The sequence below is a fragment of the Alosa alosa genome, chromosome 1, assembly GCF_017589495.1.
Source record: "Alosa alosa isolate M-15738 ecotype Scorff River chromosome 1, AALO_Geno_1.1, whole genome shotgun sequence".
Lineage (NCBI taxonomy): Eukaryota > Metazoa > Chordata > Actinopteri > Clupeiformes > Clupeidae > Alosa > Alosa alosa.
In genome coordinates, this window is record NC_063189.1 from 9115187 (window position 1) to 9182850 (window position 67664).

The 67664-nt window shown below is 41.9% G+C and overlaps 7 protein-coding genes across 13 annotated transcripts; 4 read left to right on the top strand and 3 right to left on the bottom strand.

Annotated features, from left to right (window-relative positions):
• The first annotated feature begins 2908 nt into the window (after window positions 1–2908).
• On the top strand, window positions 2909–5463 carry LOC125302947 (myocilin-like). 2 transcript variants are annotated; one of them, XM_048256351.1, is made up of 3 exons: window positions 2909–3518; window positions 3993–4124; window positions 4255–5463. In XM_048256351.1, the coding sequence occupies exons 1-3, from the start codon at window positions 3068–3070 to the stop codon at window positions 5091–5093; spliced, it is 1422 nt and encodes a 473-aa protein (XP_048112308.1). In that variant the 5' UTR covers window positions 2909–3067; the 3' UTR covers window positions 5094–5463. The 2 variants fall into 2 exon arrangements, with proteins under 2 accessions (XP_048112308.1, XP_048112316.1); XM_048256359.1 differs by having other exon boundaries at window positions 4285–5463.
• Window positions 5464–9055: 3592 nt separating this feature from the next.
• On the bottom strand, window positions 9056–11331 carry LOC125304508 (polyisoprenoid diphosphate/phosphate phosphohydrolase PLPP6-like). Of its 2 annotated transcripts, XM_048258853.1 has the most exons (3): window positions 9851–10480; window positions 9615–9724; window positions 9056–9458 (listed from the first exon to the last, which is right to left on the bottom strand). In XM_048258853.1, exons 2-3 carry the CDS (start codon window positions 9637–9639, stop codon window positions 9070–9072), a joined length of 414 nt encoding a protein of 137 aa, XP_048114810.1. In that variant the 5' UTR covers window positions 9640–9724; window positions 9851–10480; the 3' UTR covers window positions 9056–9069. The 2 variants fall into 2 exon arrangements, with proteins under 2 accessions (XP_048114810.1, XP_048114799.1); XM_048258842.1 differs by lacking the exons at window positions 9615–9724; window positions 9851–10480 and adding an exon at window positions 10488–11331.
• A 2-nt stretch (window positions 11332–11333) lies between these two features.
• On the top strand, window positions 11334–25548 carry LOC125304511 (peroxiredoxin-6-like). Its single transcript, XM_048258866.1, has 5 exons — window positions 11334–11636; window positions 12348–12504; window positions 12727–12873; window positions 20666–20812; window positions 25169–25548. The coding sequence occupies exons 1-5, from the start codon at window positions 11545–11547 to the stop codon at window positions 25295–25297; spliced, it is 672 nt and encodes a 223-aa protein (XP_048114823.1). The 5' UTR covers window positions 11334–11544; the 3' UTR covers window positions 25298–25548.
• Window positions 25549–28681: 3133 nt separating this feature from the next.
• On the bottom strand, window positions 28682–37995 carry fggy (FGGY carbohydrate kinase domain containing). Of its 5 annotated transcripts, none has more exons than XM_048264167.1 (16): window positions 37632–37992; window positions 36510–36712; window positions 36281–36392; window positions 35994–36145; window positions 34612–34700; window positions 34375–34490; window positions 33628–33756; window positions 32872–32975; window positions 32676–32783; window positions 32506–32567; window positions 32241–32391; window positions 30548–30622; window positions 30323–30443; window positions 29796–29890; window positions 29360–29421; window positions 28682–29037 (listed from the first exon to the last, which is right to left on the bottom strand). In XM_048264167.1, exons 1-16 carry the CDS (start codon window positions 37675–37677, stop codon window positions 28959–28961), a joined length of 1704 nt encoding a protein of 567 aa, XP_048120124.1. In that variant the 5' UTR covers window positions 37678–37992; the 3' UTR covers window positions 28682–28958. The 5 variants fall into 5 exon arrangements, with proteins under 5 accessions (XP_048120124.1, XP_048120133.1, XP_048120143.1 ...); XM_048264176.1 differs by having other exon boundaries at window positions 36510–36716; XM_048264186.1 differs by lacking the exon at window positions 32676–32783 and having other exon boundaries at window positions 37632–37995.
• Window positions 37996–40160: 2165 nt separating this feature from the next.
• LOC125307170 (transcription factor Jun-like) lies at window positions 40161–41840 on the top strand. Its single transcript, XM_048263016.1, has one exon. The coding sequence runs from the start codon at window positions 40544–40546 to the stop codon at window positions 41474–41476; it is 933 nt and encodes a 310-aa protein (XP_048118973.1). The 5' UTR covers window positions 40161–40543; the 3' UTR covers window positions 41477–41840.
• A 554-nt stretch (window positions 41841–42394) lies between these two features.
• tada1 (transcriptional adaptor 1) lies at window positions 42395–47404 on the bottom strand. Its single transcript, XM_048250355.1, has 8 exons — window positions 47311–47404; window positions 46754–46845; window positions 46470–46535; window positions 46260–46354; window positions 45668–45886; window positions 43907–44058; window positions 43160–43316; window positions 42395–42916 (listed from the first exon to the last, which is right to left on the bottom strand). Exons 1-8 carry the CDS (start codon window positions 47382–47384, stop codon window positions 42764–42766), a joined length of 1008 nt encoding a protein of 335 aa, XP_048106312.1. The 5' UTR covers window positions 47385–47404; the 3' UTR covers window positions 42395–42763.
• A 2558-nt stretch (window positions 47405–49962) lies between these two features.
• On the top strand, window positions 49963–59436 carry angptl1b (angiopoietin-like 1b). The gene is given in 7 exon segments (XM_048264974.1): window positions 49963–49979; window positions 50464–50861; window positions 54165–54731; window positions 54733–55010; window positions 55802–55995; window positions 57272–57542; window positions 57793–59436. Coding segments are annotated over 5 exon segments (1458 nt in total). The 5' UTR covers window positions 49963–49979; window positions 50464–50861; window positions 54165–54204; the 3' UTR covers window positions 57981–59436.
• Window positions 59437–67664: the final 8228 nt, after the last annotated feature.

Consider the following 67664-nt stretch of genomic DNA (forward strand, 5'->3'; position numbering starts at 1 on the left):
CTTTTTTCATTGGTCACCTGACCAATGCCTACACACCTGGATTTCTGAATCACATGCCCGTCTTGAACAGAATTTGGGAGGAAAAACAGGATTAACAATCCTTCACCACTTTTATGACTTTAAGAAAAATCCAGTGGTCTCCTTTTTAGAGTGGTAAGCACAAGGACTGTGTTGTGCGCCTGTGGAAAATTCCTTCTGAGCGGGAAGGTGGCTTTCAGAAAACACTCAAAGGATAAATCATCATTTCAGCCATGGAGCTGTCCAGCATTCTGATAACCCGGCAGGGAGTGCAAAGGCCATTTATGATTTCACCCCTAGAGGATTAGCGTGAGGCTCGGAGCCCCCCTCACACACAAACACACACACACACACACCACCACCACCCTCTCATTGTTTGTTTATGTTAAGACACCATCACTGTACTGTGCTATCCCTATTGTAAACATCTGCTTCAAACACCTCATTAAAGTCTGCTTGACTTCCTGTCTCAGTGTGGGTCGAGGGTGGGGTGTGTGGTGGGCAAGCGGATTCACAAAATGGGGGGTTACATGTGCCCAACTCACCTGCTGAGGAGTTGAGGAGACAGGGATGCTGTCCAAATGCCACGCCCCAAACAGAAAGAAATGTCCAAACAGCTGCTGGGAAGTAGAGTGAATAGATGTGTTAACTTGTCAGATCATGCACAAAAGAAGAGGCAGGAGTTTCTCTCTCTCACCCATAAATCACTCAACAATGAATGTTTTTACTTCTGAAGATGGAATCTTGGAACCTTTTCCTCCATCAACGATAACTGTCTAGACATCCTGTGACACCAGGCCAGACATCAAGTCGTGGTGCCATCTGTTACCACAGGGCATCTGGGATCTATCATGCAACTGCATCTTGTTTACAGACAGAACCATGGAATGTTGTCCTCCCTGCTGATGTGCTAATGAGAAGACATGTAAACAGTTACCGTAACTTCCTGCCTATTAACCGAGGTTTATACATTCATTTTGCCAACATTTTTTTCAGCTATGCGGTTAATACACATGGAGCAGGCTATACATGGAAATGCATTTCTTTTCTTCATCCTTATAATAATATATAATAATATGATTAAAGCACTCTTTGGGCTATTGGGTTTCGAGATTAATGTAGATAGAGTCAATACACTGTTTAATTTCTTTAATTTGCATAAAAGACTGTCCCCCAGTTTATAAACAATGCTGCTAAAAGATTGGAAATTACAATTGTGGATGTACTGATGACAAGCCACAAATTGATGTGTTCATAAACTTCTTTTTTTCTCTTAAAAGTGTACAATCACTCTATAAACAAGTAAAAGTCACAAAAATTGTACTATAAATCACCCTACATTTTGGATGGCCTTCAATTAAACTTGGATAACTTTGTTTGGGCATGGCAGAGCTGCAGCAGTAAGGTAACTGACAGGCAATCAGATGATCCGGGTTTGATTTCTGCCGTTGCGAGTGCTGATTACATTAAATGATAAAACTGTCTGTTAAATATCAGTCAATTGATCAAATAGTTTCATATACCAAATGAACAGTATATGCCCACTGAAATTATTTGAAATCAGCTATATGATTGAATTAAAATAAAAGGGGAAAGTATCAATTACATGTATTGTTAATAGTTAACAGAACCATTAATGGTTGTAGTGCATAAAAACTACATTGTGAGGAATATGAAAATTAAGATTCTCCTGTTTAAGGTCTGTGTGAATAAAACAGAGTATACACATGTGCAACCAGTTGTAACAGTAAATACCGGGATACTGACCCCTGACACCTACAGATCCGTCATTCTGACAGGGTGACAAGTCAAGTTCCACTTCAAACATACTGTATATTACATTTTGGTTTAGATGCTTTAGGATTAGAATGTTGGCAATTTAGCTTGCAAACAAATACAAATCTGTAAATCTTTAAAACTGCCCAAAATAATGTAATCATGCCATCTTCTAAAGGCATCCATTGTCAGTGAACATTTTCAAATGTATCCTACTCTGAACAGGTAGTCAATCATGAGTGCTACCTTTTTAAAGGCCAAGGTAGTTTTCCATCTAAGTTCAAATTGTCAAGCTCTCAACTGCCTGACTTACTGATCTGGATGAGTTGCAACTAATGCTACCCATACATCAGAAGACTTTGACAAGATTTGGGAAAGATTCTTGAAAGATTGCAGTATTTTAACTAATGCCCCCCATTCAAACTTTACTTAAAAGACTACAATCTTTCAAGAATCTTTCCCAAATATTGCCAAAGTCTTCTGGTGTAAGGAGGGCTTAAGATGATAGTCATCCCTGTCTCATCTCACTACAGAGGAAAACTTACACTGACCATCAACACCCTTGTTTACAGTGGTATAAGGTACAACCCACTAAACAACATACAAAGCTGTGTGACAAATAAAGCACCACTTATAATGTTAAGATACAGACCAAAAAAACTGTTAAACTTGAATAGGATTGTCAGTCATAAGAATCAGTTGGCTAATGGAGTTTTTAGACCTCAGGGTCAAGAACAGCTGTGGAAACTCCTTTTCCAGAGGTGCAAACATGACCCTTGGCCAAGACCTTCACCACATCCACGTGTCTGTGCCCAGAGTAGCTGCCCTTCTGCAGAAGCCAGTCAGGCCTCCCCTTGGGGAGCACACAGGTGCCATAAATGTGTTGTAAAAGTTGAGGAGTTGCAGGGGTGCCCAAAAACAGGATCTGCACATGGAAAAAACATTTGGGGAATTTGCATTACATCACACTTCTCCCCAAGTGGCTCTGCCTTCTCTGCCGGCCCACGCCCCTCTCCGACAGGCACCTATGTGCTCTTCCTCCTCCCACCACCTCCGCCACCGTGAGCATAAATACCAAGCCCAGCAGCTCACCGAGCTCAGACAAACAAGCAGGGGACCCAGCAGCAGGACACCTCTCACCACAGCACCCGACAAAACAACACTAAAGCTGAGCGAACAGGCCGAGCAAACACTGAGCAAAAGACCACCACCAGAGTAAGAGCACCACCAAATTCACCTGCAGCTCAACTCTCCAGATCTATCATCACCAGCCATGTGGTTCCGGCTCGCCGTGGGACTGTGCTGCCTGGTGCTGGGCTGCCAAGGGCAGGGCAGAAGCGCATCGCTCCGCAGAGCCAACGATGACTTCACCGGCCGCTGTCAGTACACCTTCACTGTGGACAGCCCGGCTGAGTCCAGCTGCCCCCAGGCGGGAGCCGGGGGCCCCGAGGACGAGGGCGTGAGGACCCGCCTCACCCTGCTGGAGGCGCTAGTGAGCCGGCTGATGGGGGAGCGAGGTGGAGTGGCGGGTGAAGCTGGGCTGCGGACAGCGGAGGAGGAGGAGGAGGAGAAGGTGAGCCAGCTCCAGCAGGACAAGGAGCATCTGAGCCGGCAGGTGCAGGACCTCCAGAGGAGGCTGGAGGAGCTGACGGTGGAGACGGAGCAGCTGAGGCAGAGGCCCTGCCACCAGCCCCAGCCCCCGCGGCTCAGCACGCCAGACATCGGTGAGCAACAACAGGGACAGGGAGAGGTGGGCCAAGGGGTAATGAGGGGAGACAGCAGGTCATGAAGTCCACTTCATGTAGTGGAAAAGTGCACATTTACATGGTGTTATGCTATAAATGTTATGCTACAAATTTACATGGTATTATGCGTGTGTGCTGTCAATGTGTATATGAATGTGTGTGAGTGTGTGTTCTGTGAGTGTGTATCACAGTGTGTGTGTGTGAGTGTATGTGTTGTGTCTGTGTGTACATGTCCAAGAATAAAGACAGGGGCTGAGAGAGGGAAACGTTCCCAGCTGATAAATACACTCCCCTTCATTAAAACAGGCGCCAATCAAAGAGCTCTGCAATACACCGCTCTGAGAAAGCCAGTCAGAGGAACTTCAACCAATGCTTTAGAAATGCCACAAGAAAGTCTCAAACAAATATGTGTGACTGATTGTTGTCTTTGATAACATACTCACTTGTCCTCAGATCCTGCTTTTCAGTTGGGGAGCGGAGCCTTTCAGGAGATGAAGGCAGAGCTGTCTGAAGTGCCTGCCCCACCTCAGATCCAGCAGGGACAAAATCAGGCCATAACCAGTACCAAAGCACAGACAACAAGCAGTGAGAACAAATCAAATTACATTCAACTCCCTTGAGAGCATATTTACAAAATGGCATGATTATAAAAACAAAACATGCACTATTCAGAGTAATTTTCATTCCAAACAACTTGGTCATTACAAACTGTAAGTTGGGGGTTTGTCTTTGTCTGATGACTCAGGCTTTATAGGCTGTGGAGTGCTGGTGTCAGTACAGCCGCCGGTGACTCACCGCAAGGCTGACAGCATCACAGGCAAATACGGCGCCTGGTTCCAGGACCCGGAGCCCCTGGGGCCACCCTACGGCCCCAAGACGGTGTGGCGAATCGACGCGGTGGGCAAGGAAGTCAAGCAGCTCTTCGCCTACGAGGACATGGAGCAGCTGATACGGGGCTTCCCCATGAAGGTGCTACCGCTGCCCGATGCTGTGGAGAGCACTGGCGCCACGGTCTACCGCGGCTCGCTCTACTACCAGCGCCGCCTCAGTCGCACGCTCATCCGCTACGACGTGGCCACCGAGAGCGTCGCTGCCCGGATGGACCTGCCCCACGCCGGCTTCCACGGCCAGCACCCATACTCCTGGGGCGGCTACACCGACATCGACCTGGCCGTGGACGAGAGGGGCCTGTGGGCCATCTACAGCACCAGCAAGGCCAAGGGTGCCATCGTCATCGCCAAGCTGGACCCTGAGAGCCTGGAGGTGACCAAGACCTGGGAGACCAACATCCGCAAGAACACGGTGGCCAACGGCTTCATGGTGTGTGGACGGCTCTACACCGTAGCCAGCTACAGCCTGCCCAACACCACCATCAGCTACATGTTTGACACAGACACCAATCAGAGCAGCGGCATCAGCATCCCCTTCAACAACCGCTACCATTACAACAGCATGATCGACTACAACCCAGGCAACAAGAAGCTCTATGCATGGGACAATTATCACATGGTCACCTATGACGTAAAGCTGGCACAGTCAGACAGCATCCCCTAAGCACACACATAAAAAAACAGAATGAGAGACTGACAGACATTGTAGTAGTGCAACCAAAATAGTACTTTAAGCGTTCAGCGTTAATCTCAGCCATGTTATTTTCAACAAAAATATAATGACTTAGGTTTGTCACTGCTTTAGCAAAAATAACTTCTCAGTGTTATAATTCTGTATATGTTGTCCTTAAATAGTTTAAAAGCAGAGAGTATGCAGTATGTAGAGTCGACTATTTCTGTATATAGAATATTATGATTATTTACGTAAAATGTATTTTTGTATGAAAATTTTTGTCATTTGTTGTCTCCTTACACATGCCATGACATCTTCCACTGTAATAATTTAAAAAATAAAATGTTAAAATGCGACCCTGCACAGGTGTTATTAATCAGTGAGTATGTATGGGTTCCCTTTATAGCCATATTACATTATTATGGAATAACACTATTATAGAATAACAATGCTATTTCACTATTATTCCATAGCTCCATCAGCAAGAATGAACTTGATTTCCACAACTCAAACTCATGAGAAACTGGCCATTACATACAGACAGTAATTCTCAAATTTCGTAATGTAATATATTTGAAATTGCGCAGGACGTCACATTAGTTTATGTTCATATTTAAAACTATTAGCAGAAGCTTTTGTCCAAAAGTATAGTAAAGCAGTATAGTATATATACTCTTTTGATCCCGTGAGGGAAATTTGGTCTCTGCATTTATCCCAATCCGTGAATTAGTGAAACACACTCAGCACACAGTGAGGTGAAGCACACACTAATCCCGGCGCAGTGAGCTGCCTGCAACAGCGCTGCTCGGGGAGCAGTGAGGGGTTAGGTGCCTTGCTCAAGGACACTTCAGCCCTGCCTACTGGTCGGGGTTCGAACCGGCAATTGGCAGCCCTCCGGTTACAAGTTCAAAGCGCTAAGCAGTAGGCCACGGCTGCCCCTAAACAACATACATTATATTTTACTCAAGGACCAAATAAAACACACCAGAGATAGTTCACTCCTCCCTTCAGTGTTCCCAGAGAAACTCCACGCAGGGTTTCATTTTTGTTTGGGGGACAGGCTGCCCCCACTTTGTTTGATTCCAGTTTTTAGAGCCTGTGCTGCCTATACAGATGCCTGGCTGTGTGCTGCCTATTTTTACAGTGTACTCATGGAATAGGCAGCTGGATTGTGAGGAAATAATTGCTGAATGTGACAAAAATGTTATGGGCTTGAAATTTTGTGCAATCACCGACTGCATCTTAAATTAATTAAACATGTTCCAGATTTGATATTTGTAAGATCTAGGAGAGTTAGGACTTACAGAGAGGTCTGGTGTCCTTGATGGAGTAGATATAACATGAGCGCCATCTTTTGGCTCTTTAGTGGTATGATTTAAAAAAAAAAAATAATAAAACATTTTAACATAAAAAAAAATGCACCAAAACCTCATTTTAAGGACATTGGAGTGAAATAAGCCTTTTGTGTGCATAGCAGAAATCTTACTTAATATGGGAGAGAAAACAAGGAAGTCACTTTTGTTGTTACTGATGAGTATCCGTTTAATTCAGCTAATCACAGCTATGTTGTTACTGATGAGTATCCATTTAATTCAGCTAATCACAGCTATGTTGTTACTGATGAGTATCCGTTTAATTCAGCTAATTACAGCTATGTTGTTACTGATGAGTATCCGTTTAATTCAACTAATCACAGCTATGTTGTTACTGATGAGTATCCATTTAATTCAGCTAATCACAGCTATGTTGTTACTGATGAGTATCCATTTAATTCAGCTAATCCCAGCTATGTTGTTACTGATGAGTATCCATTTAATTCAGCTAATCACAGCTATGTTGTTACTGATGAGTATCCATTTAATTCAGCTAATCCCAGCTATGTTGTTACTGATGAGTATCCATTTAATTCAGCTAATCACAGCTATGTTGTTACCACGTGGTGCAGGGACAACAACCTCCTGCTGAACGTCAGCAAGACCAAAGAGATTGTTGTTGACTTCCGGAGAGGTCACACCCAACACCTGCCACTGACCATCGACGGTGCTGTGGTGGAGAGAGCGAGCAGCACCAAATTCCTGGGGGTGCACATCAGCGAAGACCTCTCCTGGACCACCAACACTGCATCACTGGCTTAAGAGAGCTCAGCGCCGCCTGTACTCCCTCGGCGGAAACTCAGGCGAGCAAGTGCTCCACCAGCCATCATGACCACATTCTACCGAGGCACCATTGAGAGCATCCTCTCCAGCTGTATCGCTGTGTGGGGAGAAGCTGCACTGAATACAACAGGAAAGCCCTGCAGCGCATAGTGAACACAGCTGGAAGGATCATTGGTGCTTCACTCCCCTCCCCTGAAGGACATTTACACCACCCACCTCACCCGCAAAGGCTTACCAAAATTGTGGTGATGCAAGTCACCCGCTCACAATCTGTTTGATCTACTGCCCTCTGGGAAGAGGTACAGAAGCCTGCGCTCCCGCACTACCAGACTCACCAACAGCTTCATACACCAAGCTGTAAGGATGCTGAACTCTCTCCCTCCTCTCCCCCCCTCCACCCTCAGCTACATAACATCCTGGACATTGGACCCACAATGGCCGCCTGCACTACTCCACTTGCACACTTGAACACTTGCACACTTGTACACTTTACAACTTGGTGTTGTTGTCCTGAAAACACAACACTTCTGCTGCTCTTACATAACTTGCACCACTATGCCACTTTCTTCATTACTCAGGTCAAACAGAACTACCCAAGCCTCTTATTGGCCTGACTTTGCACTAGTTTTTTATTGACTGTCTATGCACAATTTCAACAAAATTTTGCTGCTCTTATTTTTTCATTATTATATGTGCCCCTCTTATTTACTTATTTACTTACTTTTTGTTTACTTGAATGTTTATGTTTGTCTGTGGACTTAAAATTGGTAAAATATGTCTTGTCTTCACCGTGGGATAGTGAGAAACGTAATTTCGATCTCTTTGTATGTCTGGAACATGTGAAGAAATTGACAATAAAGCTGACTTTGACTTTGACTTTGACTTTGATGAGTATCCATTTAATTCAACTAATCCCAGCTATGCATTAATTGAGAGAACTCAAGCTGAAAGGAGGCAACACATTTCCTGCACAATTACATGCGGTATCCTGTTATTCTTTGTTGTACATGACCAACATGTAACAAGGTCTGCAGGAGGTTACAACATTCTGGCATTGCATTTCCCATGAATAACATCACCACAGCATTAAGTTTTCAGTTTCCCACATCATGGTTTGTAATGAGTCTTTCAAAAATGCATGTCTTTTTCTCACAAGCCTGCATTTGTTACCTGCAAGTGCAACTGGGAACTGTGACTGATTCCAAATGTGAATGTTTTATAATCTCATATTTTAATCAAACAATAATAAGTATATTCAATAATAATCAATCATTCAACCAATAATAACAATTATTATTACATAATTATTATTATAATTACATAATTATTATTTTAATCAATAATAATAAGTATATACTGCATCCATATGAATGTTTGACAGACAGGTGTTCACATGAATAACTTTTTGTTATGCATACTCTAACACAGACCATGTGTACTATATGCAAAGTTAAGTTTTAAAAACACTTTTGCTGTGGCTATAATATCATCGCAACTAACGGTCATATGGCTGCATTTTCTGCAGTGCACAAATATCACGCACACCCAAAAAATACAAATCTGTGTCAAGTAAGTCCACAAAGCTGTGCTTAAAGGTGATGGTCCTACATTCAGTAATATTACTCTTTACTTCTTCTGGTGTGTCATTCACCAACAAACCAAGTCTGGCATACACGTGCAAAGCGCTCCTGAACAATCTGCTTGTAATTCCCGACAAGTCTCTGGAGAGCCTCGGATAAACTCCGGTGATAGTGGTGTGTGTGTGTGTGTGTGTGTGTGTGTGTGTGTGGTGGGGGTAGGGGGCAATTCGGTCACACTCCGGCCAAGCTGTCCCGCAGGAAGGTTGTCAGGATGTCCTGCAGCCGCTCGGGGGACAGCCAAAGCCTGTCCACCAGCCCGTAATGGCAGTAGCCCAGGCAGAGGCCGAACAGCACGTCCGTCACGTTGCTCTGGCCCAGCAGGACTCGTGAGAGGCCCACCAGGCCAGCCCAGGCCAGCAGCAGGGCGCGCAGCGGGCCGGCCGACACCAGGCGCGTCAGCAGGAAGCAGGCACACATGGATGCCCGGGTGGCGTGGCCCGACGGGAAGCAGTAGCGGTCCACCGCAAAGGGCATAAACAGGTCCGAGCGACTGTGGGATGGAGGCCGACGTCGCACGATGGCCTTCACTATCCCAACTAATGCCATGTCCAGCACTAAGGCTGAGAGAGAGACAAAAAATACATAGATAGATAGAGGCAGAGAGAGAGAGAGAATATTAGTGATAAACAAAGAAAATATCATAAATAACACCTCTCCAAATCAAGTGCTTTTTGATGTTTGCAGTGCCAATGTAAATGCTGATGTTTGAACTTGACCTTTGCTTATTCCCTTTTGGGCCATATAGTATCCTTGAGGTCCTACAGAGTTGTTTCAAACATCACAGGCATAGCTGACCTATGGAGTCACAAATCCACCTGAACAAGTCCTGTAGTTATCCAAGTGTTTAGGAATAGAGTTAGGTTCAGTGTGTATACCGTAAGCCTATGTATGTGTTTGTGTGTCTGTATGTGTGAGTGTGTGTTTGTCATTGGTTTTCCCCCCTCTTACATACTTTCAACCCCCCAGAGGTGACACTTTTTGTGGGGTGGCTAAAATGGAATATTTTTCCACTGTGGTGTCCTCTGTTCTCCCTGGCATCAGGCGGCAGCTGCTGTGGCCTGCTCAGTGATGGGATATGAGATAACTGGGATATAAATGGACACTGCACCGGAACCACAGCTGAGGGATCACTACGCATTACAAACAACTGTAATTCCAGAGACTGCTGTGTGTTCACTGTGTCAAAGTATGCACAAGTGTGTGTGTGTGTGTGTGATGAAAGGAAGGCTGAGTGGGTGTAGGCTACACAAGTAATTATGGAATATCAAGCAAAAACCATTGCTGCCATTATATAGACACACATGTTGTCAAATAATTAGGGGATGGGCACAGGCATTTGGTCAATAACAAACACTTCATATTTTCATTGACAATCAGTGACAATGTCCAAAAAGTTACCAATTGAACACAATTCAAATTTGTCAGATATATGTGCCTTGCAGCGAATTAGATCAAATTTGATATATATTTTATATGAAAAGGAATGCCCAGAATGTATCCTTTGGGGACAGACTGCATACACAAAATAACCAAACAAATTTCGAATTTATTCTTGCAAATAAAGAGAAGCATGAAATGTAAATACCTACCCATTAGAAGGTTTAACATTGTCTCCAGCTCAGCCGCCGAGTCGCTGTAGACCAAACCATAAACTGCGCTTATAAGCCACGGTACTCCGTGCCCACTGACCTCCACTAGTTTTACCAGAGGCCTTATACTTCCCAGCAGGGAGTCTTCACAAGTACAAACGCCAAGTCGTTTTGAAAGCCATAAGTCAATAGCTAGTAAAAACCTAAATGCAATAGTGATGAAAGATAAATTGAGTCGCTTTGGATTTTCCTGAGACTGTGCCCCATTGCCGAACACAGACGCACTGGAAAAACTCGAGGCTCGACGTCGCGACGAATAATCGGAAGATCTACGAGGGTGCACTGGCCCGAATTCAAATCTTCCGCTGACACTGCTTCCAAAGATTCCCGAAATACTTCCACTTCGATTGCCATTCCTTCTTGCTTTCGGTGAAGGCATTTTTTAAAGTTGCAGAAAAAAATTAAATAGGCTAACCTAATTGTGCATGCAAAGAAGTCCACGTCTTTAATTAAAACACATATTTGAGCAACTACGTATGTTTTTCTTGAAGACGCTGCTCCACGTGTGCATGCACGAATAATCAGCATTGCCTGTCAGGTAGCCTACAAAGTTGTAGACAAGTGCGATGCCGCGGAGCGCTGGTAGTGACCAGCTATCACGTGATAGGCTAAACAGAGGCGCTGACCTACCACCCCTATATTCAAAAAGACATGTTTTACTTCTATTTTACTTTCGAACCTATGGGAGGAATCGTCAAAATGCCATTGCAGCAAAAAAGTTCAAATAGGATACTGATCATGGAGGCAGGTCACACTGTGGATTTTAAGAACCTCTATAATGCTGATCGGAACCTGGTTTGTTTTATCAAATAGTCTATTCAGCAGATGTTTGATAAAAGCCAGTTAAGCATGCTGTGCTGCAGCCTGTGACGCAAACATGCCGTGATATTTACCGCCCCATCACCTCTGCACATACCTTACCGGATGCAACCAACAACAAGCTACTTGACGGTGTCGAGCGGAGAGAAGCACAACATATATTTACCAAGCTACTGGGATGCCTGGCATACTACTAGGGGACATATTTCCTAATTTCGAGGCCGAAACTACAATTGGCACTATAAATTTACACGACTTTCTGGGAGATCGGTAAGTAGCCAATAGTTATTATGGACCGTTCATTTGAATACATGAACATGGACACATTCGTTTACAATGCAAATCTCTTGAATCCATCCGACACTTTTGTGATTAATTCTTCAGCTAACTCCATTCTGATCGTGCAGCCGATTCACATATCGAATTAATAAATAATGGGGCATTCAGATTAAACTGTTTGCGTTTTTTAACACAGAAACAAAAGAACGTTATTACAGCATACGGTCATTCACTTCCTTAACAGTCATCCCTCACTTAACAGGAACTTACTTGACTGAAGCAACGTACACTTTATATAATGCTCTATGGGAACTTGACATCGCGGGGTTTGTTTCACAATTCAATTAAAATAATTTTGTTGGAGAGTTCGAGAACAATGCGCCTTTTTCACAGTCAGTTAGTGGGCCTATGACTTTGCATGTTCATGTTTGCAGTGATCTAGGAGCTATTGTTTTTCCAACAAACAAAATGCTGACATTAGAACTAGCCACCTCTAGGTTTTTTTTTTTTAAACGCATAGCCCGATCTTTAAACGTTCTCAACACTTTACAACCGTGTTATGGTACACATGAAAGATGAAAGAAAAGCGAGAAAAAATGATGTCATTACCATGGCGTTTATTCTCTGTGTGTTTTACTTACCTTAATGACTTCCGTTGTGACTTGTTTGATTTGTGAATAAATCACCTCTTTTCCTCCATAGATGGGGAATCCTATTCTCGCACCCTCGGGATTACACTCCAGTGTGTACTACAGAGCTTGGTCGTGCTGCCAAACTGAATGAAGAATTTAAAAAACGGGGTGTCAAAATGATTGCTTTGTCTGTCGACTGCGTGGAGGACCACCGTGAGTGGATAAAGGTTCGCATTCTTGACAATCACTACCAAACATAGGCTATTTATTTTGTAATTATTTTGTATTTTGGCCATACACTGGGTAAATATTTAAAGTGACACATAATACATTTCTCGTGGTTTGGAGGATTAAATTATAAAATAAAACATAACACACAAAATAATGATGACACCTGCAACACAATAGTCTCCCTGTGATTGAAGCCTTACTCCAATTATCTTGTATAGGACATCATAGCTTACAATGATGAGGAACCTGGGTACACATTACCTTACCCCATCATCGCAGACCCCAATCGGCACCTGGCCTTGGCTCTAGGTATGCTGGACCCAGATATGAAAGACCAAGAAGGCATGCCGGTCACTGCCCGATGTGTGAGTAATGTCAAACCAGAATCATCTGCTTATTTCCCATCATGTTTCTATGTTTCTTTTTTCAGTGTAATGGGATGTTTGTGGCTACATGTAGTTGGGGGTGGTGGTAGTGGTTAAAGGGGCCATATTTTGCAAAACACACTTTTTTTGTGCTTCTGATGCTTCTCCAGGTGCAAAACAAAACTGCGTTGAGTTTTTGTGTGTTAGTTGAGAGAGGGTGATGTCAGAAACTATGCACTTCTGTGAGCTAGTCAGAAATCTCCCTTATGTCACATTGAGGGAAATTTTACTACCCCTAGAGCCATAAAGGGCGCTTACCCCCCCCCCCCCCCCATCTGAAAATTCCCCACCCACTAGGTTAGGAACTGCCTGTTGAAGATCCTCCATTTTGGTCGTAGCCTATTGTTTCCAACAGTAGATTAGATTTGATAGATTCAACTTTATTGTCATTGTGCAGAGTATAAGTACAAAGACAACAAAATGCAGTTTGTGTCTAACCAGAAGTGCAAAAAAGCAGAAAAGTGCAACGTAATATACAAAGTATAGACAGGTGGTGCATAGACAGGATAAGAACTATAGTGCAGTGTAGACAGTAGTAGGTTTACAAAATGTGGTTTAGATTAATATAAATTAAATATAAATATGTGCAGTGTATTAGCAGTTACCTTATAAGAGCAGAATAAATAAGGCTATGTAATATGAACAATGCGTTCAGATATATGCAATGTAGTAGCAGTCACATTAAAATAGTAGTAAGAATAATAATATATATGCAGTGTATTAACAGAATATATTATAAGAAAAACAGAATAAATATGGATATTTAATGAACCATAGGCAGAGGTGGAATGTAACAAAGTACAAATACTTCCTTGCTACTGTACTTAAGTACATTTTCCACGTATCTGTACTTTACTTAAGTACATGGACGGATTATGAACTTTCGGGCCCCTGGGCCCAGATATATTAAGGGCCCCCCACTAATTGTCGCATATTTGGGGGTCCTCCCCCAGAACATTTTTACTTTGTTTGAAGTGATTTCCTAGCCTGGCTAACGTCAGACCTCATCTCATTGAGATGGGGTCTGGGAACTAGACATTAATTTTCTCGTATTTGAAACGTGGTTTACGAATGCCCAGAGCCGTTTATTGGGCGCTGCGAATGTCTATCAAATGCGTCTGTACGTAGCTCATAACGGCTTCAGTATGTAGTCATCGTCTTGCTGCCCTCCCTCCGTTCTGTGATTGGTTTCTTCGTTGAGGTGAAAGCGAAGTCCATAGAATCCAGGCTGCCTAGCAGCGTGAATAAAATTGCGCACGTAAGGCGAAACATAGCAAACCATATATCGAAATAAACAGCAGACCTTACCAAACACGAGGATATGAAGCATTCCTCTGTACATTAAGCGAATCCTGAGTAATGAATCCGGTTTTGAATTTACAGCAAAATTCTACATGTTATCCAACTTTAATATATTGTAATAGCAGCCCAAAATAATGAACTTGCTTTCCAAATCAAAGAATCAAAAGTTGGTCATGGCATGCACAGATCAACGGTGCTTTTGAATAGATATTTCTACCAGCATGCTTCAGGTGGCATGGATGCAGCACAAAGTATTTTTACCTAATATAAAGGCTGACAGGCTAGACTGTCTTGAAAACAATATAGCCTAGCATATGAAGAGCTCTTTTTCAAAACACTATAAATCCATTTTTGTGGAACAAGTCATGTTATTTAATTGTGTTTTTCAGGCAATATCAATAAAACTGCAGTTGTGTTGTTTTGATTGAGTAAATAACAATTACTCAATTACAGTTCCGAAAACAAAATAACAACCCCTGTTTTGGCATGCCACCCCAAGACAAGATTTGCAATGGCCTCCCCTGGTCACCCGTCAAAATTTTCTGCTGGCGCCACTGCGGCTACATCAAAGATTGTTAAGGCGGAGCAAGATATTTCATCAGGAGCCACTTCAACCCCCTTTATGCAGAGCAGAGGCAGCGACTGCTCCATTGAAGTCTATGGCCATAGCTCAGAATTTCACCATATGCTAAGATCTTGGTTCTATAGAGTTAGCAATTTTGGCCACGTTTCCATGATCCTCAAACCCTTCTGAACATTTCAGGTACATTTTTAGAAAATTGACCTTATATCAGGTGTGCGCCAGTTATTTATTCCGCTGCTGTTGGCAGGTTGCAACGTACCGTACGCTTATCAATACGTCAGACACACTTTATGCAGACAGGATTCTATGGCAAGCCATTTTAACATTTAACAGCTAGACTGGATATGTGTTACAGATATCTGTAATTCAGTTTTGCCTAGTCAAAATGAACATTTCAGATATCCTATCTATAATTGTCATTTCAGATATCCACAAAGACATTCTTCCTAGGACAAATGACGCCACGTTTGCCATTCATTTCTATGGGATTTATCATTACGGATATCTACAATTCAGTTGCAGATATCCACTATGTGAATTACGTATATTTGCAATTGACTAGTCAAAATGACGTTGTAGACATCTCAAACTGGAGTTAGGGATAGTCATAATTTGATTGTAGATATCTATTATAGATATCTTGAATGAGTTTTGATTAGAGATATCTGAAATTGTTGATCTATAACTTTCATTCTGCCTATTCAAAATGTAATTATAGCATTAGATCATCATATATCTTGCATTAGAGTTTTGACTAGGTGAAATGACTATATCCGAGAGATATCTGACTAGGCGAAATAACGATATTTGAGAGATATCTGTATTGCTAGGCAAATTAGGCCCGCATCCCACTTTAGGCGGGAGCAGAGTGTGTTGTTCAAATCATCAAATCACATAGCACCTGTTCACTGTTAACTTGTAATTAGCACTGATTAGCACCATGTCGGAGCAGCCAGAGGGTGAAGGAGTTTTTAATCGTCTTTTTAATACTGTAGCCCATGCAAGACAGGGGCTGTCAGCAAGAATTGATGATTCAATGTTGCTTTGATCTTTTTGGATTACAGCCAACAGCATTGTTATGAATGGAGTTTCCTGTTGATGGCGCTGGTGCATTTAGTAGGCCTACACATTTATGTACGAAACGGAGATCAAGCCAAATGATAACGTGAGAGTCTAATAAACCACACAGTTTTCAGAAGTCCCTGAGTTTTAGTTATTTTACATGTCGACAAGACATTACAGCCATGACTGCTTCTTCTTCTTCCATTCATAGAAATAAGGAAATAAGGCCACTTCTTCTTTGATTATGGTGGGAAGGGGAAATTAGCCTATGGATCTAAAGAGCAACGTCTTGCACAATAATTTGCGCTAGTGATAATGACGTTTGAGATATCTTCAACTTTCCTTCTGCCTAGTCAAAACTGAATTAAAGATATCTGCAATTGTCATTTAAAATGTGTGACGAGTTGAATGTTGTTTTCAATGACGTGATGACAGATATCAATTCAGTTTTGCTTAGTCAAAACTGAATTACAGATATCTCTATCTGGCATTTCGACTAGTCACAATTACGGTACAGATATCTTGAATGACAATTCCAACTATCCAAAATGTAATTGCGACTAATCAGAAAGATGTTGTTGATATCTACAATGTTAATTCTGGATAGTCAAACTTAGCGTTTAAAAGTTAAAAGGGCTTGCCATAGGATTCGATCCCCTTTTTGTGCCCATAGACATGAACTACGACGAACTATCTTGCTCCGCCTTAACAATCATTTGGTGCATTCATGAATGATGCGGAATGATGATGTTTTCACTGGGAAAAAGGTTTTTCCGATGCCCATGAACGCTAGGTTTGGCTACATGGAAGTCGAATCTCGAGCTTACGACCATGCCGCCTGTTGACGTAAACATGGAATCAGTTTGAGGGGGGCGTGGCCAACAACAGCTCATTTGCATTTAAGGCAACAAGCCCCAGAAACAGCCTATTCTGAAAGGGACTGAAACTGGCAAGAATGAAGCTGCTGATAATGTGTAATCTGAGGGGATTTTTTTGCAAACAGCTTCAGGGACATGTTTTGTGCAACCCATAAGTCTATTTTGACTTGCTGAAAAAGAATATTTGAAAGTTGAGAAAGAAAGTTGTGGGTTAATTCCTGGCTTCCACCGTTTGATAGCTGGGAAGGAATATATGAAAAATCATAAAGATTGGGCACTTCTGGATAAGTTTTTGATTTTTGGCAGGGTGTTAGGTTAGGTTTTCACTTTTTTTTTTTGCCAATTCCATACATTGCTGATACAACGTCACATCATCTGAACGTGTGGAAGAGGGGCAGTGCTTGGCATTTTTGAGGTCCCAGCATTTCTGAGATGTGGTGGATTGGAATATCTTTATATGCCTTCCTTGATCCAAATCCAATCCACAGCTCTGAGAGGCCTAACTCCTGGATAAGATTGATGGCCAGCACAGCCACATCACTATCTACTGCCGGTAAGCCTTGGTGTGACCCTGTTCAGCAGCATGACGTAAATGTAGCATCATTCGTGTGTCTGCTTCCTCTTCCTGACATGGTGACAATGCTTCTAGGTCAGTAGGTTTATCACTAAGATACCTCTGCCAAAAGAGCTCAATGGCAGAAGTTCCTCAAGGACAGTCAAAATAAAGATGAGCTGTTTCAGTACATCAGTAAGGAATTTCAGAAGACCACAGCTGGCTCAAAGTACCACCTCCTCACAACAAAGACTAACTTGGTCCTGAGCAACAAACCTACTGACCTAGAAGCATTGTCACCATGTCAGGAAGAGGAAGAACATCAATCTGTTCCAGGAGTTAGGCCTCTCAGAGCTGTGGATTGGATTTAAATCAGGGAAGGCATATAAAGATATTCCAATCCACCACATCCCAGAAATGCTGGGACCTCAAAAATGTCAAGCACTGCTACCTCTTCCACGCGTTCACAGGATGTGACGTTGTATCAGCAATGTATGGAATTGGCAAAAAAAAGCATGGAATGTGTGGCCAGCTTACCCAGAAGTCACCGGCAGTGGCGCCGGCAGGCGTAATCCTGTACGCACTGTGCGTACAATTTTTCCACAGCTTTATTTATGAAATCATTCAATATTAGCCTACAACAATAAAAAAAAAAAAACTTGTGTGACAACTAGCCTATATTTATTGACTCATGTGCAATCTGAATATTGGCATTATAACGAATAAAACCGGAATATGGTGTGCATGGAAACCATACTATAAAATATGAAAACGTAGCATTGTCATGCCTTGGCCTGTGTGGCGTGGCTTTCCATGGGTCAATTCTGACGCTTAAAAACACAACGTTCCATTCAATTATAGAATAATAGCCTAAATCATTCAGTCATGAAAAGAAAACAACAGCAGCAGCTTAATATTTTTCAGGCGTTTAACCGTAACGTTAAAAGACGCACTGTTCTTAGCTTTGATGCTGACACTGACAGCAGTGAGAGACTGTCCTCTACAGTCACGGTCTACACATGTTTAAAATGTTGAATTGTTTGCTTTCCTCTGTAGGCTTATTTAAAAAAAAAAAAAGCACTGTTTGGAACAAGGATTCAGTTAATGCGTAGAGCAGAGGTTCTCAACCTTTTTGGGGCTAAGGCGCGTCATGACGAGTCGGGTTGGTGCGGGTGTTAAAAATCCTTGACTGCGTAGGCTTATCATCTAAACGTTTGGGACAACTAAAGCAGCAGTGCAATGTATTTAGAGTGTTGTGAGCAAATCGTTATTGTTAGTAGGTTACCATAACTGTGTTTTTCTCTATCGCAAATCGCTTGGTTTATTTTTGATTTTCTTTCCCTTTTTCGCGGGTTGGGCAGTGAAGTTAATGCGCATAAGGTATGTTCACCTAATTTGATCCAGAGCCCCTGCTCTTTAAAGGTATTCCTGTCCTTCCCAAACTGCGTTTAAATAGTGTGTTTAGCAACCAGAATTAAAAAAAAAATCCCGGGGGAGAAATCTCCCTTATCCCAGAACTTTTAAAAAGCTTGAAACACCCCTTATAGCCCACGTAGCCTGCAGCCAGTGTTGTAAAAGTTAGACGCTTCATGCGGTAGGCTATTTGATAAGGGATGACATGGGTAGGTTGACGTGACTAAGAGGGGCTTTCTGTTCCAATTTATGTAAAGGTTTTTCTTAGACTCAATAAGGAGAGGCCTACAAGTTAGGCTAGCATACATTTACCAAAAGCGCAAATTTTGCAAATAAGGTCGGGTATCTTTTTTGGGGGTGGGCTGGGCCACGTATGGTGCGTACTATGGAATACAACCCTAGCGGCGCCTCTGGTCACCAGCACCCTCATTCTGATCACCCAAGACCCAACCAGCCTCACACTGGAATCAGTGCACATGCAAGTTCTCAAACGCTGGACTGTACTCATGTATAGTAAGAACTGCGGTGTCGAGTGAATCAATGAAACCCGGAAGCTTCTTTTCACTCATGGCCTCAAATCCCTGGATTCAATCCCCCCGACCCATCATGCCTTATTCCAGCATGGAAAGCGTGCCCTGCACACTGCAGCTTTTGTCTGGAAGCAGTCCCTCTCCAAAACTCCAGAGATTCCAGACCCCAGTGAGTGGGGTTGGGAATGGAATGACAGAACCAAAGTCTGGGTGCCATATTGGACAGATCTGGAAGATGCCAGCAAGTGATGTTCACTCCTCCTCAACTGTGGCTGTGTGGTAGCCTGTATGGGCAACTGTAAGTGCCACCGAGCTGGACTTTGCTGTACCACATTGTGCAAGTGTGAGGGAGGCTGTACTAATAGTGAGTGAAACCAAAAATGAAACTAAAATGTAATATTGATCCTTAACATGGTGAAAAGCCTAATAACTTTTCACTGTGGCATAGTTCTGAAGTTGTGTTTATTTAAGGCCTCAACAATGGTCCTTTTGGTCACAACATGTGATTTTTGACACTATAGTGATAGTGACCTGTCCAATCAACAAAGAAAAGCATACCTTGGAGGTAAAAATATGGGTCTAGGGACCTGAGTATTTCAATGTGACTTTTTCAGAGATATCGACAGTTTATGAGCTAAATATGACTATGATACTACATGGAAATGGACTTAAAATAAGAAGAACATATCAAAATTGGATTCCTTGTATCAAACAAAGTAGAGAAAATACATTATACAACAATTTAAGACTAAAGGAAGCTGATATAACCTTTTCTCTTTTCGGCGGGGGCCATTTTGGATTTTATGGATAACTGCCACTAGGGGGGCCACCCCAACTTGTATCCATGGATTTTTGAAAACCTTAGGCCTGTACCTAACACCCTGCCAAAAATCAAAAACTTATCCAGAAGTGCCCAATTTTCATGAATTGCATCCTAGCTATGAGGTTGAGCAAGGCACTTAAATTGCTCCGGGGACAATGTAATCCCTTGTAATACAATTGACATATCTAAGTCACTTTGGATTCTATTCTATTCTATTATAGGAGAGACAGAGAAAGAGGGGTGAGCAGTTAAATATGAAAGGATAGAGAGAAAGAGGGGAAAGCAGAGAAAGAGGGGTGAGCAGTTAAATATGAAAGGATAGAGAGGACAGACAATAGCTACATCTGAGGAGGGTTCAGAAATGTGCAGCAGTTAGGTTGGTAAATTGTATACCTGTAAGATTGCAAACTCTTTAATCTGAAGGCTGAATATCTGTGTCAATGCCAGTGGTTTATTGCATTATTGCAGTGGTTTTCATCATAGCCAGAATATGCTGCTGGCTGGGCTAAACACAGACAACAAACAACCTCTGTTATGGTCCTTTCAGTGAAGATTTTACTAACTGCTTTACAAATGAACACTCCACAGGTGTTCATCATTGGTCCTGACAAGAAGCTGAAGCTCTCCATCCTCTATCCAGCCACAACTGGCCGCAACTTTGATGAGATCCTTAGAGTCATCGATTCCCTACAGCTGACAGCTACGAAACGGGTCGCCACACCAGTAGACTGGAAGGTGAGATATTATACTCTTTGCTCAAACAGAAGCAGTTCCACTGATTTCAAGTTGCAACATGTTATTCACTAGCCTGGAAGCCAGCCGCTAGCCAACTTAGCCCCGCCCACAACATTTGAGTTCGGGAAGTTCGGTCTGGAACCGGAGCTTTTTCGGAACAATCAAATTGTCTGGGTGGGCTTTGTTTGATGGACAAATGAGCAACAGTGCCTCGTCCATCACGTCATCTGAGCACGCTTCAGTTGATTTTGTTTGCAACTAAATTGCTGTCGCTAGAAGATAGACAGATGGCTTCTAAGACCCTGTTTAGACGTAGGAAAAAGCACATATATTTCCATGTGGTTCGGCCTTTCATTTACACGAAAATTTTATCACTGAAAATGTTATCACTGAAAAAACCAGCCAAAGTGGAGATGTGGGAAAACTGTGGGTTTCACTTTTGCATGTAATCACGGGGAAAAAGGTGTTTTTGTATTGTGACATGTTGTTCCCTTGTTTGTTTGAAATCTCTGAATGACCATCTGTTTGGGCGAGGGGTTTACGACACCCTTCCCCAGCTTTTTTTAGCATCGGTGTGAATGGAATTATTTTTAAAAACGAAGGAGAAGGGGAATATCGTTTTTCCGAATAGCCTACTACGCATAAACATGGTCTTAAATTTCTCTATCGCGTGTTGACATTGACAGCGCAATAACTTGACCAGAAAACAATGTCAAGGCATTTGGAGAGAAGTAGGATGGTTCGGAAGGGTATTTCACAAAGGCAGAATTAAGATATCCGAGATAAGTGATAGAGCAAGGTTTGACATAGCGTTGTCTGGTCATCCTAGCTCAACTCGTTTCACTAATGGCAATCCAGGATGAGTAGGAGCGACTATGTCAAGCCAGGTGTAAGTTATTCAGGATGTGTGCGCGTTCTCATTTCTGCTCCAAAGTGCCCACGGTTGGAATAAAAAAGACGCGGAAAAAAGCGTCATTCACACAAAGTGAACCACCGCTTTTGATATAGACTAACAATGAAGTAAAGTTGTCCTTTTTGGAATGGGAAATCATGGCTTTTTCTGTAAAACAGCAGGAGTAGGCGTGGTAGACCAACTGAATGCAAATTTACGTATGAACCCACGTGTGAGTGCTTCCTTGTCTCGGCACGCAACGCATTAAGAAAGCGCTTGCCACTGCAAAGATGCACATAGTATGATATACCTCAATATTATAGGTGAAAATACCTTCGAAAACTTGCCCCTCCACTTCCAATCAACTGCAGTAGGCTATTCATCAAACATCAATCATCTATCAACAAAAGAAGCAAACAACGAGTACCTAGGCCTATGTTAATAATTATAAGGCTATCACAATTAAAATAATAACCATATGTTAGTAGGCAGACAATCTGTTTTGTTTTGCAAGCAAATACATTTAGCAAATAGTATATAAATGGAATGAAGCTCCTGAAAAATTAGCATGGAGGTCTGATTTTAATGACAGCTAGCTGAGCCAATAAGACAACATAATTACCATTAGAATTAACTTAGCTTGGCTGTTAGCCTGGTCGGGACCTGGCTAGGTGCAGAAAATAAATCCCCATGGTAACTTATGTGCCATCTCTTTTGTGAAACCAAGTCAAGGCTAAATTCATCCAGGATAACCAAAAAATCCCAGCTTAATCGCTTATCTAGGTTTTGTGAAATACCCCTCAGGTGTTCTTCCTACAGCTTACGGTAAGCTATTTTGTTGCTCTGATTGGTTAGGTCTATCCAATTGACCGATCGCAAAACGCCACCCATCGAACGCAGATGAGCCAATGGCAGTCCAGTAGCTTCGCGCAGGCAGCCATATTCCATCAACTTCACCTTACGGCTCCATAGAAATGCATTAGGAGCCTTGATTTTTGTCTGGTTTTATGGGATTTTATAGTGATGTGAGTTAAAAAGGACGGCCAAACGACATATGTGGGATTACCGCAACACCGATACACAGGATAATGCCTTTCAATCTTGATTAAGTTTTCTGTAATCATGTTAAATTAGATTAAATTCTCTCTCCCAGCTCTCCCCTATTTTGAGCAAAGGGTTAACTAAACGAAACAGTGCTCCACCACATCTGTGGATTAAAGGGAAATTCCAGTATTTAGCACTTTGAGTCCCTTTTCTGGTTTGTTTTGGATGAACTAGAGTGGTGGACACTGACATTTTGACAATTGGTCCCGTCTCGACTTTACTGACTCGATTTGAATCGCCTTTGACTACTCAGAGTGGCTGCCAACAGGCATACTCAAACATGTCCTAAAACAACCCTGTTAGTTTTCAAAACTGTGCAACTCACCGAGTGGTTAGTGGTGTTCGCTGATGTTCCAAAACAAGTAGCGTAGCAAAATACAGTTTCTGTCGTGTTTTATTTGGCATTTTGTAAAATCCCATTGATTTCTGTTGGAAGACTCATTGCACGTTGATATTACTGCGCCACCGTCTATGCTTCAGGTTCAAATATTGAGCGGAAGTTTATACGCGGTTGTGAGGTGTCTGAAAAAATAGTTCCACAATAGCAAATAAGACGGCTGGAAATCATACATTGCGCTAATATATTTGATTTTAATAATCAACGAACACCACTAACCACTCGAGTCAGAAAAGTCGAGACAGGACCAATCGTCAAAATTTCGGTGTCCACCACTCTAGTCCATCCAAAACAAACCAGAAAAGGGACTCAAAGTGCTAAATACCAGAATTTTCCTTTAAGCCACACAGTCAACTCAATGTAAGTAAGCTAAACAAGGATGTTAATTGTTCTCAGCACTGCCAGCATTGTGTATAATATGATTGTCACTGGGAGGAGACTTAACCAATGTTAGCATAGTTAGCTAACCGCTGCGAACATGCTAGCATAGTCACGTCAGAAAAGCATAGGGCGGAGTGTGCACAGTAGTGTTAGCCCTTAGGGTTAGGGTGCGTCTAGATTTCTAGGCTACAGTAGTGTAACATTTATTCACCATAAATTAATAAAGTTGAGACGGCTCTGCAATGTAGGCGGTTTCCGTTTTTTGCAGTACCGTGTTCTTTACATGACATGGCCCGTGTCCTTGTAACATGCATGCAAGTCTATCTAGCACAGAGCTATTAATATCAGTAAATCACACTCGCCTCCCATCTAAGTTTTGCCACCCAACAAAGCTAGCTATGAATTTTTATACATGTGTCTCCATGTCATACTGGAGTCTTTCGACGGATTCTAAATGAAATCAGGTCCGTGGCTCTCTAAAAGAGCCTCTTGGGCTGTAATTTTTACAGACAGTTACAGCTACCATTGAAGTTAGTCAACTCTGATCTGAGTTTGACGATAACTAAGGGGGCGTGGCTTTTGCGATCAGTCAATTGACCCTTCGCTAAGTCCCGCCCCCCTTAGTTACTGTTGCTAGTCCGACAACCTCGAACCGGAGTCAACTAGAACTTCAATGATAGGTAACTTCTAGTCTGTCTGTAAGTTACATCCCAAGAGGCTCTTTTGGAGAGCCACAGACCTGATTTCATTTAGAATCCGTATGACATGGAAACACATGTATAAAAAATCATATCTAGCTTTAGACGGGAAGCGAGTGTTATTCACTGATATTAATATTAGCTGTGCTAGATAGACTTGCATGCATACTACAAGGGCACTGGGTCATGTTGTGTAAGGAACATGGCAGCCTACTGCAAATAAACAGAAACATAGCCTACATTGCAGAGCTATGAATGAATATGCATCTCTCAGAAGTTACGATCATGATGGCAAAAAAATGTAACAGCAAAACTAAGGGGCCGTTTATACGAGAACGATTGCGAAGGAAGACGACAAAATATTTTATCATAAGTGCCTTTCGTTTACACGGCGACCCCGCCATCGGGGCTTGAAGACGCAAAAATCTGAAGACTCCTTCCAGAGTGTAGAGTTTTGAAGACGACCCGTGTTGCATCTCCGTCTAAACGGCTAAACCAAAGATCCTTGATTACCTTAAATTAGAATGTCTGCGCGTGACGTACCGGGGTTCTATCACACCACCACCCAGCGGTCTGGAATGCATATCCAATCGAATATCACATACTCTTGCGTCTTCATATAAACAAAGATTTCCCCCTGAGAATGCTCGTCTAAACGCGAATAAAAAAAATGAAGACGAGACGCCACTTCTGCGTCTTCTCATTTCATCGTCACCGTATAAATGTAGCCTAAGAATATAAACAAGTAATATGGCACAAGTGAGAGTGGTGGTGTATGTAGCAGATACTGCCATGGCTGTGAGGCAGAGTGCTGCATGTAATCGTATATTTAAAAGCATTACATCTTATACTGATAAATCCTTATTCTCTCCCCTCTTGGGAAGCCTGGTGATCATGTCATGGTTCCACCCAACATCTCTGAAGAGGAGGCAAAAGATCTTTTCCCGGCTGGTGTGTGCACAAGACAACTTCCTTCAGGGAAAAACTATTTGCGGTACACACCACAGCCTTGACAAAAACTCCTGGGAGAGCACACCCGATTTCAAGACCTACAGAACGAAAGGACATGTCGCAGATGCTGACTGTAGAGATGACACAAGCACAGCAGAGCCCAGCCACACAAACTACACTTGTTGGAGAATTGGAATTAATGAGGCCTTTCAGTAATGTCTCCTCTTTCTCATTAAGGCTGGCTGCTTGTCTTTAACATATTGTGCTTTTCCAAGTTATCTGGTCTTCAAATAAACACATTTATGAAACGTTATGGGTTGTGTGGGTGCTGAGTTTATTTCTGAGTGTTGTACTCTTGTTGTCTTATCCCCTCCATTCTGTTTGGCCTTTCTTGGGCTATCTCTCCATGTAGCAGGCTATTCCCCTTATTTACCCGGCGGCCTTTACGAGTCTGAGGGGTACACTTGCCATTACACCTCAGTCCAGCAGATGGTGGTGGTAATGCACTCCGTTTGCAAACTGCTAAAAAACAATTCACTGAAGAAGAAGAACAGGCCAGTGAACCCTTCTTCTTTAATCGTTGAGCTTTTTTTGGCAGTTTGCAAACGGAGTGCATTACCACCACCATCTGCTGGACTGAGGTGTAATGACAAGTGTCCCCCTCAGCCTCGTTATGGCAGCCGGGTGAATAAGGGGAATAGGTCGGGTCATTATGGTCTATTACCTCCTAGCTGTTATTCAGTGATGATAATGTGGTCTTTGATATCCTCCCAAGGATAGTGCTTGGATACAGTGCAGACATATAGACGCTGTTAATGAAAAACAAGAGTGCAGAATATTTTGATGATCTATCTTTCTGATATATCTGTTAATGAAAAACAAGAGTGCAGAATATTTTGATGATGTATCTTTCTCTGATGATATCTTTCTCTATCTCTGTCAATTTTCTGACGGCATTCCACTTATTGCCTCTGAATAAAAGAGTTTAAATCCTGTCCTCTACTCCATAGTAATGCAGTGTTTATAACTAAACATACCAACCCACTAACAGAGCGAGCAATAACCCTATGCCTTCGGCAGAAGTTCACTTTGACCCTATGACCTTGCCCAGATAGCCAGAGGCTGGCGGACCACTGTCGGTCCATTGGGGGCATAGCTGGCGGTCCGGTGGCATTTTGCTCATCGGTTCTCTTGCGATTCGCTGGCGGGTTGCAGACAAATTGCCCAATATTTAGCCACTATTGGTCTAAAACCTTTTTCATTTGTTCAGTTATACTCCATATATCATTTTATCAACTTTTCTTAAAATTCATGAAGTTTAATTTAAAAAGAGATGGTGGTCCAACGGCGGACCACAAGTGGCACGCCACCGGCGCCATACCACCAGTGGTCCGCTATCTGCCAATCTGATTTTGCTATCTGAGTGAATACCCCATCTGGGTTTCGTTTCTAGAAAGGGTTGTTGGCTAACATCCGTCGCAATGTTTGTAGTTAAAACCGGCATTCTTGGATTTGGTGTTTCTAGACAGGGTAGTTCCAACAATCAATTGCAAACATGGGCGGAAAGTTTGTGGTTGGAACGACAGGTCGAGAGTAGTAGTTGAAGTGTCGTTCATGGATATTTTGCAGTTATTGATGGATATTTTGCTGTTTGACTAGATTGACTCTCTATTCATACCTGAACATTAGATACCAATTTCGATATTTCAAAAAGCAATAAATCATATGATAGTCATTTAACACAATGTAAAAATGTACTCTAATATTTACCATATTGAGACTTCTGATCAAGGTGGGACATTGTGTTTAGAACAGCATTGAACAATGCAAAATGTAAGACAATGTCTATACGGTCATATGACTTGTGGCTTGAACACACTGCCTGCATCGCTTCTGAGGAATGGCTCTGTTGTGTGTTGATTTTCATTTCAACGCCCATGACAGACACAACTCGAAAACTGCTGCAACGGCGACCCGGCTACAGAATAGAAGAGATGCTTATTTTTTCCATTTCATGGAAGCAGTTTTGTGCAGAAATGTATTGAAAAGAGCCGTTGATAATTTGTGTTTAAAATGGGAAGTGGAGGCTACATGTGTATTATAATGGAGCGAAAATAGGATGACCACCAACCACACTCTTAAAATGGTCTGAGCTGAGGACGCCACCCAATTTCTGCTGATAGGCCCATTTCTATTGGGGTGAATGGTTTCTGTTTGTGCCTGGGATTACCTGTGGGGGCAGGGATTCAAATTACAGCTGATTGGTTGGTAAGGGCCGAGTCCCAACCCCTTTACCACAATGGTGACCAGGGGCCTATTGCACAAAACTAGGATAAGGATTGGACTAGGATTCCACTGCCCACTCCACATTGTTATCACATATACCTAGACCCACTGTCATTATTGAAACGTTTGTGATCATTAATTAACTTTTACATACTCTCCATTCCTGACCTGACATGCACCAATGTGACGTCACGGGAGTGCCTAACCATTTTGCGCGTGGTGATTCTCCTAAACAGAGGTGTTGCTGTTGTGAAAAGGCTATCGCTACCTACTTCACGCTGTAGAAGCAATGAAGCCGCTCTAGTTGCCATAGTGAATCTGTGATCGGTGGCGGGGTCTATTTGAGGGAGCCGTGAGCGCACACTTATCCAGGATAGGTTTCACCTGGCTTAATGAATCCGTGTCTGCTCATCCTGGCTTGCTCAAGCAGCAACCAATTAAGCCTGTACGCTCTTGTTTTGGATTCATTGAGCGCAGCTCAGTAACTTATCCCGGATGTCTTAATTCTGCTTTTGTGCAATAGGCCCCTGGTCATGGATGCGCACAAAATATGCTGTTAGGGGGAGTCTTAAAAGTCTCTCCTAAATGCACATTTGACGGGTATCAAAGAGGGTTGAATTCTTTTGGAATTTCATAAATGTCAATTTCTGTGACATTTAAGTTTCTTTTAAAAAGAACACCACCATGGGTATGCTTTCATGTAGGCCTCTAGTACCCCTGGAAAGCATTTGTCAATACCAACACATCAGTGGCAAAAAACAGAAATCCCAATATTGCCACTGGCTTCAGATTCAGGAAGTGATAAATAGTCAAATTAAGACCTTAGGGATGTGGATATGACTCAACATGTGGTTATGGCCCAATGCTGTATTAGCATTGCACTCTGCTACTAGCCGCAGTGGGCTGGTGTCAGTTTAATCACATTACACAGTGCACGAAGAGCTTCTGTCTGATGCGTTTCATTGGCATCAGCTGCAAGGGATTTGTCCAGTCCTCCCATTAGGACAACACCACACACTGAAGGCCAATTAAATGGCTTTGATCTTGTAGTGCTACTGCAACAACTGCTCACATTACAGAGTGCTACACCTCATGTGGGGGCCAGTGAAAAGGGTGTTGGAGAAAGGGAGAGACAAAATGATATTCCTTAACCAGTGAAATAAAGCATGTTCGTAAAAATAATTTATTTTGGTAAAATTACTTTTAGAATTGTAATGTATTGTATTTTGTATTAATCTTGGTTGCGGTCCCTTATCAGAACAATTAAGTCGCTTCCAGTTGCATCAGCTGAAAGGTTTTACACTGCAAGTTCTAATGTCTCAAAAAAGTGAAATTCTATTGGAGAACTGTGCCCTGGTATTGAAATGTCAGTAGTGCCACTTCTTGTAGTGTGGTGATGCTCACTTCTCACTTGCAAAGGAGAGATTCCTCTTATGGTCACTCCTGCATGAGAAGAGCACACTCCCTCTGGTGGACAAACAGCCGCAGGAACACACTAAATTTCTTCCTGTAGAAACTGGAAGACACAGCATTTCAGGATCTTCTGTTTCTTAGTATCTATAAGTTAACCCTTCAGCCAACTAAAACACTAATAACAATGCAGTTCATGTGTTTTGTATGTGCAATGATAACAAAGCAAAACATAAAACCATAAATAATTAATAAACCTTTAGTTATGCTTGTGGCCATTGTGGTATCTTTTGTTAAAAAATAATTAAATGTTCACTAGTATTGCAAGTTCCTAATGCTACATACACTATATTTATTAACACTCTTGATCGGGTCAAAGCAATAAACTGAGGACATTGTGGTACATAAATTATGTAACAAGTACTCACTGGTCTTGCTCAAGATTTGGTTTTACAACTCTGCCGACTTTTGCCATTTTCTCCATGGCTTCCTGGAAGACAGTTCAGGGTGAAACGTTTCAGTTTGTAAATGTGACAGCTGCACAATCACACAGATAATTAACACTGCGTGTGATATTGAAGTGATAATCAAAAGACTTATCAACATTACAATTTATCATATGAAAAAAGGCTAATGCAATATTTTCAGGCATTATTTGCTTTTGCAAACAACATTCTTCCTTCCTTCAAATCCTGTGAAATGCTTATTTTACCCTACATATGTTCTGAATGCTACTATGGCATGGGACTATAATGATCCTGAACTAATTCTCAAAGTCACAATCTCTGTATTCACCAAGTAAAATACTTTGTGCAAATTATTTTCTTAGTGTTCTTAGTGATTCCTCTGAGAGTTGTGGCACACCTGAATGGACTTGTGGTCAAGAGAAGCACAGGCTCCTAAAATAGCAGCTCCCACCAAAACAGCATCTTTCTCAGCAGGCAGAACCACTGGTAAACCTGAATAAGTGTTATCATTAGTGATAAGACACAGCATTTGATTAGCGGCATTATCTGGACATGCGCTCAAAGCAAGGGAACAAACTTTCTGTCCATGTGTACAATACAACGGATGGCCAAAAGTCCATTACAAGAATTCCGGAAGTCACACAGAAGTATGATACACTACGAGCATGCAAGTGCCTTTCATGGAGGATGGACACCACAGAGGTCTTAGCCCGCTATCATTCACATTGATATTGGATGCAAATGTGCCACTGATGAAATTCAAATGGGATACTGGCACAGCGGCATCCCATGCAAATGAGCTCATAGTTCCCACCCTACTGCCATCAGTTGAATAACACACATGTACACAAAGCACACCAGTCCACAAGGAACTACACTGTACCTGTATAAAGTCCAGTCCCGTGCTGCCTTGTCACCACTTACCTGTTGCGTTAGCGTGCATCTGCACAAACAGGGTGTTCTTACTCAGCCCTCCACACAGGAAGAGGGTTGTGATGCAGTGTCCTGCCTCCTTCAGAGCCTGTAGGATGTGCCTGGTGCCAAGCTGCAAGGCCACAAGCACAGGAGGAGACCGTTCTATTCAGAAGGACTTTCAAATGACCACAAGGCTCACATGAAAGGTCCACTCAAGAGGATTGTATTACTCACAGCAATAGCCTGAACTGTTGCCAGGTATAACAGGGCCAGGTCATCCAGGGTCTGGGACAAGGAGAGTCCAACAACCTACTCAAGAGGAGAGAGAGAAAGATTGATAGCCTTAGTGGGTATAAAATGTTGATGTATGTTGAAATGTAAAATGGCGCCTTCCACAATCTGAATTCCGAAAAAGTGGTGACGGTTTGTAAAATGTAAATAAAAAAAATAATGCTATGATTTACATATCATGTCCACCCTACAGTATATTTAATTGAGAATAGTTCAAAGACAATATATCAACTGTTGAAAGACAGAAATGTTATTGTTTTTTGGAAAAAATATGTTCATTTTGAATTGAATGCCAGCAACATGTCTCAGAAAAGTTGGGAGAGGGGCATTTTTAACACTGAGTTGCTTCACCTCTTCATTTAAGAACATTCTGTAAATGTTTAGGAATTGAGGAGACCAGTTGCTAGAGTTTTGAGAATGAAATGTCTGCCCGATATAGGATTTCAGCTGCTCAACAGTCTGGGGACTTAAATCATGTTTTTCATTCCACAATGCACCAAATTAGACAAGTCTGGACTACAGACGGGCTATTTTAGCACCTGGACTCCTCCTCTATGGAGAAATACGTTTAAATATGTGCAGAATTCATTTTGGCGTTGTTTTCCTGAAATATTCAAGGTCTTCTCTGAAAAGACACTGTCTGGATCACAGTCTATGTTGCACAAAACCTGTGTACATCATTCAGAATTGATTGTGCAAATTGTCCATGCCATAGGCACTAATGCACCTCCACACCGCCATGGAAGCTATTGTTAACAAATTGTATACATCGGATAGTTGAATAGTCCCTATCCTCTTTAGCCCAGAGGAGTTCATGAGTTCCAAAAAGAATAGCAAATTTTGATTGGTCTAACCACAGCACCATTTTCCTCTTTACATCAGTCAATTTTAGATGAGCTCAGGTTCAGATAAAATGGTAGAGTTTACATACACTAGCATTTGTGAACCTGTTTTAAAGGATTCTCTGAATATTTTCATGATGTTGTGTACTGTAGATGTTGAAATTCTCAAATTTTTCATGATAAGAAACATTATTCTAATATTATTTCATCATTTGCCCAGACAGGTTTACACAGAGCGATTTTTATCCCCATTCATGGTTCCAGTTCACCTAATTAGTTGTGAAATGTTCTTCCTTTTGCTGTCTTTCCCATAACTCAACTTTTCCATCCTTTTGTTGTCCCGTCCCAACTTTTTGTTGCTGGCATCAAATTCAAAATGTGCTTATTTTTTCCATGAAATAGTCAAATTTCTGTCCTTAAACAGTTTTTGTCTTTGAACTCTTCAATCTCAATTAAATATAGGGTTGACCATAAACTGTAATGCAACATGCAGTGCTTTTGTGTGTTTACTGTAGATGTTTTTGATAGCGTAACATATTTGATATGGTATATTTGACACAAAAATGAATGCACACTTAACATACTGTACAGGTTCTGTCACTGATGATGTGTTTCAATCCATCACTAGATGTATGTAATTGGCATACAAATAAATCTTGAGACAGAAACATGTATCAAATATCAACACCTATCAACACCTTCCCAATGCTTGTGTGATGCGTTTTCTGTCCTGTGCATTTTGGTGTGTGTGTGTGGATAACCAGAGGCATGAGGCAGATGCCCTCTTTGCTCACCATGCCCTTCAGAGTGGGGTCTGCTAGAGGAGACCGGTTTCCATGGAAGTCAGGCCACACATGCAGACTGCTGGTCAACTGGTCCAAGTTAGCGGGGTCTTTGGCCATAGCCTCTAGATGTTTGTTCAAGTAGGAGTAAACACTTTCTTGGCTATGTAGGAAAATAAGAAGATCCGTCGTCAGGATGAAACTATCTGATGATTTTTCAAACACAAAAGCGTTTTGTGAAAGATGTAGTGGTGGTTTAGCCTTTTTCTACACTAACCTTCTCTCTGCTTTCTCCTTCAACTCGGGGAAAGCAGCATGGCCTCTCACCATGTAGTCAATCTGCTGACAGAAAACTCTATGTATGCATGGCAATACAAATCATCAAGGCGTTTAGTTTCTGACTGTACAATAAACGTCTAATTGGTCAGTATAACAACCTGAACTGACCAGTCTTCCAGTGGCACTCTGCCCTCCTTCATTCAACCACAGTGTGGGCACCATGGCAGACCGGTAAGGTCCCCAAACACCAGGAACAAAGATGGGGTCCTGGCTGATCTAACAGGGCAGACATGTTCATGGCCATCGAACAAAGACACTGTTGGGCATCAGTTTGTCTCAAGTAAAGAATAACAAAAACACCTACTGCCATGTGACAAGATGATGTGCCACAAATCAAGGCCAAGCGTGAGGTCAGAGGTTGCTCTTCACATGGTAGGTGGAACCCGGCCACATCAGCACCAATAACACCTGTTAAAGGAATTTAAAGGAACCGTATGTAAGAAATGTATTTCAATTAATCATACAATGGCCCTGATATGTCACTAGACATTAAGAAATCATGTTCATTTCAAATATTTATATCACTGACATAAGTAGTCCGGCCAGGATATTGTCATTTAAAAAGTGAAGTTGCAGCCCTCAACTGATGTTGATGTTGCGTTTTGTCATGTCATGTTGTGTTTTGGCCTGATGCACCACCCTCCACCTATCTACTAATCACAAAGTCAGTAGTGTTTCGCCATCCGGGTTGGCAACCTCGAGTAAGGGGGGAGGGGGAGGGGATACACCGCACTACAGTAATTTGAAAGTGATTGCAGTACCATTTTTGGCCACAATCTTACATATGGTTCCTTTAAAAGACAAATGTTACCATTGAAACATGGAAGACTGGGAAGCTGATCCAAATGGTAACTGTGTCTACTGTTGAGGTCCAACTGCTTTGAAAGGACAAAATCAAACTATTGGACAATTGGTCAACTGTCAAAAACCAATTGTGTGTAAGCCTAAGCCAATTAATGCCCTACTATCATCTTTTCATGACTTGGCATCAACTGCTGGGCCATCATTTGTTCTACCTGCCTCTGGATCTGAACTGAACCTTGATGCTACAGGAGCTCACCTAGCCCTCCGGCATGTGCATCTATGAGGCTGGCAGCCACGGCTGTGCCAGGGACGAGTCCTAGCTCTGCAGCTGCTTCTTGTGTAAGCCCTTCACCCACAGCAGTACCAGGGGTGCAAGTCACGGCACCTGCTCTGAGGAAAAACACTCTTAAAACAAACGTGTTGAAAATAACACAACTTGTTTTTGTTTTTTTAACACATCTCTATGTCCAGATAGGGACAACACAGTTTATGTTGTTTCTAACACATTCATTTTAAGAATGTACCAAAACCATGATGGGGTGTTATTAATATTATTATAACCACTTTTACCAGTATTCATTTTTTTGAATCAGTGGATGGCTCAGAGTTTGTGGATGGGTGATTAAGAGGTGGGCAAGAATTTTAACTCTTTGATGTAACTGAAAACATATGGCGAAATAATGTATCTTAATCAATAATCTTAATCTTTATCAATAAAAATAAGGATAAAAAAACAACACACAAACAAACATGACAGGGTGCTACCGCACAGGTAGGTCTGTAAATGAAAAGTACATTACTACAATGAACAGTCATGTATGTCCCCCACAAAACCTTTTAAGTTGCTTTACAGGGGAATGCCTGTGGTCAGTATCAAGTTTTTCTAACATGAGTAGGTCATGTCTAATATCAAAACAGTGACAACGACTGATTTATAAATAATCCACTTCAGTGAAATTCTCACATATTTTAGCACTAGACATCTAAAGACAAATCATAGCACCTATTTTGGAGTAGCTGTTTTCCAAAAGGTCCTCGAGGCCGATGCTGGTCCAGAATGTGTCGTCCCATCCTTCTGGAGGGGAATAGGTCCATTTACAAACTAAAGTGCAAAGGGATCTAAGAGACAAGAGAGCTTTGTGTATCATAAGCTAGGAATGCACTCATGTTTCATAGTTAATTGCAGGGATATGTGTATGTGCATGTCAAAACTCAAGAGCAGCAGTGAAGCTTACAGTACCTTACTAATGATCCAGTAGCTTTCCAAGACAGAAAATCTGGGAGGTCAAAGAAATGAGCAGCATCCTTCCAGCAACTCTCCTTCAGGTTCTATAAACAATGCCAAGACAGAAGCAGGTTCAAAATAGTTCTTATACAGAGAGCAATGCACTAATTGTGACCATGACAGCATTGTTGTCACACAGAATTATCCACTACTCTTCGGTGAGAAGCCTAAAAGGACACATAACTTATTCTTCTGAGAGACATTTCCATTCTCACACCGCCGGTTTTGTAGTCTCTTGCAATACTTCACAGATCTGTTGCAACACATCTGCATTCCTTTGCAATACAAGTGTGTGAAATTGTTTGTGGGTGTGAAATCAGTATCTCTAAAAATTAAACTCCTGACGTGTACTCAAAGGCCTCACTGTTATGATAGCACATCACTGGTGTGGACAAATAGTAAGTAAGTAAGTAAAATTTATTTATACAGCACTTTTCACAGACAGGGTCACAAAGTGCTTTACAATGCGCATAGACAATAAAGCATAGTAAAAAATTGGCTAAGAATAAAGTAAAGTAAAAATACAGCAGATAAAATTATTAATAAATAGAAGACAGAGGTTACCCAAAAGCTAGCCTAAACAAGTGAGTCTTCACTTGTCCTTAAAACAGTCCACATTCCCAGCAAACCTAATGCTGGTTGGCAGAGCATTCCAGAGTCTGGGTGCCATCATGGCAAAGGCTCTATCCCCACGTCTTCAGACGAGTGTGTGGCGTGGATAGCAGATTTTGGTTGATAGACCCAAGAGACCGGGAAGGGGTGTGTAAGTGAATTATGTTGGCAAGATAAGCAGGGGCCTGACCATGTAGGTTATGGTGAGAATTTTGAATTGGATCCTAAGTAAGGGAGCAGAGTAGAGAGGTGATATGGGTGCACCTGTTTGGAAGCCAGTGAAGGGAGCAGAGTAGAGGGGTGTTATGGGTGCACCTGTTTGATCTAGGAACTAGCCTAGCAACAGCAGGTGCAGGTGGTGAAGGACAGATTTGTTGAGTGAGGAGAAGAGTGAATTGCAATAGTCAATACGGGAGGAAATGAAGACATGGATGAGCATCTCCAGTTCTGACTGAGACCACAGCCCTTCATTTGTTAATGTGTGCGTACGTGGAAAAAACCATTATCTGGACAGTAATTTGATGCGAGTTTCAAAAGATAGGGATTTGTCAAATGTCACCCCAAGGTTCCTTAGACTAGGCCGGACCACAGATGACAAAGGCCCAATGTTTCTGCTTAATTATAGGGATAGCGTTGTGTCACAAATATCTGATTTGAGACTCAAAACATACTGGAATGGAATCTCTTGCCAATAAAAAAAGAATTTGGCTATGGCCTCAGGTCACCTCTTTTAGCCACAGTAACTTTGGGGGCTGCATTTCTGGGGACATCACCCCTCCCACTCCCCTCAGGACCCTGTGGCCAGTGGCAGTGATCCGAACTGCTTGCTCAGCAGCCCGGTGGTCCATCCACATGACCACATTCCTCTCACGGACACCTGAGGGAGGACAGGAGGGTAACATCTGGGGCCATCAATAAATCCAGCACATGGGGGATATATGTAATGTTGTACATTATCGTAAAATTAGCTGAATGGAAAACAAAAAGTCCAGGATGTATTTACACCACTTACCATCATGATTAACGGCAACTGGCTGAAAGCTGTGGTCCAAAACAACCAGGGAACAAGTTGCGTCAAAGCCAATGCCTTTGACTTTGATCTTGTCAATGCCTTCTGTCACTTTCTGTAAAGTCAGATGATGCCTTGTTAATATTCTACTAAGACATCACACATTTACAAACGAAGTGGCTGACCACAATTCAACATGACAGTGGGAAAAGTTTAATTTAATTTAACTCACTCTGACTGTGCTGCAGCACTTGGTCCAGATATCAGAAGATGATTGGACGTAATGTTCCGGATGAGGTTCCCAAATGTGGATCGGTTCTTCGGCCATGCTCTTTATCTGCCCATCACTTGTAACAAGTGCCGCGCGAACGCTGGCTGTGCCCACGTCTACTCCTATGAAATACCGCTCCATGCAACCCTGGACACTCGCCATATCTACCTAAAACATGCATAATTTAAACAAGCAACACGTTTGTCTGATGACAAACGCAAAATGGACCCACAATGGCTGCCTTGCACTACTCCACTTATACACTTGCATACTTTGCAACTTGTTGTTGTTGTCCTGAAAACACTTCTGAACACACTTCTGCTGCTCTTACATAACTTGCACCACTATGCCACTTGCATATTAGGTCAAACAGAACTACCTCAGCCATTTATTGGCCTGACTTTTGCACTATTATATTGACTGTCTTCCTGTATGCACAATTGCACAATTTCAACCCAAATTTTGCTGCTCTTATTTCTTCATTGTATGTGCCTTCTTATTTACTTTTTATATTGTTTACTTGAATGTTATGTTTGTCTGTGGACCTAATTGGTAAAATATGTCTTGTCTCCACCGTGGGATAATGGGAAACATAATTTCGATCTCTTTGTATGTCTTGACATGTGAAGAAATTGACAATAATGCAGACTTTGACTTTGACTTTTAAAAAAAGCTCAACACATAGGTTAACAGTAATATAGGCAGCTCCATTCATGAAATGTAAACTCAATTTTGATTGTAGCTGTTAGAAGCCAGGCCAAAACACGGTGGATTTACATGAGTAGGGGAGAGAGAGAGAGAGATGGGTGCACTGCAGACATAGGTCTATATAATACGATTGCAAAACAATTCTATGAAAACACAAACTTCATTTCGTGCCACCTTTCAGGATTACGAGGAATATACAATGTAACATTTTAAATCAGTCACGCACAAGGCATTGTGTTGTTGCCGTATCAGCCTTGCCATTTGTTTCAGCAGGCTAACTAACGACAAACTTATTTGGACAACTAATGAGCTACTACAAAGTATAGAGACACTAAAAAGGCAAGTAACTGCATCTGTTCAATAGTATTCTCTTACCATGTGCAGACCACCAATAAATCAGCTGATAGTCAATTTTGGTCATAGGCTAACGCACTACACTCTTTGTAGGCTACATTTACGGGTCCCACGAAGGGTCAAAATTGTGGGTTGGCTAACCTATAACCATATAACGGATCACATGACCTGTGTTATTTCGAGAGAACTTCCTTATCCTGAGTTCAAATCCAACAATACATTGCACACACACAGCCTACAGCTTACTTTTAGAGTAGCCTGCTAGACTCAGTAGACTGATTAATCTTCAATGACATCATGCCAGACTTAAATCCATAGTGTCCACTCCTGAATGCTATTTTGCTTGCATTTAGCCTACTCTGTGTGAGAAATGCTGTTGGAAAAAATAGCCTACCCACTTAAGTAGGCTACATTAGGAAAACATGCATTCAAGAGTGTCCAGGGCAAATGAATGACTTAAAAAGTCGAAGTGTGCCGAAAAAAATAAGTGTGTGAACTGCAGGATGTGTGTGAGGTGAGTGACCTCAATCAGAGGGCAAGGGCAGAAAAGCTTGAAACAAATCTGTAACAGTTAATTGTACATTGTAGCATTGTGTTGTAGTTGTATCATTATCTCTCGGCAGTGGAAATTATATAAATACTTAATGGGATATGTAATTACTTTGTTGTAATGAGAATGTAGCTAAAGTGGATGAATGTATTAACAAGCATTATTAACAGCTGTGTACAAAAGCCAAATGGCAAATATTTAAATGGCTGACTGGTGGCAGACAACTTAAAATCTTGGTGAAATTGTGTTGCTATTGAAGACCAAAATGAATTATCAATGTAAGTTGTAATACACACACCTGGTATCAGAAACATCATAGCAAGTCCAGCAATTATTAAAACAGATCTACATTTTGCACTTTATAAACTCTGTCAGTATAAACACTAAATCATGAGCATGGCATATATTAGCCTTTTATGGATCAACATAGAATGTTCTCCAGAAAAGTGTAGCCAGGCCTATATGTTTTTGAGGCCACACTAACAATTACAAAATCAAATCATACATGAACTGTAATGGTGATGGTGTACAGTTCTCATTACATGGATGCACAGAATAGGCTACTTATTGCATTTGGCAAGAGACTGTGCTGTATGAAGACTACAGCCATAGAGTAAAATCAGCAACCTGGCCATTCCACTACTGAACTTTCTTCACAAGTAAATGAAAACTGCATCCATCAGAAGAATCAGTGCAAGAGGTCAAAGTGATTGTTGACAGTGTCTTCCCATGACAGGCCAAAGTGACTTGCTGGAACATTCCAACTCTGAATTCAGACTGAACGTGTCAAATGCCTTAATGTGTTTGTTTCACTGCAGCCAAGGCAACCGACAGACCCACAATCCTCACTGAAGGTTCTTCTTGACAATCTGTCTGTGAAGTTCATTCCTGTTTTACATGCATGTATTCATTTCATAATTGTTCGACTATGCTGCCTAAAAAACGTTCAAAACATAGAATTAAAATGGGAATTAATTATCTAAATACAGTACATTCAATGAATATTGTGTAGACACTACAAGGTTAAAGTGAGAACTTAAACATAAATACATATTGTAGCAATATTGCCAAGAAAATTACAACACATTAGTAGCCTGGTGTATGCAACTGTTAAATGCACAATAACCTCTTAACACACTGAAACTGTTGCATTCATATGCAGAGCAACAGAGGCAATACAACATATTTATTTGGGAACGACATGAAAAGCAATACTGAAAATGATCTCCTGTCAAGAGGTTCTGAGTGGACCTACATAATTGGTCCCAAGATACCAAGAAGTGGCAGGATTGCAAATGAGGTTGATGAATGAAACAGTAGGGCCTAGAAAATGTCCAACCGGAAACATATGCCCGTCAATCACTTAAGGCTATTATTAAGTCATGTGGAAGTTTCCCCTTTGCTATTGATGTAGGCCTACATTTAGAATGTCAAAAACAAGCTGTATGTCAAGGAGCCTTACTGTAGAGGAAGCTATGTCTCCTCAATACACGAATGTTTGTGTTGAATTTTGGCATTATTTCAAGGCTACAGCTCTGGTAGATAGCCAAGCAGACATTAGTTTTTTTGTTGTTTATACAACACGTTAAGTTAATTCATTGCTTCGAAATACACTTTTAATGTATAGGCATACAGTCTCGTGTGTAGGCCTAGCTGAAATGTTAAATTTATTCTTCTGAACAAGAGGATGGTCACTTTGTGTTCTAGAGTTTACCTGAAACACACCATTCCAAATATAAGCGGCAAAGCGCGTTTATCGGCAATATATAGGACACTTTGGCTCACCGTCCGTGTAAACTATGCAAAAACACGACGTAATCCCATGGTGCATCTGGAGCAGGGCATTACCTAATCCCATGAAGCACCGGGCTAAAGAAGGGTGGGCCATCGACAGAGTATCAAGCCCAAACAGTAACGCCCATATCGATGAGTCAAACCAATGAGAAGTCTTAAATGTGACATCATTGTTATTTTCAGAGGCAAAGCAGCAGTGCTTCTTATAAAGTTTGACTCCACGTTGGAAGTAGAGTGAGAGAGAGAGAAAACAGGGCCGGGACGGTCCACGATCAGTTTTTAAGCTATTTGTCAAGTAGCTTAGCCGAAAAATTGGAAATTCTATGATTTTTTTGTCCGCCGCTTGGCAGACTGACAGTTTACAATCGGGGCTATGCGTTCCGTGAGTGGAAGAACTTGTCGATAGACATTTAAGCCTAACATCGAAATATCTGTGGATATAAAAGAACGACCAAACGATCAAATAACAAACCAGCCAACGACCGATCTCTTTTTCATATAGCTATAGGCTACTATTGGGAAAAACCGGACAGACGCCTGTGATCCGCCCTCAAGCTTTCGAAATTGTGGGAAGTTCACGCGAGTCAATATGGAAGCCACATTCTATGATGAGTCTCTCAACGCATCCATGCCTCCCCAACAAAAAAATGTTGGATGTGGATATAATGCGAAGGCGCTGAAGCTAAATATGACCCTAGATCTGAATGATCCAATGAAACACCTAAAGCCGCACCTTCGCGCCAAGGCAATGGACATACTGACATCACCCGACGTTGGGTTGCTTAAACTGACGTCGCCTGAATTGGAGCGTCTGATTGTACAGTCTTGTAACAGTTTGACAACGCCGACTCCTTCTCAATTCATCTCTTCCAAGAATGCCACCGACGAGCAGGAGGGCTTTGCTGAAGGCTTTGTCAAGGCTCTTGAGGAGCTCCACCATCAACAACACATGCCCGTTATGGACTCAGCGGATCAAGGGATGCCAACATCCACCGATATGGCATCTGTGAACTCCGATCAGGGAAACGTATCGCTGAACAGTTCTGTCCGTATGGATCCACCAGAATACTCGAGCCTGAGTTCACTCGGCCGCGCACCTGCGTACACCGACTCCAGCTCCATTGTGAGTTACGCGACTATGTCCGCGCAAAACGCACCAGGCCCTCGAGTGCCATGCCACCACCCGCTACAGCAGGCGTACAAAGAGGAGCCACAGCGAGTTCCTGATATGAACAGCGACACCCCTCCCTTGTCTCCAATTGACATGGAGAACCAAGAGAGGATTAAAGCAGAGAGAAAGCGCATGCGAAACCGGGTCGCTGCGTCAAAGTGCCGGAAAAGAAAGCTCGAGCGACTCTCGAGACTGGAGGAAAAAGTCAAATTCCTAAAAACTCAGAACACAGAGTTGTGCTCAACAGCTAACATACTGCGAGACGAGGTTGCGCAGCTCAAACTAAGGGTCATGGATCACGTAAACAGCGGCTGCCATCTCATGTTGACGCAGCGGATAAAGGCTTTTTGAGTGGGATTGTGAACATTTTAATGGACTTAGTTTTTGGAGATAGCCAAGGATTTAACGTAGCACTTAAAAGACTTTAAAATCTTCAGCACATAGATTGGGTTTCCTCAATTTCCTTATAGCCTAGTCATAAACTGCAATGAATTCTTAAAGTATGCTTTTGGACGTTTGACCTTGTCACCAGCAAACTTCTGCAGTAGGCCCTCTGATTTTCCAAAATTAGAGGTGGAAAGATTACTAACCACATGAAAAGCCAATTAGTTATTGATTGTACACATTTCATGTTGGGTCCGTTGCTGAAACTGAATCTTACTATGCTGAACTTTTGTTTACAATTTTGTTAATAAAAGAATAATTTCACACTGAACTCTTTTGATATTTGAAGCATTTGATTGCATTTAGGATTTCCAAATAGCTTGTTTTTGTAAATCTGTAAATACTTTGTTTTGTTTTGTAATGTTCAATACTACTGCAATACTTAGTGTATTACATTGTGTATTACATATTAAAAACTGAAAGGGCTACCTGATTTCTGTTACAAAATTGACTGTGAATGATGACTGACTGAACATAATTTGGGGTATTACAGCAAATCCACTTAAGCAGACCAATTATTTGAATGTATTGATTCAAAAAGTAAATTTCTAGAAACTCACACACACCATACAAAAATTGCTCAAATTCACCTTCTCGCGTAAAAATGATGCTTCACCTCCTTGAGTAAAATTATGATTGAAAATTGCCATCGCTAGATAAAAGTACAAAAACAGATAACCTGGTTCTTCAATAATGACACTATATCACACAAAACACAGCATACATGCAAAAACGGATAACCTGATTCTTCAATAATACTATTTCATATTGGACAAAAGCATCTGATAAGAAACAAAGATAAAAAAAAATTACCAATTCAAGCTGTTTAGTTTTTTTTGCTCTTACAGTTTATTTTCCTCTAGGTGTTTTGTATGGCTATAAAACAAATATAAAGATATTTACAAAAAAACAGGTACGAATATAGTTAGGAAAACAACATTACTGATAATCCACCACCCGGGGGCCTCAAACCCAGAACTGCTGGGCATACACAGATCAGCACCAGCTCAGTGTGAAGGTCATCTCCCACAACCCACCAGTCTGTAACTGGGCCTCAACTTTGGACCATGTGTGCGAAACGTGGCTTCCTCAAAAGTCCGACTATCACCTGGTCAACTCGCCAGGGATGTACCAGTCCTGTGGGGGCCCCGGTGGCTGGGTACTGGCCACTGCCCCAGACGGAGAGCAGTGGTCTTAGCTGACCAGCAGGCCCTCCTTGGCAGCGAGCCGTTGGCGATGCACACGGTCTTGCTCCAGCTCCTCGTGACTGGGGTGCCACAGCCTGGCCAGGATGCGCTCCATGTTCAGAGCGTACATGGTGTGAGAGGGCATGACCCGCCGATGGACCTGCCATCCCAGGTGTGAGGACAGAAAAAAATTATTAGGGTAGGGTAAAAAAAACACACTTCCAGACATATGAATAATTAACCAACCCATAATACTAATTGAATAGACACAAAGTATTTTCACCAGGGAAACGGAGGTATACAAACATGGAATCACAATGAGAGTAAGAGTAATTACAATATGATGTCTTTATGGGCATTTATGACACGAAAGAAGCTTCATCGTATTAAGTTTTTGTCGTACCTGTAATGCTTCCAATAAGTCATACATGTTAATAGGAGGTAAAGGGGCAGGGAGATTGTGACCAGAGCAGGCCAATAGGAGTGCTGCCTGCTGTTCAGCCTCGTCTGGTGACACCTGAGGGGGTGGGCCTACTGGAAGTGAGGCGCTGGGGGGCGGGCTATTGGAGATGGAGAACAATGGAACAACAATCACAGCGGTCATTACAGTCAAGGCTTGGCAAATGGTTAATATGAGCCCTTTGGAACGTTTTATCTTCACAGAGCAGGTAGTAGAGGCAATTGATGGTAAAATCATGGAAAGTTCACCGAGTTCACCATCACTTGGGTAGACTTTGACCTCGAATCAAAACGTTTTTCATAGTTTTGATATGGTTTCCTGATTGACAAACATGTTTGGTCGCAACAGTGTGCAACTGGCTGTTTAGGTAATTTTCTATCGTTTGATGGGTGTGTCTGAGGTAATACTATCATCGTCAACATGTATACAAAACCTGGCGTATGAAAAATGCAGTGAGCACAGCATATCCACCTAAAGTCATTCACTGATGAAAGATAAGACTGAAAAGAAAATGAAATCTATTTATATTCATCAGGCTTGGGAAATGTTCAAAAAGAAAGCAAACAGCTGCTTTTTCAACGCCCACTGTTTGCATTAAATCATCTGCTTTGCAATGTTTTGTCCATGGTTACATATTTTAATGACAGGATATTGCTTTAAAAAAAAAAAAAAAAAAAAAAAACAACTCACCACTCCATGACACTTTGGTAAGCTGCCACACTGTTTTTTAGATATGGTTGAGGTGTGATGTCACTGCTGAAGGCATGCTGGAAATGACCATCACGCAGACGATAGGCTTTTCTCCTGGAGACCACAGCGCTGATGACATCTTTCAGATGGACCTGTATGAAAACACAGGGGAGGGAGGTGAGACAAAAAGAGCCTTCGGGACAATTCTGGTAAAAGGTTGTTGACATGATTTCAACAAAGCCAATCTAATTACACTATTCCCTTCCCTGCTCCCTGGAGAAACATGTTTAATGTCGGTCCGCAATTGATCAATTGTGCAGCAAATGTTTAGAGACGAGTGACAGAAGCACCGGACATAATTCCGCGGCTCCGCTGACCAGCAGTCTCCTCGTCACGGACTGGTGCTCGTCCATGGCACATAGTTTGACAAAAGCACACCGTCTTTGCAACCTGACATTCTAATCATAGATACAGGCAGTCTTGTATGTACATCTAAGCCTAGAAACGGGCATGACAGGACGAGTGCCGATTTAAAAATCTAATTGACAGTTACAGTTAGGATTTCTTAAGTTAAGATAAGCTAGAAGGTCTGAGATATGGTAGGACACAACCATGAGTTCAGGAATTGCTTCTGTAATAGGAAGATAGAATTTTTCCTACATTAAGATAGGGCAAGCAGTTAGGATATTTTTCTGTAATGAGGCCCCAGGGGTTCATCCAACATAGAAAATATCAACACAAAGCAGTCACGATGCTGCCCCAGTGCATGTTTTTGCATCGGACTAATTTCCAACTAAAAACAAACAAACAAAAACTTCACTGGAATGACACTTCATGTCAAAGATCCGACCCAGAAACCAAGAGAAAAAAATATCTGTCTCCAGAGAACAGAGACATTTAAACAGTTTGACTTCTTTATCAATATGGCAACAGACCTAATGGACTTAAATTGGCTCCAGTCGCATTTTCCTACCAATCATCTTATCCTATCCAGTATTCCTTGACTTCATGATTTTTTCCATTGAAGATATGAAGAATTCGTAAGAACTTAGGAAAGGACAAATGCGGTGCTAATAGAATCTGACTAGACCTACGTAATTATGGGAAGGCGGACATGTATCATTGATTTTCATGTTCATAGGTTTTTGCTATCTGGCACAAGGACTTGTGTGGTGTTTTTCGTAAAGGATGCTTTGCTGTACGCTATGCTGAAGGAGGTCCTAAAAGAAGCACTGGAACACCTCTCCTTCCCACCTTCACCTGGCTGCGTAAACAAGCCATCCACTGACTGGACCGCAAGGAGCAAATGTAAATGTAAATCAGGTTTTTCGGCCAAGTATACTTGCATATACAAGGAAATTTGTCTCTGCATTTATAACGATGAAGTAGTGAACACACAGAGCACACAGTGAACACACAGTGAGGTGAAGCACAGACTAACCCGGAGCAGTGAGCTGCCTTGCTACAGCGGCGCTCGGGGAGTAGTGAGGGGTTAGGTGCCTTACTCCAGGGCACTTCAGCCGTTCCTACTGGTCGGGGATCGAACCGCAGCCCTCCGGTTACAAGCCCGAAGCCCTAACCAGTACGCCACAACTGCCCCAATTCAATGAACTTTATAACAAGTTTACTGGATAAGGGTCAGGGACTTACCATTTATTATCATACAGTTATACACTGGAGAGTCCTAGGAGTCTAGCCTTTTTTCCGCAGCAGTGTAGAGAAGTTGTTTCGGCAGCCTGGACAGCTTAGTAGCAAACGTACCTCCAGAGCACAAGCCATGGTGCTGACGGCATCCTCCGTCACATTGTCCAAGCCCATCTCGAAGGCGGTGACGATCATGCGGGCCTCCAGCTGACCGCGTGTGGGCAGCAGCAGCGTGTGGGCGCTAAGGCGCAGCTCCTCCTCCTCCACCCCAGGGCCTGGCTCCCGCACACAGAACGGCTGTGCTGCGGTCAGCGGGTTGTGAGGTTGGAAGCGGTGCTAAGGGCAGCAGAGGGGTGCAGATGAGAATAAAGGACATCCAGGTCATCAGAAGAAGAATCACATACACTGAGGTGGGAGGAAATTCTCTAGGGGTTTCCATGAAACTTAGGCAACAGCCTGAATTAGGCTGACTTAGGCAACAGCCTGAATTAGGTAATAACTATTAAACTGCTTGCTGTGATACGGATCAATTCAAACAGGAAAACTAACATTCTAAAGTAATCTGGTCACCCTGGCCAAGTGTCTATACATAAACCCTTGAAAATTAGTGACATGGTCACTACTAGAATAAAACTCAGTGAAGTCTGCATAGGGAAATTCAAAAGTTAGTGCATACAGATTTCATGGACTTCAGATTTAGTGATCTTACATCAAATTTTTGACGAACAGAGGAACATTTCTTCTTTCCTTTTGGCTTCCCAGGCTTGGAGGCAGATCCACTTGTCCACTGCATTGAACCTCCTTCTACAGAATATAACAAGAAAATAGAACTGAACAACACGCCTGTATGGCTCGAGAAGCATGCAAATTACAAAATCTCTCCTTAGAAACCCAGGGAAACACGCACACAAAATCTTACCTGGTGTGGACACAATTATCTGACATCGTGTCAGAATTGCCAGCAGGAAATCGTTGTGGACGTGAACTGAGGAACACAATCATATTATATCGATGTTTGTTTGTTTAATTTAAGGCCATTTCAGCAACTAAGGCTATTTAATGGCCAGAGCATTGTGCGTTATTATATCAATGAAGACAGCGTGAAACATGAGAATTGTTACATACGGTGGAAACACGCTAAGTTAGTGCCAAAGCCGTCAAACCACAGTCATGATCATCGGATTCAAAAGACTATTTTCATACCATTATCCTGAGCGAGGAGACGACGTGCCTCGATGTCGAACTCTTCTTTGCTGATTTTCTGCTTGAACCAAAGTTTCAGGTTTGCCCAATAACTACAATGAGATGAAAAATAACGTGACGTTACACATTATGAGTGTTGCCTTCACAAATACTCAATATGATCAGACCACAAAAAGCAGAGCGCAGAAAATGGCATGCTGTAATAATGTTAGTTCTTATGGGACTGCCACTTCGCATTGCACCGATGATAATGTGTGTGGTAAACAGAGACCCATTGAATTTCGAGTAGCAAGCAAGGAAGGAACTAGCCACATGCAACTAACTACCGCGACTTCAAGCTACGGAGTAAGGTAAAAGAGCCTATCTAACGTTAGCTAAAGTATGTCTAAGGTGTGTATGTGTGTTATCATCTCTGTCCAATATTATAACGTTGTTGTAACCCCACTTGGCTAGTTAGCTAGCCAGTCTTGATGCTGTGAGTTACATAGTGTAGAGAACACGCTAACAATTTAAACTTTGACTAACGTTATCACAATTAATATTCAGTTGTTACTCACTGTTTGACATTATCCCCGATGGCATCAGTTAAGTTTTTCTTTGCTATTTCCAGCTCGCTAGCATGAGCTGCCATTGCGACTCCTGTCCCGCCGTAGCAACATCAACAACAATATTTTTCGCTACTAGTTAGTTCACTCATTGCTGTACAAATATTTTGACACTGTTGCCGTCTATTGGTCAGGAGTACATTTTGACCACGTTTGAATGTGACATTTTCTTTCCAGCAGAGGGCACAATTGTTTTACGGATGCTTGTAGAGTTTATCCATTTAATGTTGCAGTGTTTCTCAAACCTTTTCAGACCAAGGACCACTTAATCAATAAAAAAAGCTAGACCTGCTTCAATAGTAAATTACACAATAGGCCTACTCACTGAACCACTTTGATTGCATTTGCACCTTGCTTATTGTGTCAGAGAATTCATATGATTTAAACTGGCATGGCTTACATAGGCAGTGTTGCAAAAATGTTTGGATTTACATACAAGTTGGTTCAATATTGCAAACAACTCATCTATATTATATTTTACCATGTCTGCTCACGGACCACTTGGGCTAGCTTGCGAACCACCAGTGGTCCCCGGACCACACTTTGAGAAACACTGTTGTAGATCAACAATATTACATTTGCCAAACTGAATCACAGACTCCTGATTAACTCCTGACTCCTGATTTGACTCCTGATGTGTGGGGCAGTCGTGGCCTACTAGGGCTTCGGGCTTGGAACTGAAGGGTTGCCAGTTCGATCCCCGACCAGAACGGCTGAAGTGCCCTTGAGCAAGACATCTAACCCATATATATATATATATATATATATATATATATATATATATATATATATATATATATATATATATATATATATATATATATATATATATATATTCTCTACAAGAAAGGGCAGAGCAGGCTGTACTTCCTGAGGAGGCTGCGCTCCTTCAATGTGTGCAGCAAGCTCCTCAGGATGTTCTACCAGTCTGTTGTTGCCAGCGTCCTCTTCTATGCAGTGGTATGTTGGGGAGGAAGCACAAAGAAGAAGGATGCGGGGCAACTTGACAGGCTGTTAAGGAAAGCTGGCTCTGTAGTGGGAGCTGAACTGGAGTGCATCACTTAAATATCTGACAAAAGGACCCTGAACAAACTGATCAACATCTTGGACAATGAGTGTCATCCACTCCACAACACTATTATTAAGCAGAAGAGCCTGATCAGCTGGAGACTTCGCTCACTGCCTTGCACAACAGACAGACTGAGGAAGTCATTCGTCCCCAGGGCCACTGAACTGTTCAATGCTTCACTTAAGGGAAGAGGAGAAATAGACTTCTCTGCATAGTCTGTCTGCCTCTTCACCACCTCCATGTCTTGAACTGTCTGTCCACTAGCCACTTTTTACCACTGTCTTCTGCCTCACTGTTTGCGTGCTATATTAGCACATATGCACAACCCCTCCCTCCATGCCACAGCCGAACTGTGACCACACTTATACCTTCCTTTATATACTGTAGTTATATTTAGATATATAGACTTTATTCTTGCACTCTTGCAATGTTTGACTTGCACCATCACCATGACACTCATTCACACAGAGCACCTTACCTTACCTTATGCACAGAGAATCACAGGCTCAGTCCCTGCCTCAGTCATCGCAAGCGCATCTTGATTGATTAATCACCTACTATGTGGATACTGTTTTTTTAGAATTGATTTAGATTAAGTGTTATTTGTATTTTAGTATATTTAGTATATATTTATCTTCTACTGTCCTTATTGCTTAGTTGTGTTTTTTATATTATATACTTTTAATTACTTTCTGCTGTTAGTGAATGTGTGTGTTGTCTGTATGCTACTGTGACCTTGAATTTCCCCTGAGGATCAATAAAGTATCTATCTATCTATCTATCTATCTATCTATCTATCTATCTATCTATCTATCTATATTTTTTTTTTTGAAAGAAATACATGCTTAAACCAAAATAATATAATAATAATATATAACCATAACTATACTATACTATACTATAATATAATATAACATCATAATAATAATAATAATAATAATAATAATAACAATAAAGATTTGACACTTTCACACTTTATGTGAGTCTTTAAAGCACAGCAAGTCCTTTTTGACTGTGTGACAGCATGTTTTTGTCACATGCAATTTGGAATTCAAATTGATGAACCCCTCAATGGAGCTTGGCAGTTTCCTTTGAGTGTTTACTTTTCAGCAGAAGGCGGCACATTTTAAGTCAAGAGGAGGTAGTCTTTCACACCCTCCAGTTGCACATGTGTATTCAATTATGCTAATACAGTTTCACTCAATGCCTATTTGAAATGATGAACAGCAGTCTATAACTGATCTGTTCTGTATGACATAAGCCTCAATAGCCTTCTGAAAAATATTTGTAGAAACAAATATAGAAGAATTCAAATGACATGTTGTAAATATTAGCAACATCGTTATATTGAAATTTACTGAGGTTACTTAGATCTTCCCTCTACATGCCTCAGAGATCTGTTTCCACTCACAGCATTTAACATTTCGCCAGTGGGTCTATACAAATGAGTCTTTTTGAAATCTCTTAAATCCCTCCAATTTTCTGTTGTGTTGCAGCACAATCAAAAGCCCGCTGTAAACATTAGAGGCAGCAACAAAACGACGATTCTTGGGTAAGACAAACTTCAAAGAACACACATTAAACAAGTTCATGACACAAGTCACAACCACGAACGTTGAACAACAATGGTACATTGCATTTCAGCCGAGCGCAGAGAGTTGAGTTTAACAGCAACTCTGTCTAAAGAAAATGCTGCGCTCTGTTTGACATCCTGAGTGGCCGGGGATGTAAATGGATAGGGGCAGCAAAGCCGCAGGAGCATATGCTTCGCATGCACGCAACTTATTCAGTGAGCCAAATTATTTGTGCTTGAAAACATAATCTCATGATAATGAATGAAAGAAACATCAAAATATACCCAAATAGATACCACAGAAAAATCACCTTGAAGGTTGTAGGGAGAGACACAGGTGTGTGTGTGTGTGTGTGTGTGTGTGTGTGTGTGTGTTTATTCTAACAGCTTAAACCATTTAGGAGGATTGTTATCACAAGAGTAAAAAAGTTCTCTCTGTCTCCTGCCCCTCCATCTCCTACAGCACTGGGATGCCAGTAAGCACATTCCCCCGTCTCCTGACTGACTAGAAGAGGTGGGATCCGGCTCCGAGGGGAAACGTGGGGAGGAGTCGTGTTTTTCTGCGAAAGCCCTAATGACATCAGACGTAGCAGGCTGGGCACCCCTTACTCTCAAGACAAAGGCAAAAGCCCATCAGGACTGACTGAGCCCAGGCTAGTCAGAGTGAGCTCACTTGGCAACCAGAGAGGGATGCTTCAGGCAGGTAGACACTGATGAGACGACACTGGATGGAACACTATGCTGTTACCTGTGCTCCTGGCTATTCAGCTTGACAAATTGACTCAGCTGCGTATGTAAATAGGAGTAGTTTATTTTAAGAAGTTAAGCGCAACAAGACCTCTACGCAGCACTTCCTCTGGGGTATGTACTCACTAGATTTCTTTCCTTTATTCAGCTCTAGTCATGAACTGCAAACTCTCTTTGTTTCTACTGCTCAGCTGGTGGAGATGGCGCTAGCACCCACAAGGTCACAGGTTAAATTCCCCATGAGAGTAGGTTAGTCCTGCTTTAGAGATGTGGTGTTTGGATGCGTGGCATGTATTTTTTGCTTGAGTTTTTACAGAAAAGTGAAGTTTAGTGTCTCATTTTTTCACATACCTGCAGTCATGTCATGGTTTTTAGTGGTGGTCACTGAATACAGATTTTAAAAGGCAATAAACTAAAAATAAATTATGTTAAGGGAAAATAGAACGATGATTAAATCCATCAGGCAGATTTAGAAAAGGTCCCAGACATTAAAGGTGTTAGAGGGATAAAATATGATGACCGGCTGCCTTCCCCGTCAGCGTCTGCAGGCGTGTGAGATGGAGCCTCAATACCGTGCTGAGCCCAAAGCAGACTGACTCAACTAATCATGTTTTCAATTGAGAGAAATTCGGCACCTCCTGTCCGCGAGGAAGTGAGATAATTTGTTGAACCAGGTGGTTTTGTGCTCGGTTGAAACTGAAGCTTACCGTCACCATAGGCCTGTTGGAGAGCAGTCCAGGATACCTTGGGTGACCAATGGCTGTGTGTCTATAAGGCTATGAGGAGAAAACCAGCCTTAACAGCCACAGCCTGTATGAAGATCTGTCCACACCTTAGATAAGCACTTACTGTCCAGCAGGGATCAGTATGGATGATTGTCTGTATCATTCATTGTTGCTGGTGGGACAGTCATACAGCTCCTCATGTGTGGCTGCGTTGCTTAAAACATTTATGGTACTCTGATTTTACCAGATGATCTAACATGAGTTGAGAGCAATTGAGAGAAGAGCTTCTGAAAAACCCTCCCAAGCTTACAGCTTTTGGCAGACATCACTTTGGATTTGTCTGGAGGGTTGCCCAGCAAGTCATTAAGACCATGTGAGGCATTAACATGCGGCTTACCAACCAGGTAACATGGGGAATGTCTAAAAGGGTCATTCCACGTCAATTCAACCAGGGCCCACGCACTTAGGTCTCAAAAATTTCTGAAAAAAATGATCAGGTGTACCTATGTTATCCAGGAGACACACTGTAAAATGTGTCGATTTTGCTCGGCCTCTCTCGATTTTGCTCGGCCCACAGCGCAAGAACTAAACTAGGAATAGTATGTAGCAAAATCGTCATGTTTGGTCTGGATGATCCTGCATGGTCATAGCTGTCCCTCAAAGTTGATCAAAATTTTATTGGAGTTTTTGGCTGGGCTCTGTTTAGGCCTTCAGAAGACATATGTGTATGACTATATGTACTCAACATAGGCTCTTGATTTATTTTCCTTACTTCTGAAGGCCTAGAGCCCAGCCAAAACTCCAATAACATTTGTATCAACTTTGAGGGACAGCTATGACCATGCAGGATTATCCAGACCAAACGTGACGATTTTGCTACATACTATTCCTATTTATGTACCAGCATGCAAAATTTGAGCCTCCTACATGGTTTAGTTCTTGCGCTGTGGGCTTGTGAACTTTGACAAAAAAAAGAGGCCGACACCCCTCCCCCTGTAAAACTGGCTGTATCTTGGAAAGTATTGATCTTACATAAGAGTCATTTTACAGTGTGTCTCCTGGGTAACATAGGTACACCTGGTCATTTTTTCAGAATTTTTTGAGACCTAAGTGCGTGGGTCCTGGTTGAATTGACGTGGAATGACCCAAAAGGTCCTTTTACATGTTAACAGATAAAAGCAGATTTTATCTGACACATTTTTATCTAGGCTAAAAGTATATCAGTATAAAACAAATGTCAATCACATTGGCTTGATGTGTCGCCACGCCTTGCCAGATTGCATGCAGGTTAAACCAATTATATCTCTCAGACCTCTTAAGATGTCATCTACATAAAGCATCAAGCTTTTTCCCATTGGTCTTTTATTAAACCAAAGCACATTTACCTCATCTGATATATTCCTCCTCACCTCTGCAAATGTGACAGGACATTTTCAGTTAGCCCACTTAAAATCAATTTCAGCGCCAAATGTGAGCCATCTGATGTCTTTGGATGGAAGTCAATCACATTGAAGATATAATTCAGTTTTATTAATTTTCCTTAACATCAGGGAGCCCTGGCGACCTCCCCAATCACTATTTGTTGACAATGATGAAGTAGACTCTTTCGCTTCTGCAGCAGTTTTGGTTTTCAGACCTCGCCAGAATGGTCCACTTCCAGTGCTAAATATTTTCTGGAAACCACAGGGATGATTGAAAGTGCCTGTTGATGAATGCTGTTTTTAAATATATGATTTGCTCCTGAGCACTGCAGAATACCGTATTGCAATAATATGAGACTGGTCCACATGGTAGCCAGTGTGATCACGGTCCATAGGTCTACATCCTGTCAGAGCTACACTTTACTGAGATGGGCATACCTCATACCCTGTGGAAATGTGTCAACACTAGTGCCAGCCTGCAGTCCAAAAGACCTCTTTCGAAAGATCTCTTTTCTTTTCTTCTGTTAAGACAGATTTCCCACCAACAGCTGGTTTTCTTTCACTGTCAAGACCAATAAAATCCTTTCCAAAAATAGGTTAGAAAAACAATTACTCACAAAGCAAGGGCCTGTGCGTCACCCTCTCCTTTATTAGTACTTACCAAAAAATGCTGCCAAAAGCAGGGCATGGTTTGTGTCATCAAATGCCAATTAAATCGTTGCAGGAGCTAGATGAAGCTGTCACTGCTCTATATCTTTAATAAAAACACAAAGCCTCTTTAAGTAGACTGAGGCCTCATCCAAAAAAGGAAATGGCCATCATCGAGCTACTGTAACATTAACTTCTGTATATACAACTGTAGAGGGTCAACAGGTCTACTGTGAGGTGAATTAGTATTTTTAGGCTTGAGCCCAGAGTCCTAATGTCCTAAACAAGCTTGTATGTAACATAACTCAGAGAGGGAGGAAAAGTAAGGTCAGACCAATAAATCCAGTCCTCCTGAAACACTATTCTGTTTCATAAAGTATGGTGTCCATACTAACATTGAGCAGTTTCCTCAGATAAGTGGAATTTGTTGAATCATGGTAACATGTTGACAATTTAATGACTATGACTACTCAAATACTGCACATTGAATCATTCTGCATTTCTAGACACACTAATCAATGTATTTCTTTGAGTATAATGATATGTGCCATACTATAAGGGATCTTATAATGACTACCGTAATTTGGAAGCACAGCTTGTATGCATCATTATTCTGATTCCAGGAGAGAATCAAGTAAGCAGACTGCATCTGAACCAGTGCCAATGGGGCCCAGCATCCAGGGTTTCCTCTGCGTCCTCCTTGTGTCTTTTTGGAGTCAGGCGGACGGCCTCTCCAGGGGACCACTCCTGGCCCGCAGGCGGAGGGCGCCGGCCGACGGGGCCGAGGGTGCCCCGAAAAAGTGCTCCTACACCTTCCTGGTCCCCGAGCAGAAGATCACCGGCCCCATCTGCGCCACCAAGGGGCCCGCGTTGCCGGACAAGGACCGCGTGACGCGCATGGACGTGGCGGACGTGCGTGATCTCCTGTCCAAGCAGCAGCGGGAGATGGACGCACTGCGGCTGTCCGTGGACGTGGACGGCAACCTGGTGAACGAGATGAAGCTGCTGCGCAAGGAGAGCCGCAACATGAACTCGCGCGTCACGCAGCTCTACATGCAGCTGCTGCACGAGATCATCCGCAAGCGGGACAACTCGCTGGAGCTGGCACTGCTGGAGGGCCGCGTGCTCAACGCCACCGCCGAGTCGCTGCGGCTGGCCTCGCGCTACCGCGAGCTGGAGGCCCGCTTCTCCGCTGGCCGGCGTGGTCAACAACCAGTCGGTGCTAATCGGCGCGCTGGAGGAGCGCTGCATGCAGGTCTACGGCAGCCGGCGGCCAGAGGCCGGCGGGCCACCGCTCGTGCAGGTGGTGCCAGAGAACATTCCGGTGCACGTGCCCCGCTACTTCAACGAGATCCAGAGAGACCACGGACGGGCCTTTCCCCGAGACAGGGGCTCCCGGGCCGGTCCTGCCCCCACTGGAAGCACTGCGGACATCCTGAAACCACCTGAGGGCAATTTCAGCTCAGAAGGTAAGAGAGCCAGAGAAGAGCACCATTCTGAGGTAGACTGTGTATCTTTCCTTTGGCTCAGTAACTCTTCTGTTAGTGGGGTTATGTTCAGGCCCCTATAGCACATAGCTGTGGATGAGACCTTGAGCTTAAGTTGCGCATATAGAGCACTGCTATGGTATGGTATTTTTTGGATAACTAATCTGGCAGGAAATAGCCTTTTTTCACCTCTTTAATACAAATATTGAATGTAATTTTCTTATGCTTGCAGTCAGATAAACAAGCTATGGTAAGGTAGCATACTATACGTTCACCAATCCAGTGATCTTCTTGACACATTCTGATTGTCTGCGCCCAAGGAAAACAAAACTTGTGGGTTTTTAATGCAGCTGCAGAAGCAAAAAATCCCAAGGACTTGGTTTCCTTCTGGTTTCTCCAACCACAAAGTAGCTGCTACTCCTCAATGCTGCCCCTCTCAATGACAGGAGAGGCACAGCGCCTCAGCGAAAGGGGTTTCAGTTTCTCAGGCGAACCACTGGTCTTAAATTCCATTGCGTGAGTGGACTGCCCACTCACTACCTGCCTAAGATAAAAAAAGGGAAAACTTAAAGCTATTGTCATAGGTCAATAGGAAAAAGAAACCAGCTGTATTCCACACTATGAAACATGGAAAACACATTAAGGCCAGCTACAAAAACACAAATACAACCCTCATCCCTCTCCTATATATAGTAAAGAGATAATAGATGTTGAAAGAGGCATATATTGCCCATGTCTATTATTCTGTCCGTCTGGTTTCCTTATTGGAGCAGGGCCGTTTCGGGACTGCTTCCAGGCGATGCAAGCTGGCCACAGCACCAGCGGGATGTTCGTTCTGAAGCCAGACGGCAGCGAGCAGGCTGTGCAGGCCTGGTGTGAGCACGACGTGGACAACGGCGGCTGGACGGTCATCCAGAGGAGGAAGGACGGCTCGGTCAACTTCTTCAGGAACTGGGACAGCTACAAGGTGATAGCGCTATGGTGCTACAGTTCATGTTTTAGGCAACATAAATTGGTTTAGGATTTTATTTTATTTTATTTTAATAGCACCAAAAATATATATGCCTGTAAGTGCTTAACAGAGCGTAGCTTGAACATAAACTTGAACAGTGGCAAAAAGCTTGAACGGTTATTGGTTCAACTGACAGGCATCTTGAAGTGGTGTTGATGTGTGTTTGTGTTGTGAGGTATGTTGCCCTCAGTTTAATGTAGGTTATGTTAGAGGAAAATTGGGACCGGATTCTTGGGAAGTCAGAGTTTTTATAACTAAAGACAAAGAGGCAATATCTGCAGCTGAAATTGATTATTTCTTGTGAATCAGACAAAGTAATCATCTGATTCACAAAGCCTGTATTGTTCACTTGGTCCAATGTCCTAGATTTTCATTACAGGTTGAGTCACAACAATTTAGCTGTCGCCTTGGAGAATACTCTCTAAATGAGCAGTGGGATGTCCAAATGAAAAAAGCTGTAACCTGAGCTTTAACTTACATAAATCCAAAGGTTATTTATCAGAGCTCCTCTCATGAAATGTTAGAAGGCCAAAGCGGAAGGGAAGATCTACATTCCCTTTGCTTTTGTCCAAACCACTGGCTTGCCTGGCCCCAAAACGTCAACACTAGAGGACAAGATGGACATTTTCTAAACTGACATGGGGTGATTCAGTGTTCCATGCTGTCGCCAGCATATGGAAAGCTGTGCCTCTGCCTGTCTTTGCACCTCTGCCTGTAGCCTCACACACACACACACACACACACACACACACACACACACACACACACACACACACACACACACACACACACACACACACACACACACACACACACACACACACACACACACATACGCCAACAAAGTGGGCCACACAGAAAAACCCTAGCTCATTCATCATGTGTCTAGGGTTAAAGCACATTCCCCCACAAAGACGAATCTATAGGCTTGGATTACCCTGGTGCTTTTAAGGGAAAAGCCAACCACAAATTAAGTGCAGTTACACAACGTGACCATTCGAGCCAGGCTCACAAATAACCGTGCAAAATTTGTTTGTGGTTGAAAGAAGACCTGGAGATAACATCACACAGTCAGCATTTCAGAGATTTTTCCACTGCTGATTCTTAAGTGCAAAACACAAAGGCAATGTCCTGCCAGACATTAGGAGCCATGTGCTGACTTCCCCATGACTGTTATAAATATTTACACTACTGTTCCATGTTTGATAAAACACCTCTCATCCTCTTCCAGAAAGGCTTTGGCAACATAGACAGTGAATACTGGCTTGGTCTGGAGCACATCTACAACCTGGGCAAGCAGGGAGACTACCGTCTGCTGGTGGAGATGGAGGACTGGACGGAGAAGAAGGTCTACGCCGAGTACAGCAGCTTCCACCTGGAGCCAGAGAGCGAGTCGTACCGCCTGCGCCTGGGCACCTACCAGGGCAACGCTGGGGACTCTCTGACCAGTCACAACGGCAAGCAGTTCACCACCCTGGACAGAGACAAGGATGCCTTCTCAGGTGGAGGTCTTACTCAGTCTACACCTAATAAACACATTCTTAAATCCCATAGCTGTTATGACAGATAACTAAAGCTGCTTAAAAAACATACATTTATCAGTCATCAGAGACTATTGGTTTGATATTATATGTTGCCTAGATATGATATGTCAATGGAGAATGAGTTTTTGTTGTAAATGTTTGACAAATGATTGACAATTTTCAGTGTGTGTTAGTTGAGTGTGAATGTTTCCTGTTTGCTCTGTCACAGGTAACTGTGCCCACTTCCATAAGGGAGGGTGGTGGTACAACGCCTGTGGGCAAGCCAATCTGAACGGGGTGTGGTACAACGGTGGAGTCTACCGCAGCAAGTTCCAGGATGGCATCTTCTGGGCTGACTATGGAGGTGGCTTCTACTCCATGAAGGCTGTGCGCATGTTGATCCGACCCATTGACTAAGGCCCAACACGCTGGTGGGGTTGCTCAGCACCCCGACCCTTTCGTAACCTCCGGGACCGTGCTGCCAATAGTTTCCATTCACTTTTGTTTACAGCTTCCTGAGACAGGACATTGTGTTCCTCATTCTCACTGTGTATATGTATGTATATTGTGGTTGCCACAGGTTTGAGAGGTATGAGGATTAAATGGAGTGCAGCTGACGATGATCACTAACTCCCTCCCTTTCCCAAACACGCTAACTTTCAGACATCAGCAAAATCTGAGCAGCGGTCTAGAAACCGGTTAAGTCGGTGCCAGCAGTGGTTTCTGGCAGGAATCACGCTTTTTTCCACCATTCCTTCTGGGCCTGACAAACCAGAGTCCTGCAGGTGCTGCAGTCCTCATGTCTCCTGAGAAACTGGGGCATGGCACAGGCGCCACCTTGGCCACTCTCATTCAGTGCCACCATGCCACTGCCATCACCAGCACGTAGAAGTAGATGAGTGAATGCTGTCAAGTGTATGAATTTAAGAAACAAAAGACAAACTCATGTGGATGAATGGATGAATGAATGATTGAAACGATTTTACAGTGCCATACCAAATGCACTCATATTATTGTTCTGTTATTATGTGCTTTATTTAAAAGCCCTTGCCATGTTATATCTTAAGGATTTAAACTTTGGTTATGTTTTCCAGATGTGAATAGTTACTTGCACCTAGAAAAAAATATGATTGCCATTAATAATTCATGTCAGTTCAGAGAAAAACAACTTCTGGAAAAGTTGTGTATTACACTGCGGTTAGCAGCAGGAAATGTATTTAAACAATTAGTGCAAATCATGTTTGATGCAGCCAACTTGTGTATAGCGGATGTTATTGAAATCTCACAGCTAATTAGTTTTCAATGTGAGCTACTGAGAAACAGAAGGCACACAAATACGTAAAGGACTTACTCTTTGCTCCAGCAGTTTGAGAATGTAAAACGTCAGCTAGCACGAAGCAGTAGAACAGACAACGAGAACCACATTGCTGAAACCCAGACAAGAGGGAGAAGTGGTTAAGAAGAGAGGAGAGGCGAGGGGGTGCTGGTGGTTCTGAGGAGGAATTGGAGATGGAAACTCTCCAAATTTCCGTGAATATGTTTTTTTCAATCTTCCTTTTAAAACACAGAAATTTACATTCTTTCCATTCGTATGGGCTCAGCATTTTTTGGTGTTTTTATTCAAAAGACTCAGAAATCCTCAGGCTCTGTAATCACCAGAGGAACATCAACATGGCTCTTGTTTGATGGCAGGAAACTGTACACTGTGTGTTCTGCCCAAAGGCATACAGTCTGTCGAAGAGCTTTCAATAAACAATATTAAGACATACCTGGGATTCTAATTATATGTTTACTGACTCTTGACTGGGCACCCAGTCATGTGATTTCCTGAACATTTTTGAATGATGAAATCTTTAATAAATCAATGAATGAATATTGATATCAAGTCTTTCATGATAACTGAATGAAGATATATCCCTTTGTACATATCATCAAAAAAGAGAATGTAACCAAACTCAGTGTTTGTAGTTTTGCAACATAGCCACATAACACGAAAACCGAATCAGAAAGTCCTTAAAATACCACACAAGTTTATATGGTTGTGCAGACATGATTCTAGTAGACTGAGATGCTGTGTCCACAGCCTAAGTAAACTGACTGCCCAATGCAGACACTCTTTCAACCCACAAGACTTTGTAGAGCAGACAACGACCACAGGACAAAGTCTGTCTGATAGTGTCCAAACCTTACCAACAACCCGATGGTGTCTGAAAAGGATTAACCGACACCATGACCCTCCCAGTGTCTCCGAGTCATCCTGTGATTCCAACAAATATGAGCTTTATATAAAAAAAGAGACCAGGGAAACTCAAAGACTTATAGAGGCACACTGTAAAACTCTATAAACAAGCTTTATTACCATATAAAAAATACTGCCAGTCCTGCTTCCAGGATCCAGTTGCTACAGGGGGGATAACAACACTGTCAGAGTTTCATGCCCAATATCAGCACAGTGTTGTTGTTACAGGACCAGTGACTGTGAAAGGAAGAGCTTTTGTTGTTATTATTATTTTTAGGAGAGTAATCACTGCATTTAGTATACATGGCTGCCAGCACTAAACAAGATCAGGATTCCTCTACCATCTGAGTCAAAAGCAGTTCTATTTTACGTCTCATTTATGTACTTGGCTTTGGTTTATCAGCTCCTTTTCAACCCATGCCATCCATTGGTTCCACAGAAATGCAGCCTACAGGTTGTTAGCCATAGATTTTGCCATTTTAATGTTAAACACAAGTAACTGGTCCATGGATACAATGGTGAACCGTCCAATAATATTGAAACAATGGATCATGACTCATAACTCATCACATGACATGATGTGTCCATGTTTGTACATTTACACTGCATATGCCTGTGTTTGCTCTAATGTAGTTTGCTCTAATGTAAGGCAGGACATTGAGTATTTCACTGCTAAAGCTTCACTCCGATTATCCAAGCAAAGTCTAAACAAACACTCATTTACTAAAACACCTTCAAGCACTTTGGACAAACGCATCTGCCAAATATCATAACCACAACCATCATTTCAACATGCACAGCACATGCAGGATTTAATTAATTAAACAGCTTTTATTTAAGGAGATTAGCTTGCAAAAATGGGTGCACTGCAAATTAGAGATGACAAGTCACTTTCTCCTCATCACACTGCTAATATTTGTGTTGGATAAAAATATAATTTATCGCTATCGCTTAATGTCTAAAGGGCAGAGATGAACTAAAAAATCACACATGATAGAGCAGTTCTTATCCTGAACGTCTGACAGACTGAATGTGTACTGAAATGAAATTTAAGCAAAAATATAAGTGGTGTTATTACGTTCTCTCTGTGTATTACGTTCCCGTTATTCCAAACAGTCTTGATCGTGATCTTAACTATTGCTGCTGCTAGGTACGTCTACATTTGTGACATACTGGACAGGTTTTAGAGCAATATGAAGAAAAAATCGTGAACATGTGTTGATATAAACTGGCTGAACCTAAGGTTTCTCTTCTGAAAGCTAAGGAAAAACAACCAATCTAGCCGCAGCTCAACACGTCTTCATATGGCAGGAGGGTGGTGGAGAAGAGTGGGTCCAGTTAGTGTTGGTCCTGTTCCCACTGACCTGAATAAATTGCCACATTTTTGACATGGACCTTAACTGCTAACTACAGTAATGTCTCCAGACATCAGAACATGATTGATATAGAGAGAGGGACCAAAGACAATTCCTTAAAAGTTTTCTGGCTTTTAGTTTAGGCATAATAATGAATTAAACTGTTATACAGTACCTTGATGTCACTGAGGAAAATGTATAATGTTAATAATGCCTAATATATCATTATTTATTTATTTTCGGCGTAATTTCATTACCAAATTGTCAATGATTTTTTAAATAGTTTTTGACTATAAAAAAATCTATATTGACTCATATTCAGTTTTACATTTGCATTTATGCATTTGTCATATTTGTCTACTGAGTTGTGGCTTCAGCTATGAGAAAATAAAGACTGAATGAATATGAATGAATACATGACAAATGTCTTCTAATTATTCTTAACTGGGCATTAAGCCCACTGTAAATAGATGTATATGGTATTAGATTGTACTTACTTGAAGATGGGTAGTATTTCAGCCAGGTTTGACTTGGCAGACCTATACGCAAGAAGATTTGTGTTTTGGATGATCCTCATGTGTGCGGATGAACAATGAGGCAATTCAAGTGAAGCATTCCTCTCAAATGTAGAGCAGAGGTCCAGTTTTTGGTTGTCAGGCAGGTTTTTCAACTGACTTTCAGTTTTGACTCTGTGTTTTGGTCACTCACCACCACTTCCATTTTGCAGGATACAGTTATACCAAATCAAGACATAATCTAAATCTTTGTCAGAATGGCATACAATATCTGAAAAATTGTCACCAGCTTTTGATTCATTAGGAAGGATTATATTCCTACTGCCAGCCTGAAAATAGCATGTAGACTCAATATAAATATACTAAAACCTCAAAAGTCTCCCTCACTGGTGTTGTTCCAGGTTATTGACCATGTATTCTGTCTTGCTCTGTGATTGGCCCAGTTCCCCTTGCCCCATGTGGAAAATCTTTATCCGGTTCCACCGTGGTCTGGTTGTCCGTCAGTCGTAACCCGTCTGGACATTGACCACCACCACCGGGTGCCAGTCCAGACCAGTGGATGTCTGGAGGAGCTTGTTTGAGGAACTCTGAGTGGCGCTTGTCTTTTTAGGAGCCCCCATTCATTCTGGCTGGCCGGCGTGCCAAAACCTGGCGTGGGGAAGGTGACATCTTTGGACCACACTCGCGCTCGCACACAGCGGCAGGCTCCGGCCAGGAAGAACAAACCCTGTCAGAGAGAGAAACCTGACCGTCTCAGCAGCTGAGGGGGCTGTTTGCCCGTGTGGCTCTCCCCATGGAAAAACCCCACAGAGCACCACTGACTCAGAGCCTCTGGGCCGTTATGAACACCCCTGCGTTGATGCTCCGTCAATCCTCAAACACCACGGGTGATTGTCCAGAGAGCACTGCGCTGCTGGGAAATCCCTGAACAGGTACCGTCAGGGCCAATCAGCCTCCAGACATCCACAAATAGCCTCTGACAGACAACGAGCCATTCTCCAGTCTGTTTTTCATGGAGGTCATTGAGATAATGCTCTGTTTCTTTTCAAAAAATAATCTGATATGATTTTGTAGGGGGAAAAATCAGTAACTTGGAAAGGTTGCCAAAGTATGTATGTGTGCATGGAGGAGTCTGTTTTCACTGACAGCAGGCCTAATCATTTTTTTAAGGATAGGAGCTGATCCAATGGCAACAAGAAGAGGAATTTCAAACTGTCTATCACAAACCCAATGTTGGGCAAATGGAAATCCAACCATTTTAAAAGATTAAGTGTGCAGGACTCAAAAGCTAGTCTTTGTGAGTTCAAGCCATTGGATTCATCACAGGAAATAAAAATTAGAGCCTGCAATAATATGTACTTTTGAGTGATTATTAAGTGCCATCATGTTTTAGCAACATCAGCATTATAGTATTAAATTAGTATTAGAGTTTATTAAAATGTATATCCCATGATTTCTTCAAAATAATTAACTGTTTTCTTGACCCTGTTTGCTGTTCTTATCAGACAAGGAAATGGTTCAGAATCTGTAGTGTATTGTGTGTCTATTTTCACACCCGTGAACCCTTCTTCACAAACACACACTCATCAGTGAAAACAAACTCAGCTGTTATAATGGACACTCAGTACTTCTAGTTTTGATACTGGTTTAAATGCAGTTGACCGTGTTCACAAAGTCAGAGCTATATGAAGAAGGGCCATAATCTATCAGCAAAGTGACTGGTGCATTCAGAATCGCTCTAGACCAATAGCTCTCCTCTCTCAGCTATGTTTGTTTTCATACATATCATGTCTCTGTCTATTGAAATTATTGATCTGCTTAATGTGTTTATGTGACAAGAAATGCCTTTCACAAGCAACAGTTTAGACTTGCTCATTTATGAAAAGTGCATTAGCTCTCCCTTGTGGCGTGAGTGAAAATGGCTTGCACAATGAGCAGTGACAGTCCAGCAAAGTGTCTAAAGCTTATTTGTGAACTAAAGTTAATTAATTTGCTAATTTAACACCATGGGCAAGACCTTCATCACAAACAGTGGTGTGTCTGCTCAATGGTCCCACATGACATATGATTTATAGTTCACACGCATAAGAAATGTTCTTGTTGATAGACTTTACTCACCATTTTAATTAGGGCCCAGTACTGTATGCAGCTAACCAAAGGAATACTAACAGCATTGATTTATTTAATTGACAGTCGGCAAATAAATATTTCATATCAGAAAGGGTAGTAGGCTATATCTGTGAATTTGAATGGATAGAAAACAAACAGGTTTACCAAGTGATTGTTTTATCAGATATAAATACATTTTCTTTTAGCCTTTTGGTGAACTACTCAAAAACAGGTGGGGACCTAAATTAATCTAGAAATAAAGCCACTGTTAGCTAGTTCAAAATGGTGATGAAGTATGCTATGTAAGGGCCACGGTCCACACGGAGACGCTTTTTGGGTTAAAGGAACCATATGTAAGATTGTGGCCAAAACTGGTACTGCAATCACTTTCAAAATACTGAAGAGCGGTGTATCCCCTCCCCCTCCCCCCTGACTCGAGGTTGCCAACCCGGATGGCGAAACACTACTGACTTCGTGATTAGTAGATGGGTGGAGGGTGGCGCATTAGGCCAAAACACAACATGACATGACAAAACACAACATCAACATCAGTTGAGGGCTGCAACTTCACTTTTTAAATGACAATATCATGGCCGGACTACTGTTGTCAGTGATATAAGTATTTGAAATGAACATGATTTCTTCATGTCTAGTGAAATATCAGGGCCATTTTATGATTAATTGAAATATTTTTCTTACATACGGCTCCTTTAAACGCAGAGGTTTTGCTTCGTCTTGGCCGAGCGTCCAAACGAATCCTGTAAACGCACTGCCCGAAAACCGCACTTTTTTGAAACCTGGTCCCAGAGTGGAAAAATCTGAAACCGTAGCCCACTGACAGGTGGATCACACCTCCGTAACAACATCAGCTGATAAAAACGCGTCACACTACTCCACCGTGTGACCTTTTGATGAAGACGGAAGTATACGTCGAAACATGTCAAGATAAAGAAAAAACATCTACCAATATATGTGTATGTGATAAAAGAAAAACCAAACTTATGGATTCTGGATTCCTAACCAACAGACCTCAGTCTGTTAGGTTAGATAATCGCACCTCCTCAACCATCAAACACCAGTGTACCATAGGGGTGTGTGCTGAGCCCTCCTCTACTCCCTCTTCACCTACGACTGCACACCTGTACATGGCTCTAACACCATTGTCAAGTTTGCAGATGACACTACGGTGATTGGGCTCATCAGCAATAACGATGAGACGGCCTACAGGGAGGAGGTCCAGCACCTAACATCGGGGTGCACTGATAACAACCTGGCTCTCAACACCAAGAAGACCAAAGAGCTCATTGTGGACTTCAGTAAGTCTAAAGCTAGCACACACACACACCATTTTCATCAACAGGACTGAGGTGGAGCATGTCACCAGCTTCAAGTTGCCATATTCTACTGCTTTTCTTCCTGCACATACACTTATTATTAATACTATTGTAATGTTACTGTTTCTGCACTACAATGGTACTGTTACCACACTGCACATAGTTGTACATACTGTACCTATCTGTCTATATGGTTCATACTAAATATCCATATTTATTCAGTTTTTCTGTAATATATTCTGTTAATACACTGCATATATCTATATTGTTCTTACTACTACTATAATGGTACCGCCACTACATTGCACATACCTGTAGATGTTGTTCATACATTGTTCATTTTACAGTACATAGCCATATTTATTCTGCTCTTATAAGGTAACTGCTAATACACTGCACATATTTATATTTAATTTATGCTACTCTAAACCACCTTCTGCAAAACAACTGTATACTGTCTACACTGCACTATATTTCTTGTCCTGTCTATGCACCACCTGCCAATACTGTGTATATCACATTGTACTTTTCTGCTTTTTTGCACTTCTGGTTAGAACAATAAAGTTAAATCTAATCTAATTCAATCTAAAAAATGATCTGCCTCTGCTTTGCCTCTTTATGGATCATGCTATGAATTGCAGCAGGAATGTCTGCAGAAGTTGAGACATTGTTATTGACCTTCTGGACCAGAGACATTCCATTAATGATTGTTGCTGTATTATATTCATCTGGAAGATCATCTGATAGTGATGCAAGTTTCTGCAAATGCTTTGCAAGTGCTGCTTTAGAGGTTTTCCTTGGGGTCCCCTCAGGTGTCGCCAATGACCATGGTTAAGGTCCAAAGGGTGACAAAAGACTTCTCTCATGTCCAGTCTTTAACATGATGGTCTTGCCATGTGCCTGTGTTTTCTTTTTTGACTCATGCTCGTAAATGTATTTAATTTTTGCTTTGTCAATGTATGGAATTTGTGCTTTAGGTGTATCTGACTCCAGCCTCTATGTTATGATCTTTGCCTGTAGTATGAGCCTGAATCAGATCATCCCTAACCTCTTGTGTTGCTTTGCCTGCTGCAGATATGCAAATGAACTCATGTTCCTCTGAAAATGGATTGATCCAATTTCAGTTTCTGTCTCATCAGATCTAACTGTGTAGAATTTTTAAAACTGTTGTAAATGTATGGACTTGTAGATCAAGTCTTGGAAAATAGTTATTATTTATTTTCAATGGAAATTATTTTAACAGATGAAAGACAAATTTAAGTATGATAATAATAATAATAATAATAATAATAATAATAATAATAATAATAATAATAATAATAATAATTGTACATAATGATAACAATATGTAAAGTATGAATATTTTCACCAACCAGTTCATCTACATCTCATTCCCACATTCTTACTAGTCAAAAGTACAACTGAAATGTATAATGTAGATAATTTTAGCACCTGTGATGCAATTACCATAATTTCCCAACTATTAGCTGCAGCTTATACAATGATTTTGCAAAATTTATTTAGCTATGAGGTTAATACACGGGGGCAGTTAATATGGTATATGGTTTTGTTTCTTTTAACTTGCATAAAACACTGTCCTGTGGCTTATACACAATACGGCTAATACACAGGAAATTACTGCATGTAATTGGTAATCATGATGTTTTGATCTCTTGGAATATCTCTTATGGGTAGTTTCAATAAAATACTAATTTACTGAATTTTGGGGTGTTTCCGAATAGTACATTTACAAATAGTAAATAGCATAGCAATGCAGACCTATGTAATCATTTGTATTTCAAGTCTCTGCTGGGAGGTAGGAAGGTATAAATACATTGATTAATGAGGTAGTGGGCATTTCAATTAGTGCTGCAACACGTTGTGTCTCTGAAAACGTAGATTTGCTCATTATTACACATAAATCTTGAATTTTATCAACCAAAATGAAGGGCAAAATCACATAATGATTCAAAATATGTATGCCAACATCAAACACCACATATGCATCAGTAATAATGAGGTTTGGATTATTTTCTGGGCTCTTATGAGTGGTTTAACAAAAAAAAGCCAATAGGCGAAATTTCCTTTTTTCAAATCAGAGGTCAACTTTGAAGGCCTGTACAGCCACAAAGCTACAAGATCCAACTTGCTATCATACTATTTTATACCCCCCCCCCCCCCCCCAAGTAGTGACACGCCCCTTTTTGGGCCTGTGGCTCATGGACTAACTGTTTTTCCGGTGTTTTTTTATGCATTCTAGCTATTAGGGAAGTGCGGTGTACGTTTGCATTAATTTGTGCGTAGTGCCGGTGTCATTCATTTATTTTACATGTCTTACAACATAAATAAATGCATTCACAGTGAAGTCAGATATTAGCATACAAAGACGCTTAGAACTCATGTTAAGCCTATAGATGCGCACTAAATGAGTATGCGCGATTTGGTGCAAGCAAAAGTATCGACTGTTACTAACAAAGGTATTATAGCAATATTATAAATGTGGTGACGGAATGGCCTAGAACTTGGGTACGCCTAGCCTTTGCACTTGC

Coding starts and splice junctions, on each gene's coding strand:
- tada1 (XM_048250355.1), bottom strand. CDS start 47,384: ATGGCAGCTCATGCTAGCGAGCTGGAAATAGCAAAGAAAAACTTAACT. Junction 46,355..46,469: donor GATAATTGTGTCCACACCAG/GTAAGATTTTGT, acceptor TATATTCTGTAG/AAGGAGGTTCAATGCAGTGG. Junction 44,059..45,667: donor CCATGGCTTGTGCTCTGGAG/GTACGTTTGCTA, acceptor GTTTTCATACAG/GTCCATCTGAAAGATGTCAT.
- LOC125307170 (XM_048263016.1), top strand. CDS start 40,544: ATGGAAGCCACATTCTATGATGAGTCTCTCAACGCATCCATGCCTCCC.
- LOC125304511 (XM_048258866.1), top strand. CDS start 11,545: ATGCCTGGCATACTACTAGGGGACATATTTCCTAATTTCGAGGCCGAA. Junction 11,637..12,347: donor CACGACTTTCTGGGAGATCG/GTAAGTAGCCAA, acceptor TTTCCTCCATAG/ATGGGGAATCCTATTCTCGC. Junction 12,505..12,726: donor ACCACCGTGAGTGGATAAAG/GTTCGCATTCTT, acceptor TATCTTGTATAG/GACATCATAGCTTACAATGA.
- LOC125304508 (XM_048258842.1), bottom strand. CDS start 10,926: ATGCCTTCACCGAAAGCAAGAAGGAATGGCAATCGAAGTGGAAGTATT. Junction 9,459..10,487: donor AATGTTAAACCTTCTAATGG/GTAGGTATTTAC, acceptor TCTCTCTCTCAG/CCTTAGTGCTGGACATGGCA.
- LOC125302947 (XM_048256351.1), top strand. CDS start 3,068: ATGTGGTTCCGGCTCGCCGTGGGACTGTGCTGCCTGGTGCTGGGCTGC. Junction 3,519..3,992: donor GCTCAGCACGCCAGACATCG/GTGAGCAACAAC, acceptor ACTTGTCCTCAG/ATCCTGCTTTTCAGTTGGGG. Junction 4,125..4,254: donor CAAAGCACAGACAACAAGCA/GTGAGAACAAAT, acceptor ACAAACTGTAAG/TTGGGGGTTTGTCTTTGTCT.
- fggy (XM_048264167.1), bottom strand. CDS start 37,677: ATGACCAAAATTGACTATCAGCTGATTTATTGGTGGTCTGCACATG. Junction 32,976..33,627: donor TGCACATGCCGGAGGGCTAG/GTGAGCTCCTGT, acceptor TTCCTTTAACAG/GTGTTATTGGTGCTGATGTG. Junction 32,392..32,505: donor AAGGAGAAAGCAGAGAGAAG/GTTAGTGTAGAA, acceptor TTTCCTACATAG/CCAAGAAAGTGTTTACTCCT.